General features: G+C 39.8%; 2 gene segments (V, D, J or C); both read left to right on the top strand.

Moving 5' to 3' along the window:
• The first annotated feature begins 40,450 nt into the window (after window positions 1-40,450).
• LOC134479163 (immunoglobulin heavy variable 3-30-like) lies at window positions 40,451-41,045 on the top strand. The segment is given in 2 exon segments: window positions 40,451-40,574; window positions 40,684-41,045. Coding segments are annotated over 2 exon segments (408 nt in total).
• Window positions 41,046-51,327: 10,282 nt separating this feature from the next.
• LOC102557313 (Ig heavy chain V region PJ14-like) lies at window positions 51,328-51,814 on the top strand. The segment is given in 2 exon segments: window positions 51,328-51,404; window positions 51,489-51,814. Coding segments are annotated over 2 exon segments (372 nt in total).
• The last annotated feature ends 20,275 nt before the right edge of the window (window positions 51,815-72,089 follow it).

The raw sequence follows: 72,089 nt of genomic DNA, 5'->3' as shown, positions 1-72,089 counted from the left end.
AGCCACAAGTAGATCCCGGGTTTCAGCACCAATATTGTGATATAATCAGAATATTGTCTCCTGTACAGACAGACCGGGCCAGGCCAATACATTCATTCCCACGTGAAAGAGGTTTATTGCTGATGATGGAGACAAGGTGTGAGGGAGAAGAAAGGGGCACAAAGTGTCTGCCTTTTATTTAAAATGTAATGGAACTACTCTCGGGTAAAGGTGGGAGCTGAATCAAATGTATGCTGGGAATGTATTGCCCTTGCCATGGCAACAGATATACCCTGTCATCTGCACGTTACATCACTCCTGGAGGCAAAAGGGGTTCTTGATACCAACATTAGTATCCACGATAAAACAGACATTATCGAGAGACATGCTCCAGCTGCATATGTAGCAGAGGATAGCCTTGTTGTGTGCCAATGGAAGGAGAAGCCCTGTTCCTTTCAAGGCTTGACCCCCAACCCCAGTTTAGGAGAATGTCATGGAAGAGGCAAGAAGGAGGGGGTCGTTGGGGAGGGGGAACACCCTTATAGAAAAAGGGGAGGTGGATGGGATTGCGGGCTTATGTACAGTAAACCAGGAAAGGGAATAACATTTGAAATGTAAATAAAATATTGTACTTAAAAAAAAACCCTTCATCTGGTTATCTTTGCACAAATAGGAAAAGAGTAGGTAATGAACATAAACATAAAAGACATTCTTTTCATATTTAAATATAACTGATCTTCTTTTGCAGGTAAAATTTATTGAAAACACATTTCTACAAATAAATATCATCATATGTCTTTTAAGAAATAAAATGAATATGGGTACCCTAGGCTTTATATCATAGATATTCAGAATTGAAATGTTTTCTTGATCCAGTTTTCCTTGGATGTGTATGATGAGTTCTTTCCCACCTCCTTTGATGACTTTTGGATGAAAGTCTATTTTATTAGATATTAGGAAGGATCTTCTAGCTTTTTTCTTAAGTCCATTTGCTTAGTACATTACTTTGTTGCTGAGGTGTTGTTTGTATATAGAAGAATGGTGTATCCTATTTACACATCCACTTATTTAATCTGCATCTTTTTATTTGGTGGTGGTGGTGGTGGCATTTGTGTGTGTGTGTGTGTGTGTGTGTGTGTGTGTGTGTGTGTGTGTGTTTCTCTTCTTTCGGTTTAACAGGTGAACTGTTATTTTTTTCTTGCATAATCATGGGCATAGTTAGCCTAATTGAATTTGACTTTTCCTTCTAGTATCCATTGTAGGGCTAGATTAGTGAAAATATATTGTTGAAATTTGGTTTTACATACATCTTAGTTTGTCAATCAATGATTATTGAAAATTTTGATATGTCTACTAGTTTGGGATGACATCTGAAGTCACTTAGGGTCTCCAAGGCATCAGCCCAATTTTTTCTGTCTTTTAGGATCTCTGTTGAGTAGTCAGTACAATTTTCATAGGTCTGCTATATTTCCCTTGCAGCTTTTAATTTTTCTTCCTTGTTCAATACATATAGTGTGGTGACTATTTTTGTTTGAAAAGTATTTTCTTTTCTGGTACAATCTATGTGGTGTTCTGCAAGCCTCTTGTACATTTATAGGTCTATCTTTTTTAAGTTAGAGAAATTTTCTTTTTTGGTTTTGTTGAAGATGTTTTCTGGGCCTTTGAGCTGGGAATGCTCTCCTTCTGCTATGCCTATTTTTTGGGGTTTGATAGTGTCTCAATTATGCTGGATTTTTGTGGTATCCAATTTTTAGATTTTGCATTTTCTTTGACATTGTATCAATTTCATCTCTTGTATTCTGTGTGCCTGAGTTTATTGTGTTTTAATTAAGCATTGTACTATATGTATTCTATTGGTGGTGCTTGTGTCTGTACTTTTTGTTTTGTTTCCTAGGTTTTCCATGTCCACAATTGCATCAGCTTTCATTAGAGTTTCCATTTCCATTTTTTAGTTTTTGGCAGTTTTATTCATTTCTTTCGCATATTTGCATGGATTTATCTTCATTTTGTTATGGTCTATATTCATTTCCTTTTTTAAAAGACTCACATATTTATAAAATGGGGTATAAGGTCATCTTTTTGTGATCTTGCTGTATTTGAATACCCAGAACTTGCTGTAGCAGGATAGCTGGGCAAACTCAAAACCAGGCAATGCAAATCAGGGGACCATGCACACAATTTATTGTACCCCAGGCAGATCAGACTGGAAACAGCTTGGTGAAGCAAGGTTCTGATGTGGTTGTTCTTTGGGGCCCCACACAGGCCTCCCTGGAGAGCAGGATGCTTTTGTGATCATATAAAGCTCTAAAATGGAACTTTTATTCACCTGACATAATTGTTGCTTTGTAGTTTTACTGCTGATGCACCTTCTTTATTTATTGGCCATTTTCTTTATTGAAATTTCAAATGTTATCCCCTTTCCAGGTTTCCCTTTCAGAAACTCCCTATCCCATGCTCTCTACACCTGCTTCTTTGAAGGTGCTCCCCCTCCAAACCACCCACGATAATCTGCCTCCCAAACCTGGCATTCCTCTACATTGAATCTTCACAGGAACATTTCCTCTCAATGATGCCCACCCCTAAGTACTATGGCTAGCTGATTCAACTCAACTCTTCTGTCTAGAAAGATGCTAAAGTGACTGGTTAAACATTGTTTCACTCAGCTTCTCACTAAATTGATCTGCTTGACCTCATGCTAAGTAAGACAGTCTGTTCTCATTTTCTTACCTCTTATTCTCTACCTTAACCTGCTTATGATAAACTAGGCTGAACTATATAAAATTATGAATGAAATTAACTCAACTACACTATATTCCCTGCACTAATTCCAAACTGACTGACTTTCTCTCTACTTACACTGTAGTTCAAAGGATAATTTTTCTCTCTTTTCTTCGAGAATTCATTATACACTATATCTAACATATTCTAACAATTTTTTCTCTGACTGTGTGCTTGTTAAGGAGAGTCATTTTCAAAAATAGCTGCTTCACTTGCAGTCTCAATCTGCATCCAGATCTGGGGGTTGGGGGAGTCACACAGCTTTCAAATCCAAAACCTTCCTGCAGAGAGCTGGTCTGCCATTAGCACTCTCACTTATAAGCCAACAACCCACATATGGGATCCTACTTTCTCTCCATTGACTGTCCAAGGAATGATATTCCTGGAGAACTTGGGCCTGCGAGCCACAGGGTGCCCTAAGACAGGACCATTCTTGTCTCCATCTGCTTCCAGAGTCAGGACTGTCCCACAGCTCTCAGACACAAAACCTGCTTGTCTTTCTGGAGCACTCTCACTTCTAAAATCATAGGCTCACAGGCTTATAGGGCCACAGGAGGGATAACCTCCAGTCAGACACAGCAAGAACCAAAAAACATCACAAATAACCAGATGGCAATGTGCAAGCACAAGAACCTAAGCAACAAAATCCAAATCTACTTGGCATCATCAGAACCCTGTTCACCCACCACAGCCAATACAGCATATCACAACACACTGGATTTGTATTTATAATCCCATCTAATGTTGATGAGAAAAGACTTTAAGAAGGACATAAATAAGTCCTGTAAAGAAAAAATATAGATGCAGCCACACCTGGGAAGCCAGAAGAGACTACACTCAGCCCACATTTCTGACTCCAGAGGAAAATACCTAACGCCATCTGGGACCCTAGTGCACAGGGGCCCCAGGAAAAGGCCAGGCAGGCCTTTCTGGTTGCCACCCTCATGGAGAGCTCAAAAGCAGACCCCCAGGAGCAACTTCAGCCACGGGACCAGAGGTAAGACCAACTTTTCTGCTCCAAGCGAAGTGCCATCCAGACACTGCCCAGACCGGAAGGGATTTGTCCAACAGCTCCCCTGCACCTAAATAGAAGCAATAAAGAAAGCACAAAGGGAGACAATCATGGATATAAAAAACCAAAGGAAGATACAAGGAGCTGTAGATACAAGCACCACCAACAGAATAAAAGAGATAGAAGAGAGAATCTCAGGAGAAGAAGATTCCATAGAAATCATTTACACAACTGTCAAAGATAATGTAAAACAGAAGAAGCTACTGGTCCAAAACATACAAGAAATCCAGGACTCAGTGAGAAGATCATACCTAAGGATACTAAGTATAGAAGAGAGTGAAGACTCTCAGCTCAAAGGACCAGTAAATATCTTCAACAAAATCATAGAAGAAAACTTCCCTAACATAAAGAAAGATGCCCATAAGCATACAAGAAGCTACAGAATTCCAAATAGGTTGGACCACAAAAGAAACTCCTCCTGTCACATAATAGTCAAAACACCAAATGCACAAAACAAAGAAAGAATATTAAAAGCAGTAAGGGAAAGGTCAAGTGATACATGAAGTCAGACCTATCAGAAAAAAACCAGACTTCTCACCAGAGACTATGAAAAGCCAGGTAGCTTTGGACTAGTAGCTTTTTCCGTTTTACATTATCTTTGACTGTTGTGTCAATGATTTCTATGGATTCTTCTGCTCCTGAGATTCTCTCTAATATCTCTTGTATTCTGTTGGTGATGTTTGTATCTACAGCTCCTTGTCTCTTCCTTTGGTTTTCTATATTCATGGTTGTTTCCCTTTGTGCTTTCTTTATTGCTTCTATTTCCATTTTTAATTCCTCTACCTGTTTGATTGTGTTTTCCTGGAATTCTTCCAGGGAATTTTGTGATTCCTCTCTATAGGCTTCTACATGTTTATTTGTGTTTTCCTGCATTTCTCTAAGGGAGTTAGTTCTTCATGTCTTTCTTGAAGTTCTCCAGCATCATGATCGAATGTGATTTTAAATCTAGATCTTGCTTTTCTGGTGGGTTTGGATATTCATTGTTTGCTTTGGTGGGAGTACTGGACTCCAATGATGCCATGTAGTGTTTGTTTCTGTTGCTTGGGTTCCTGCACTTGCCTCTTGCCATCAGGTTGTCTCTGGTTTTACCTTGTTCTGCTATTTCTGACAGTGGCTAGGCCATCCTATAGGCCTGTGTCAGGAGTGCTGTAGACCTGTTTTCCTGTTTCCAGTTATGGGAACAGAGTGTTGTGCTTTTGGGCATGTAGTCTTTCCAGTCTACTGGTCTTCAGCTGTTCCTGTGGGCCTGTGTCCTGAGTCCAACAGGCAGGTTGCTTGGAGCAGAAAAGTTGGTCTTATCTGTGGTTTCATGGCTCAAGTTGCTCATGGGGAGTTGCTTTTGAGCTCTATGAAAGCAGAAACACCCAACCCTGAGGTTTCCATACTCATGAATCAATTTTCTCCAGGATCTCTCTTTCAGCTGCTCATTCCTTCAAGTGTAGGGAATCTATTTTGCAGCATCATTGTATATCCACTGTCTTAAAACTCACCAGAAAGTTTGTATTTTAAGTAAATTTATTAATTGCAGATAAAAAGAAAGGTCAATATGATGCCACCCTCAAACTGTCAGGGACCTTCCAAAATCCCACAGGCTACAAAGGCTCAGATTACACCCTTACAAATCCTCAGTACTGCTCACCAAAAAGAATCCCAAAATCCTCATCTACCCTTTTAGCTAGAATCTTATACTTCTTCCCCTTGTTCCTTTTCCTTAGTACTAGCCAAATTATGACCACAGATTTTCAGGGCCCTCCATTGTCCTACAAATTAGGGAGACCAATATAATGATCTTGCCCATTTAACTCCCAGAAAAACTCCCGTAAAATATAAGCCAGAACTGCCCCTATATTCCATGGCTCCTCCCTCTCCCCTATTAGTTAGCACTCTCTACTATTATGCTTTCTGCATTGCTGGGAACTTCAGTTGACCCATCTATACAGAAGGTCCAAATAGTGACTTTGAATCTTTGAAGACTTTGTGTCTCTGCATCTGTTTTTCTGAATCCCTGTGTGAACCCTCTCAGAGAACAGTTATGCTAGGCTCATGTCAGCTAGCATAACAATATCACTACTAGTGTCAGGGATTCATTTTTGACCATGGTTTGGGTCTCAGTTTAGGGAGTTGTGGGTCAGCCATTGCTTCAATCTCTGCTCCATCTTTTTTCCTAGAGTCTGAATACCCTCTAAATATCACCTTCAGAGATTCTCTATACAAATACAATGTGTTGCAATCATTGATGAGTTCACATATTTATTCAAATTTTTGCTTTGCATATGACTTTCATTTCTGTTTGTTTATTTCAGTGTGTGTGTGTGTGTGTGTGTATGTGTGTGTGAATGTGTGTATGCATGCACACCAGTCTTTATGTCTTTGTGTACATGTTGACAGAAGATGCCTTCCTGTGTCAATCAGTTCCATATTTTCAGATGTGAGCTGTTACTGGGCATTAATTTACAAGCTGGTTCTCCTGTTTTTCCAATGAACCCTTGTGATCATATTCCCAATGTAAGAAAACTAGAATGAGATGAAGGAATTCTAAAATGAGCTAGAAACCAGGGGTAAAGAAAATTCCCAGAGATGTTTAAGGGTAACCCTAGGTAAGACTCTGATCAATAGGTGAAATGGAATCTGAAGCAGATAGCTCCTGTAACAAGTCATAATTTTCAGTTGAAGGATAGAGATACCAACCCAGATACAAAACCTTATACACACCATTTGTCCTATATATAGAATGTTCAGAATAAAGTTGTAGAAGACTCTAAGGTAATGGCCAAGCAATCACTGGCCCAAATTGAGACCCATGCCATGAGAGAGAGTCCAACCCTGACACTATTAATAATATTCTTCTAGGATTTCAGAGAAGAGTCTTGCATAACTGTCACACAGGATGTTTCACCAAGAAGCTAATGGAGAACAATATAGAGACCCACATCCAAACCTTAGGCTTTATGTAGAAATCGATTGTAGAATCCTTTGCAAGAAGGGGGGAGGTTTTTAAGATGGCAGAAATTTCAAAGACATCACAAGAAAATGTACAGAATAAACTAACATCAGGCCATAGGGAGTCATAGAGACTTAACCATCAACTGGAGAGAATACATACCATAGACATAGGCCCCATACAAGTGTAAAACATGTGCAGCTTGGTCTTCATGTAAGACCCAAGCCACAGGTTCTGGGGCTGTCTCTGACTCTACTGTCTTCCTTGGAATGCTCTTCCCTAACCTGTCTGTCTTTTCTAGCCTCATTGAGGAATATAAGTCTAGTAGTACTATTACAAGTTCATAGGGCAGAGCAATTTGATATCTATGGGAGGACTTCCATTGTCTAAGGAGAGTAGGAGGAAAAGACTGGATGAGTTGAAGGAAGAGGGAGACACAGGGAGGAAAAGAAGTAGGGAAAGAAACCATCAGAATTAAGTAAATAATTTAATGAAAAATATAAACTATAAATATTATTACCAATAAAAAGACCCATTATATGAGTGTCTGAATGTACAGTAAAAAATTTAATGACTGGAGAAACACATAAGAATAAATACCTCAAAAATAAAACTATAAAAAACATAGGAGTTCATCATGAACTCCCTCCCTTTGTAAAATGTAAGTCCTTTGGTGACTACTATCTACAGAGTTTCATGGAAAAGAAAATTCTAAATGGCATGGGATTGCAACATACTACACAAACAATCTCAATTAAACCAGAAAAAATTACTTGACAAAGGAAAATCATAATAACTTCCCCAATGCCCTTTGAGAAAAGGACATTTATTCCAATGATCCTCTTTCCTAAAGTTTGTAAGGACAATGAAGATATCAGACAAACACAAATGGAATATAGTGACCACACTCCCTGGGTTGCATACAATAATAGTGATAGTAGTAACACCCACTATGCAGACTCTGTGGAGGGCCAATTCACCATCTCCAGAGACAAAACCGAGAACACCCTGGACATGCAACTGAGGCCTGGGGACACTGCCATATATTACTGAGCAAAAGAAACAGTAAGCAAATGTTACTGTGAGATCAAACAAAAACCTCTGTAGGGTACACAGGACCAGCAGGAGGTGCTGACAACACACAGAACTCTGAGTCACAAGTTATAGCCTGTGCAATTGTCCCCTCCTCCAATCTACTATCAAATTGTTTGGCCCAAAATCGTTTCTGTCTAAAAGAAATGCAGGGATAAAAATGGAACAGAAACTGAAGGAATGGTTGAGCCACCAGCCCAACTTGGGATCTATCCAATGGTAGGGCACCAATCCCTGAGACTCTCACTGATATTATGTTGTGCTTGAAGACAGGAGCCTAGCAAGACTAACCTCTGACAGATACTCTACCAGCATCTGACTGAAACAGATAAGAAACTTGCAGCCAAGCATTGGACTGAGTTCTGGAATCCCTATGGAAGAGATAGAGGAAGGAATGACAGAACTGAAGGAGTTGGGAACCCCAGAAAATGCCCAAAGCTGTCACCTAAATTGTACACCTGGGACGTCCCAGGGAATCAGCCACCAAGCAAAAACCATACACTGGCTGGGTCTGAGGCCACTGGCACACAGGTAGCAGAGGTCTGCCTTGTCTGTCTCAGTGGAAGATGATTAGACTAATCCTGTAGAGAAGATGCCCCAAAGAAGGAGGAAGCAATGGGGGAGAACCTCTCAAAAGTGAAAAGGTTGAGGTGTGTGGGAATAATTCAGGGAGGAGGGGTTGGACTGGGTAGAAGCAACATATCAGATGGAAATTAAATAAAAACTAATTAATAAAAAGAGTGCTAAAGGCAATATAGGTCTGGACTCCTCTGTGCCTGGTTTGCAGTTCTATGGGGATTCTCACTAAAAGTATGGTGTTTAGTAATTCTTGAAGTATACAAATATTTATTCATATTTCTATTTTCCTGAATGTATCTCTTTTTTGCATTTATATTTTTTATTTATTATGTCATTTCTCTGTATGTCTTTCTGTAGTTTTCTCTTTGGGTATTATTTTTAGTCTCTTTGTCTCTCCCTCTCCCCCTCCCCCTACCCCTACCCCTCGCCCCTGTCTCTCTCTCTGTCTCTGTCTCTCTCTGTCTCTCTCTCTCTCTCTGTCTCTCTCTCTCTCTCTGTTTAACTTGTTTAGATGAGATGTTTTCAATTATCAATGTACAAATAACTTTCTGTCTTGTTAGACTTATTAACCAGTGAGTCCCATTGTCTCCACAAGTCAGAGGTGGCTTACTGATTAACTGTCAAACCTATCTCTTTTTGTATTTATGGAGATGGAGAACTAAACACAGGTCCTTCTTATGGTGTGGCATTAACTTGAATTACAGAACTATATGCACAGCCATATTTTAGATGAATTAATACAGGATAAACTGTGTCTTGATCAAAAAGCAGAACATCAAACAAGACAGAAGTGAATCTGTTTGCAAAACAAGATCTGATCCTGAGGAACCTAGGAAGACTTGAGTCAGTAAGATTTCCTGGTTAGAACACTATTGGCAATTCAATTCAGAGCAAACATGAAAATCAGGTAGAGTTTCTGAAAAACGAAGCAGATTACTTTCAGTCTCTCCACCATCCTTACAAAGACCATATGGCACAGACCCAGCATAGACCAAGCTGTCAGTAGTGGAAATAAAATGTGTGTGAGGTTACAGCACTGCGACACAAGGCCAATGAATTTCAGTAAGCTCAACACACTTCCTAACCAACCCAAGGTGAAACATTATTTCTTTCTTTCTCCCAGGATTCTAAGGATCTTCTTTACAATCTTGCCCCAGAAGATGATGTAAAGGAAAGGTGGTTCATTTTGCGTTGGCGTTCCTTATCTAAAGAAGTTACCTGTGGTACTTAGAATCTAAGGATAACGTATTTCTCAGTGGTATTTTCTGATTATGTGGATGGCATCACTATAAAAGAATAGGTAAGGTAAGTCTACAGTCATACCACCCTGAACACACAAGGTCTCATATAAAAGAGAAGGAGGGCACTAGATGCCAGAGGATGATGATCATTCAATCAAACAATGATGCAACCTTAGAAAGGCCCAAGTTTGTCAGAATATCATGGAGATGTGTTGTCTGAGATAATACATAGCTGGAACTGAAACACATTGTATTCCCATGAGTTCTGGAGAAATAAAAGGAATGAACTCTGTTTTTCTATATTCACCAAGTAGGAAGAAGATAGTAAGAACCAACATGGGTGCCTCTACCAAGTGCTTCTACCAAGTGCTTCTACATCCACTGTCCTGTTCTGCTATCATCAGGTACATCTGCCTGAGAGATGAGGCTTCCACACCATGCCCATAAGAACTTAACAGCCACAACTGCAATAGTGAATGACTGGCTAAGTGGAAACTGAAGTCTAGACAGACTAATGGTGCCTGAGACTGAAATTTTTTTCTCATTCCATCTCAACATCATACACAGTTTGTTTAACATCTTCTAAGATTTTTATTGATAATTGCTGTCTTCTCAGAGTCAAACAGTAAAATTCTTATAATTTCTGAACGTTTGTAAAGTAGGTGTGCGTATGTGCCAAACAATGCAGAAGAGGAACACTGGGAAAGCACAGTGCAGAGGGTGAAAGATTGGAGCACTAAAGCAATTGAAGAGAGGAGACAAATTTCACTAAATACTGACTAGTATAAGAACTACAGGAATAGGGTTTAGCTGTCTACAATATATATAATATCATCACTGCTGCTTCCCACTGCTTGAATATGCCCCCTTTAATCTCATTCGCTGGCCAAAATAGTGCTATTTTTCTATTTCCCTGTGGTCATCTAAGTCCACTCTGGGTCACTTTTCATAATATTCTATTTGCATAAAGGGAAAACATAAACATAGTATCATGTCATGAGAATCTTTAAAAGTATATACTAAAACTATGTGATTAGTGAAAGAATTTGTGGTGATTGCATTCATATCTGTGAGAGACTAAAATCAGAATGTTCTTTTATTCCTTCATAATCCCTGTATACCTAGGGGTTCCCAGCCAATGTAAGAAATATGTATTTGATGAGAAAGGAGGTTTATGCAGTAGGCAAACTCTGAGATTACAAGCTGCCATGTTACACTAGAGAGTTCTACATAGCCTTGTTAAACATACTGTCCATCAACTATTACAGCTGTATGTAAAACCCATGAAGAAAAGAGTCAGTACCGCTGGTACATGGAATTGCAGTCCATACTACATTAGTCTCACATCTTTTCAAGTAGTTCCAATAAAGAGCACACCTCCTTGAAACACCATCTTGACTCAGTATGCTGATCATTATGCTTTAACTCTTGCCTGTAGTTTTCTGCCCTGCTTGAGTTCTTATTCTGATTTCTTTTTCTAATGAAGAGGAATGGAGATGTGCTGGCCAAATAAACACTTTCACCCCGAGTTGCCTTGTCATAGTGTTTCATCACAGCATTAGTAACACACAGTAAGACCACTGGACCTCCTGCACCCGTGGAATGTAAACCTTTTGATGAAATTCCAGAATGAAGACCTTCATCTAACACTTTTCCTGGTAACTTCATGTCTATCAAAAGAATATTATGTTCATTTTCAACAATGTTACCTGTTGCAAGAATCTTCTAAATTAAAATGGAAACTATAGGAAATGTCTCTCTTCTGTAAGGAAAGTATGCATCCTTGGAGGTCAATGAATACTGGGAGACTGGCTGGTACAGGGAGATCAGAGGCTTGGATGACTCTAAATTTATTTGTTTCATCATCAGTGAGGTACTTCAAGGTAAAGTAGAAATGTTTGAGGAACAGGTCACACAAATGACCCCAGCTATTATTATCTAGCTATTATTTTTTAATTTCTAAGTTTTCTGTTTTTTGTCTCAATTTTAATTTCAGATATTGATAATTTGGTAGTGTTTCTGTACCCTCTTTTGAGGCTATCTATGGGTTTATCTATCTAGTTGATTTTCTCAAACAACCCGTTCTATGTTTTGTTGATTCTTCGAAGAGTTCTTCTTGTTTTGTCTTGGTTGACTGCAGCCCTGAATCTACCTGTTTCCTGCCATCTCCTTCCATTTGGTATACGTGCTTCTTTTTATTGTATAACTTTCAGATGTATTGTTGAGCTACTAGTGTATTCTATCCTTAATATCTTTATGGAGGCATTCAAAGTTATGAGTTTTCTTTGAACACATCTTTCATTGTATCCTATAAGTTTGGGGATGTTGTGCCTTCATTTTTCACAAATTATAATAAAGTCTTTAATTTCTTTCTTTTTATTTCTTTCTTTCTTTTTTTATTTCTTCCCATACAAAGTTATAATTAAGTAGAGAGTTGTTCAGCTTCCATATGTATGAGGGCTTTCTGTAAGAAACAATCAGTCATTTATACTTTAAATCCACAGAACTCACATTTACTCAGTAATAGTATTTATTAAATCATATTAGAATACCGAGGGCTAAAATTGGTATAAGAAAACTATTATATTAATCATCAGGGTCTTTTCAAAAAAAGAGTCATATTAACTAGAGCTGACAATGTTCTTGTCCTTGATCTTAAAAAAAATGCACAACTTTACCATTATGAGTGGTGTGCCTTCATTTTTCACAAATTATAAATGTCTTTAATTCCTTTCTTTATTTCTTCCCATGCCAAGTTAAAATTAAGTAGAGAGTTGTTCAGCTTCCATATGTATGAGGGCTTTCTGTATAAAAATAACAGTCATTTACACTTTACATTCAGAGAATTAACATCTACTCATTAATAATATTTATCAAATCGTAGTAGAATACTGAGGGCTAAAAACAATAAAAGCATTGCTTAGAGGAAAATTCATAGCACTAAGTGCCCTGATAAAGAAACTGGAGAGATCTTATACTAGCAACTTAACAGCACATCTGTTAAGGATGTAAGGAAAGAAAAACACTCCTCCATTGCTTGTATGAATTTAAAATGATATAACAACTCTGGAATTCAATTTGAAGCTTCCTCAGAAAATTGGAAATAGATGCCAGTTATACAAGTCTTGGAAATATACCCAAAAGTGGCCCTGCCATGCCACAGGGGCACATTTTCCACTATGTTTATAGTGGCCTTATTTGCAATAAACAGAAGTTGGGAACAACCCAGATGTTCCACCACAAAAGAATGGATACAGAAAAAGTGGTTCATTTATACAATGGAATACTACTCACCTATTACGAATGAGAATACCCTGATTTCTGTAGACAAATGGATGGAATAAAAAAGCAATCATACTGTGTGAGGTAAATCAGAACCAAAAGCACATGCACTGTCTTATTCATTAATAAGTGGATATTAGCCAAAAACACTACAGACTACCCAAGTTACAGTCCATAGAACTCAAAAAGTTCAACAAGCTGAGTACCCAAGAGAGGAAGTCTTAGTCCCACTTGGGAGTTAGATGAAAGCCAACACAGTGGAGGATGTGGGAGGGACTGGGAGGAAAAAGGGGATAGTGAGGTGGGGGAGGGGAGAACATTGTCTGATATTGGGTTGGAAAAAAGACTGAAGCCCTGACGACCAGCACAAAGAATGGAAACAGGCAACTTCGGAGGGTCAAAGATTGGGAGGACCCTCCAGAAAGTACCAGAGACCTGGGAGGTGAAAAACTCTCAGGACTCAAAGAAAGGGAGTCTAGATAAAATGCTCTACAGCGGGGGGACAGAACTTGTAGATCTCACTTCCAGCAGAAAGACAGGGCATTATGTGAGGGATGGGTTTTTTATGCCACAGACAAAACTAACCCAAAATTGTTCCTGTCTGAAAGAAGTGCAGGGACAGAAATGGAGAAAAGCATGAGGGAAAAAGGTCCAGCAATAGGTGCAAAATGGGATCCAGCTCAAGGGGATGCCTGGAAAAGATGGTAATAGCTGAGGACGGGATTCCCACTGTAAGAGGACCAGCAGTCACAATTAGTCTGGAACGCGGAGATCTTGAAACTGTTCACCAAGCAGACAGCATACACTACCTGAGATCAGGCCCCAAACACATATACACCAGAGAAGTCTGTGTTCAGTCCGAGAAGATGGACATAACCCTCAGAGACAGGAGGCCCCAGGGAGTTTAGAGGTCTAGTGGGGTGGGTGGTCTGGGGAAAACCTCAAGTAGCCAGGGGTGGAGGGCAGGAAGATGTATGAGTATGGAACAGTCAGTTGATGGAACAGGAGGGGAATGAAACCTGGAGTATTAAAAAAAAGAAATTAAAGAAATAAAAAAAGACCAGCTATGACTTCCCAAGTCTGATGAGAAAAGAAAAGTCAATTGCAGAGAAGCCTACCAGACAGAAGGACATGTGGTTTGGACACCGACCCAAGTAAAAATATTTGATAATTAATTAAAATCTTGTGTTAAAAATGCACATAGGACATGGTACCCTCTTCTGCCTGCACTTCATGAATTCGGGTTCATTTACTATAACCATTCCCCTGTTTCTTCCTAGACATGCACAGTGTGAATCCTACTACTTCCTGTTTATCTATAATCTAAACTCCAAACAGTAACAGAAAAAGGTTCCTTATTTTCTTTTCCAGGTGCTCTAAAAATCACAAGGCAACTTTCTTTCGACAGGAGGGAAAACTGGAAACCTTGCCCAGCGCTTCTTTTATCCTCACAGGACCCTCCCTAATGCAAAGCAGCCCTCAGGCTCAGGATAAAAGCCCAGGCCTAGATGAGAAGCCTCATCCTCTTCTCATTAGAGGCTTCATTAGAGCATGGCTGTCCTGGTGCTGCTCCTCTGCCTGGTGACATTTCCAAGCTGTAAGTGTTTCAGGGTTTCAGAAGAGGGACTCAGACACGACAGCTAGATGTATAACTAATGGTGATGCTGTTTGTCCACAGCTGTCTTGTCTCAGGTACAGCTGAAGGAGACAGGACCTGGCCTGGTGCAGCCCACACAGACCCTGTCCCTCACCTGCGCTGTCTCTGGGTTCTCCTTAACCAGCTCCCGTGTACACGGGGTTCGCCAGCCTCCAGGGAAGGGTCTGGACTGGATGGAGTAATACATTATGGTGGAAGCGCAGATTATAATTCAGCAATTAAATCCAGACTGAGCATCAGCAGGGGCACCTCCAAGAGCCAAGTTTTCTTAAAAATCAACAGTCTGCAAACTGATGACACAGCCATGTATTACTGCGCCAGAAACACAGCGAGGGAAGTTGATTGTGAACCTGAACAAAACCTTCCCTACAGGGATGCTCAGGACCAGCAGAGGGCAGTAAAGACAAACAGTGATATCCAGGACCACTTCAGACTCTAGGAAGTGTTAGCCCATGTTGTGTAGGCATGTGTTTTAGTGTCAGAAATGTGGACGCCTCTTCTACCATGGAAATTCTCTAGAGATTTCTCTTCAGTGTTACAGACTATTAGAGTTCTTTTTTGTTCACACACTAGTATAATTTTTAAAAGGTTCTATAATAAAACAGTATTTAATGAGAACAAGTAACTTTGCTGGTATTTATAAAGAAAACCTAGTTGAACTTCGTGAGAGTGAGGATAATTAGGGATATTTGGTAATAGATTGCTTCTCACATGACTACTTTTTTAGTAACATTTTTTACTGTGTGCATCAATGATCTTTGTGATTAATTGTATTCATCTTCCCTAACATGAACTTTTTAAACACATCTCCACAATTTATTGATGACAAAGTTATCATTCTGACAGCTAACTCATAAGGTCTACAATCCATATATAAGGAGCATAATATGCTGCTAAAAACTGTGTCTTACACACACACACACACACACACACACACACACACACACACACACACATATATATATATTATTGAAATAATCCTTCCCAACTATTTGAGTCTTAACATTCTACACTGCTCAAGTTATGACCAGCCTCACTTTACCTCAGATCAGTTTGTTTTTGTTCCACTTGATATGATGGTGACAGGAAATTAGACTTCAGAGAATCAAATAACCATCTTAACATATGGAGTACAGCGCTAAATAAAAAATTATCAACTGAGGAATATCGAATGGGTGAGAAACACCTGTAAAAATGTTCAACTTCCTCAGGCATCAGGAGAATGAAAATCAAAACAACCCTGAGACACCACCTCAACCAATCAGAATGGCTAAGATAAAAAAACTCAGGTGACAGAAGATGCTGGTAAAGAAGTGGAGAAAGAGGAACACTCCTCCATTGTTGGTGGGATTGCAAGCTGGTACATCCACTATGGAAATCAGTCCAGCTATTCTTTGGAAAATTTGTCATAGTAGTACCTGAGGACCCAGCTACACAACTCCTGGGCATATACCCAAATGGTGGTCCAACATATGACAAGGACAGATGCTCCACTATGTTCATAGCAGCCTTATTTATAATAGTCGAAAACTAGAAGGAACCCACATGTCCTTCAACAGAGGAATGCATATAGAAAAAGTGTTACATTTACACAATGGAATAATACTACTCAGTTATTAAAAACAATGACTTCTTGAAATTCTTAGTCAAATGGATGGAAACAAAAATATCATCCTGAGTGAGGTAACACAAACATAAAGAAAAACACATGGTATGTGCTCACTGGTAAGTGATATTAGCCCAAAAGTTCAGAGTACACAAGATACAATTTACAGATCACATGAAACTCAAGAAGGAGACCAAATTTTCATTACTTCACTCCTTCTTAGAATGGGTAACAAATAAATTTTCAAATTGCTCTTTCTAACTCTACGAAGAATTGAGGGAATTTTGATTGGGATTGCATTGAATCTGTACACTGCTTTAGGAAAAATGGCCATTTTTACTATATTAATCCTGTTAATTCATGAACATGGGAGGTCTTTCCATCTTCTGAGATCTTCAGTTTCTTTCTATAGAGAATTGAACTTCCTGTACAGATCTTTCACTTGCTTGGTTACAGTGACACAGAGCTATTTTATGTCATTTGTTACTATTATGAAGGGTGTCATTTCTCTAATTTCTTTCACAGTCTGTTTATCCTTTTAGTTGAGGAGGGCTACTGATTTGTTTAAATCAAATTTACACAATCCATGGACCACATAATGCTCAAGAAGAAGGTCAACCAAAGTTCATATGCTTCAGTCCTTCTTAAAAGGGAGAACAAAAATATTCATACAAGGAGATATGGAGACAAAGTTTGGAGCAGAGACTGATATATATATATATATATATATATATATATATATATATATATATATATATATATATATCACACACACACACACACACATATATATATATATATATATATATATATATATCCACCACAACTAGACAATATTGATGAAGTCAAGAAGTGTATGCTGATAGGATGTCTCCTGAGAGGCTCATCCAGTGCATGACAAATACAGAGACAAATACTAGCAGCAATCCATTCAAATGAGAATGGGATTCCTGTTGAAGAAGTTGAAGAAAGGATTGAAGTAGTTAAAGTTTTTGGCAACCCATAAGAACAACATTACCAACCAACCAGAGCTCCCAGGGACTAAACCACTACCTAAAAAGTACACATGGACAGACCCATGGCTCCAGCTGCATATGTGGCTGGAACCCCCAGTACAGGGGAATGTCAGAGAGAGAGGCAGGTAGGTGGGGTTGGTTGGGGCAAGGGAATGCCTTTCTAGATTAAGGAGGGAGATGGGAGTTTATGGATGAGAACGCAGGAAAGGGAATATCATTTGAATTTTAAATAAAATAACATTTGAAATTTAAATGAAAATATAAAATTGAAAAAGAAAAAATAAGAAGGGGGAACAAAATACTCACAGTCGGAAATACAGAGGCAAAGTGTGGAGCAGAGAATGAAGGAAAGGCCATCCAGTGACTGCCTAATCTGGTGATCCATCCCATATATGGTCACCAAACTCAGATATTATAGATTGATTAGATAGATAGATAGATAGATAGATAGATAGATAGATGATAGATAGATAGATAGATAGATAGATAGATAGATAGACAGACAAACCCTCAGGAGATATGTGTATCTGGCTCCTATCAGTAAGCACTTCTTGGCATCCTTAATAGGGTCTTGGTTTGATGCATATATAGATAGGCAGAAGAGGATGCATAAAGCTAACATGTCTAATCACTGAAAAGATTGAAACTAAATCCAAAATTCTATATTGCCTGTATCCAATGATGTGAAAGCCATTTACAAAGAAAGAATAAAAATAAGGGTTATAAAGATGGAGTTAAAATTGAACCCTCTTCCGTGTAATGGGAGCATGGCTTACAATGTTTGAAAATAGTTTGGCACACGCAACATACTACACCATGTGACAGTATACAAGGAAATTAATATTTCATTTAAAGTTTAAATTATACTATTACTTTTCCCGATCCCTCTCCACTGTCTCTCATTGAGTGTGTCTGTGGAGGTCTGCCCTCTGAACTCTTATCAGGTTACACACATTGAATTGTGTTTCTAGCTCTCACATTCCTATGGTCCTTCTATATGTCTCCAGCCTGGATTTGTCCATGAGAATTATAAAAATAGAGTAATATAAGTCATTTTTAAGTGGATGTAAATTGGATGTCCTGGCAGGCTCTTTGTCAACTTTAGACAAACTGGAATCATCCAAGAAATGAAGCCTCAATTGAGAAAATACCTTCATTAGATCTGGCTGTTGAAAAGCCTGTGAGGTACTTTCTTCAAAGGTGATTAAGATAGAAGGGTTTATCCTACTATTGCTGAGGCAAACCCCTGGGCTTTAGAATAAAAAAAAACATGGATTCTGTAAGAAATCAAGATGAGCAAGCAATGCAGAGGGATTGCTTCCTTGTTCTAAGTCCTTATACAAGCTTCCATCAGAAAGTCAGATCCAGATTGTATCTAGAATAAAAATGGCATTAAATGTGTCTTCATGAGGCTTGGATTTAGCTCAGTGGTACAGTACTTGCCTAGCAAGCACAAGGACCTGGGTTCCATCCTCAGCTCCGAAAAAAAAAAATGTGTCTTCTTTCCTCAAATATCCAGATGATAAATATATCTTCACAAATAAACATAATCAGGAATCCCTAACAGGTATGTTCTCCATTTTTGTTTGTAGTCAAATTGGTAACATAATTTAGCCATTAGAGTGGGCATAAAATACTCTCCACATATTCCTGTATACACATTGGTGAGTTTCCAGGTGAGTAAGTAGCTACAAAGTCACTGTAGCATAAGATAATAATATATCTTTTGCTTCCCAAAGCCACTGTAAACACTCCCTTATCTCATTGTTTCAACCATTTTAGGCCATGTGTACTGACAAGACCCATGCCTTCTGAATGAGTTTGGCCATTGCCCATGGGATAATGGATGTTTACCTTAAAACAGAGGTTGACTAATTTTTCTAATGGAAGCAGAATTGCCCAGTTTCAATGGTACCACACTCATTGATTGATTTCCTCCAGGATCTCTTTCAGCATTCTTGTTACTTCAGGTTTGAGGAATCACTATTTTGCAATATCATTGTATACCCCTCTTCTTAAATTTCCAGAAGTTTATATTTTAATTAAATTAAATTTTACAGATACAAGAATGGTAATTATCATAAATGTTCCCAACCTTCAACTATCATGGACCTCCAAGGTTCCATAGGCTAGAGTGACTCAGACCCTCCCTTAACATTCCTTTTTTTCTCCTCATGAAAAGGGAATCCTAAAATCATCATCTACCCTAACTAGTCTGTTGCACTTCTTCTCCTGGTGCCTTTTGCTTAGTACTGGCCAAATTCCAACCACAGACTATCAGGAGCCTTCAATCAAAGTAAGGAGACCAATATAATGACTTTGAACATTTATCTCCCAGAGAATTGCTCCTACGATATAACCAAGAGCCCTACTTGCCACTACCCTAGTATTCCATGACCCTTCTCCCTGACTTCCTTGTCAGCACCCTCTAATGTTATGCTTTCTGCATGGCTATGATGATCCAGTAACCCCATCTGTACAGAAGGTCCAAATAGTAAGTTTGAACCTTTGAAGACTTTGAGTCTCTGCATCTGCTTTGGTCAGCTTCTGTGTGGAGCCTTTCAGAGGAATTATGCTAGGCTTCTGTCAGCAAAAATAACAGTATCATTATTAGGATTAGGGATGGATTCTTGACTATGGGATAGGTCTTAGTTTAAGCCTGTTGTGGGTTAGCCATTATTACAATTGCTGCTCTGTCTTTATCCTTTGAGTCTCGGTTTCCTCTAAATATCATATTCAGAGATTCTGTATACAAATAGAGTGTGTAGTAATCAATGATGGGTCCACATATTTATTCAAATATTTGCCTTACTCATGGCCTTCATTTATGTGTTTGTACATTAGAGTGAATGTGTATGGGGGGTTTTTGTGTACATATTGACTGAAGATTCATTTTCTGTCGATCATTAACATATTTGTAGACATGTTCTGTCAGTGGGCAGACAGTGCTGGTTAGCCTACTTGTCCAGTGCACCCTAGTGGCCATATTTCCACTGTAAGAAAACTGGAATGGGGTGGGGGAATTCTAAAATTATCTAGGCAAGTCAGTGGCAGGAAACTTCCAGTTTCTGCCTGAGCGCAGAGCTGAAACAAGTTATCAGGAGTGCCTACATGCTTGAGAACAGAGGGAAGACCAACTCTTCTGCTCCAACGACCTGCCTGGTGGCCTCAGTCATAGAAACACAGGAGCAGTATGTTACAGACACTTTGGGTTTCTGCCTGCACAACAAGCTTAACTGGTCTCACAGCTCTCTGTTCCCAGATCCAGATGAAAAAACCAGGTCTACAGAATTACTTACATATGGGCTAACAAGTGAATCAAGCGACTGTCGAGACAGTAAGACAAGATAGCACCAGAGACAACCTAATAGCGAGAGGCAAGCACAGGATCCTAAGCAACAGAATCCAAGTACACTTGGCAGCATAAGAGCCCAGTTCTCCTACGAGAGCAAATACTCACCAGAAAAGCAAGATAAACCTTTAAAATCACATTTCATGATGGTGATAGAGGACTTTAAGAATGAAATAAATAACTCCTTGAAAGAAATACAGGACAGCAGAGGTAAACAATAGAAGCTCTTAAAGAGGAAACACAAAATCCATTAAAGAATCACAGAAAGAATTAAAGGTGAAGGAACTGGACAAAACCATACAGGATTTAAAAATGGAAATAGAAACAATAAATGAAGAAAAAAAGAGAGACAACTGTGGGAGATAGAAAACGTAGGAAGGAGATCTGGGGACATAATGCAAGCATCACCAACAGAATACAAGAGATAGAAGAGAGAATAGTATAGGCAGAAGACACCATACAAAATATTAACACAACTGTTAAAGAAAATGTAAAATGCAAAAAGCTCCTAACCCAAAATATCCTGGAAATCCAGGACACAATGAAAAGATAAAACCTAAAGGTAACAGGTATAGAAGAGATTTAAGACCCCCAACTTAATGGGCCAGTAAAGATCTTGAAAAAATTGTAGAAAAAATTATAGAAGCAATAACCTAAGGAAAGATATGCCCATGAGCATAGAAGAACCCCACAGAACTCCAAATACCTTGGACAAGAAAAGAAATTCCTCCTGTCACATAAAAGTCAAAACAGCAAACAAGCAAAACAAAGCAAGAATATTAAAAAGAGTAGGGGAAGAAGGTCAAGAAACTATAAAGGCAAATGTATCAGAATTAAACTAGACTTCTCACCAGAGTCTATGCAGGCCAGAATATTCAGAGCACATGTCATACAGACCCTACGGGAATGCAAATACCAGCACAGGCTACTATAACCATCAAAATTCTCAATTAACATAGATAAATAAACCAAGATATTCCGTGACAAAACCAAATTTACACAATATTTTTCTACAAACACAGCCAGAAAAAGGATAATAGAATATTCCAACACAAGGAGGGGAACTACAGTGTAGGAAAAGCAAGAAATTAATCACTTTGCAATGAAACCTAAAGAAGAGAGATACACAAACATAATTGCACCTCAAAGAACAAAAATAATTGGAAACAACAATCATTATTCCTTAGTGTCTAGTAATATCAATGTATTCAATTCCCCAATTAAAACATTGACTAACAGACTGGATACAGAAACAGGACCCAGCATTTTACTGCATACAGGAAACACACCTCAGAAACAAAGACAGACACTACCTCAGAGCAAAAGGATGGAAAATAATTTAAAAGGAAATGGTCCCAAGAAACAAGTTGGAGTAGCCATTCCAATATTGAATAAAATTTATTTTCAACCAAAAGACATTAGAAAGATAAGAAAGGACATTTAATATTCAACAAAGGAAAAATGCACCAAAATGAATTCTCAATTCTGAATATCTATGCTCAAAATACAAGGGAAATTACATTCCCAAAACAAACATTACTAAAGCTCAAAGCACACATCGCACCTCACACAAAAATAGTGGGAGTTTCAACACCCTACTCTGATCAATGGACAGATCATGACAACAGAAATTAAACAGAGACATAGAAAAACTAACAGAAGTTATGAACCAGATGGTGTAACAGATAAATAAAAGAATATATCTTCTTCTCAGCACCTCATTCTTCCTTCTCCAAAATTAACCATAAAGTCGGTCACAAAACAGCCCTAACCAGATACAAGAAGATTCAAATAATCCCATGCATCCTATCAGATTACCATGGACTAAAGCTTCAATGAAAACAAAAATGAGAGAAATCCAATATATACATGGAATTTGTACAATGCTGTACTCTATGATAACTTGGTTAAGGACAATATAAAGAAACAAATCAAAGACATTTTAGAAGGAAGGCACAACATACACAAACTTATGGAACACAATGAAAGCAGTGCTAAGAGGAAAAAAATCATAACTCTGAGTGCCTCCAAAAAAATGTACAGTTCATACTTTAGCAGCTTGACAGCACACTTAAAACTCTAGAACAAAAATAAGCAAATGTACCCAAGAAGTGTAAACAACAAGAAATAATCAAACTCACTGCTGAAATCAAGCAAGTTGAAACAAAAAGAACTATAAAAAGAATCAACAAAAGGGTTTGGGGATTTAGCTCAATGGTAGCACACTTGCCTAGCAAGGGCAAGGCCCTGGGTTCGGTCCCCAGCTCCCGAAAAAAAAAAAAAAAGGAAAGGAAAGAAAGGAAAAAAATAAAGAATCATCAACCCTGACCGCCAACTAATTATGGAGCAATATTAATGAAAAATGTATCATATTGGTACAGAGAGCAGCATTAGATGAATGGAATAGAATAGAAGAATCAGAAATGAACCCGCACACTTATGGTCACTTGATCTTTGACAAAGGATTTAAAAGCATCCAATGGAAAAAAGATAGTAATTTCAACACATGGTGCTGATACAACTGGAGGTCAGAATGTAGACGTATGAAAATCAACACATTCTTATCACCTTTTACAAAGCTTAAGTCCAAGTGGATCAAGGACCTCCACAAAAACTAGAAACAGAAACTCATAGAAGAAAATTTGGGGAGTAGATTTGAACACATGGGTAATGGGGAAACGTTCATAACAGGACACTATTGGCTTATGCTCAAGATCTAGAATTAACAAATGTGGCCACATATGACTGCAAAGCTTCTGTAAGGCAAAGGACCCTTTCACTAGGACAAAATGGCAACCAACAATTTGGGGAAAGATATTTACCATTCCTATCTCCATTAGGGGGCTAATGTCCAATATATACAATAACTAAAGAAGTTAGACTCCAGGGAGCCAAATAACCCTATTAAAAAGATTTTTGTTTTAACACAGTAATCCCTTTCCTTCTCCCAAGCTTCTAAGGATCTTCTTTACATTTCTGTCCCAGAAACATAATGCAAATGATTCTTCACTATTCTGAGTTGGGGATCCTCATCAGAAGTCAGGTGTGGCACCAACTACCTAAATACAACCTTCTTCTCTGTAGCATTCTGGGAACATATGGATGGTGTCACTATAGAAGACTAGGTGGGTATTGGGAAAAAAGGGATGAGGGTTGTTCAACCAAAACAGGAAGTGTCTATGGAATCTGTCTAAATTGTCAGATTTTCAGGCACTTCTCCTGCCTGTGTTGATGGAATAGCTCTGTCTGCAATATATTGGTATGATGTGACTTCTAATCAAAGGTAGATGAGGATTCTGTTCTTATTGGTTCATTCATTAGACCGATATTTGGACGATGCTCCAATAACCACCACAGGTTCTTCTGTACAGTGATTCTACATTCTGTCTTGCTCTGCCATCATCAGGTCCCTCTCTCTGTGTGAAGATAACGTTTCTGAGAGGGAGAGAGGATTGAGTATTTTGCCTACTACAGCATCACAACTACAACTAGTCAAGTGAATAAATAGCCTGAGATTTACACTTTCTCTAATTTTATCCCAGTTCCCACCGGGCTGTTCCTACTGGTTTCTAAATTTTTTAGTTGTTGATAAATTCCGATAGCCAAAACTCAATGTTCTTGTAAATGCTGTAATTTGCAACGTAGATATGTGTATGTACACAGCAACTCAGAGGAAAGAGAACCATGAATAACCACGGAGCAAAGGGTGGAAGATTGCAGCACTAAAGCAAATGAAAAGAGGAGTGAAATGTCACTAAATGCCTGTATTTCCATAGAGGCTAAAGCAATAGGGCTGAGTTGTTTACAACATATAAAACATCACCACTACCTTGAATATGCATCCTTCAATCTTGTACAGTGGTGAAAGAGTGCTAGAATGTGGGTTCATCATGAATGCGTACTTCACTGCAATTTCACAATGGTCACTTCAGTCCTCTCTGGGTAACATTTCACAGTATCTTATTAGCATGAAGGCAAAGCAGCAACATGGTGTCAGCTTAAAAATATATACTTGGCCTAAGTCCTAAGTGAGCAGTAAAAGAGTTTATGTTGTTGTCTTTCAGATCTGTGAGTGATGAACTAAATACAGAATGTTTTCTACATTTCTTTGATGCTCTGTGCACACCCAGAGATGGAGAGCCAAGGTTGTAGACCTGTGTCTGATGGGAAGGAGGCTCCTATACTGGCCACATTCAGAGATCATCTGCCCTCACATTTACCAGAGGCCTCTATATAGACTTGAGAACACCAGGTTAAATATATTGTCAGTCAAATATGAAACCTGTGCAATAATTCAAAAGAGTTATCCCAGAGAAATGAGCCTCCCTAGAGGAAATTCCTCCATGAGATCCAGCTATGAGACATTTTCTCAATTAGTGGTCAAAGGAGAGGGCCTCTTGTAACTGGTACCGTCACTGGGCTAGTAGTCTTGGTTTTATAAAAAAGCAAGTTGAGCAAGCTAGGAGAAGCAAGCCAGCAAGTAACGTCTCTCCACAGCCTTTGCACCAGTTCCTGCTCCCTCACCTCTTGAGTTCCAGCCCTGACCTTCTTTGTGGATGAACAGCAATGTAGAAAGTGAAAGCTAAATAAACCCTTTCCTCCCCAACTTGTTTCTTGGTCATGATGTTCTGTGCAGGATTAGAAGCCTTGACGAGGACAACCACTAAGATCTTCTGAAATACAAAATGAAAATCTGTGTAAAAACTGGGTCTTCTGTAAGGGAAATATGGTTCCCTGGCAAAAAAAATGAAAGAAGGGGAAGGATATTGAGTATTGGGAGATTGGCTCATGCAGGGAGATCAGAGAATTAAGATCACTAAACCTTTTTGCCTCATCATCAGTGACATACATCAAGGTAATGATAGGAATACTTGAGTCCCAGGTGACCCAAAAAGATCCCAACCTCCTTGTCACGCTATCCTCCAGTCTCACTGCTCATATTAAATCGTTGAATAAGAATCTCCAAGATATTCCTTCAGCACACAATTATCACAGTCCTGGAACCCTCATCACAGAAGCCATAGAACTGAATCAGAGTCCAGTAAACAACATACAGAACCCACACTAGTGGATTTCAGTTCATTTGTGCAAATAAGCACAAATGGACAAAGAAGGTTCTCATCTTATGGTTAGTGTACACAGTGACTTCAATGTTTTGCTGGGATGAGATCAAGAATCCACAAATGGGATCTCATAAAACTACAAAGCTTCTCAAAGGCAAGAATTGTTGATAGGACAAAACAGCAACCAACATATGGGGAAAAGATCTTTACCAATCCTACAACCTATAGAGGGCTTATACCCAAAATATGCGAAGAACTCACTATGGAAGACTGCAGGGAGACAAATAACTCTACTAAAATATTGGATTCAATTCTAGTAAGATCACCAGTGGAAGGGGAAGCTCTTGGTCCTGCTAAGACTGAAGCCCCAGTGAATGTGATTGTTGGGGGGAGGGGGGCAACGGGGGGAGGATGGGGAGGGGAACACCCATAAAGAAGGAGGGGGAGGGATTAGGGGGATGTTTGCCCGGAAACCGGGAAAGGGAATAACATTCGAAATGTAAATAAGAAATACTCAAGTTAATAAAAAAAAATTGGATTCACAGATAAAGAAATAATTCACAGCTGAGGAATGCCAAATGGCTGAAAAGCATCTAAAGAAATGTTCAACCTCTTTAGTCATCAGGGAAAAGCAAATCAAAACAACCCTGAGATTACACCTCACACCAGTCAGAATGGCTAAGATCAAAAACTCTGGTGACAGCAGATGCTGGTGAGGATGTGAAGAAAGAGGAACACTCCTCCATTGTTGGAGGGATTGCAGACTGGTACAACCATTCTGGAAAATAGTCTGGAGGTTCCTCAGGAAATTGGACATTGTACTACCTTTCTATCCAGCTGTACCGCTCCTGAGCATAGCATAGCATAGCAGCCTTATTTATAATAGCCACAAGCTGGAAAGAACACAGATGCCCTTCAACAGAGGAATGGATACAGAAAATGGGGTACATCTACACAGTGGAATACTGCTCAACTATCAAAAAATGACGTTATGAAATTCATAGGCAAATGGATGGAACTGAAAATATCCTGAGTGTGGCAACCCAACCACAGAAAAACACACATGGTATGCACTCATTGACAAGTGTATATTAGCTCAAATGCTTGAATTATCCCAGATGCACAGAACACATGAAACTCAAGGATGACCAAAATGTAGATGCTTCACTTCTTCTTTAAAGGGGAACAAGAATAAACTTAGGAGGGGATAGGGAGGCAAAATTTAGAACAGAGGCTGCAGGAACGCCCATTCAGAGCCTTCCCCACATGTGGCCCATAGATATACAGTCACCAAACTGGATACGATGGATGAAGCAAAGAAGTGCAGTCTGACAGGAACCAGATGTAGATCTCTCCTGAGAGACACAGTCAAATACAGCAAATACTAGGCAAATGCCAGCACCAAACCACTGAACTGAGAACGGGAACCCAGTTGAAGGAATCAGACAAACGATTAAATTGCTGAAGGGGCTTGAGACCCCATATGAACAACAATGCCAACCAACCAGAGCTTCCAGTGGCTAAGCCATTGCCCAAAGAATATACATGAACTGACCCTGGGCTCCAACTGCATAGATAGCAATGTATAGCCTAGTAAGGGCACCCATGGATGGGGAAGCCCTTGGTCCCGCCAAGGTTGGACCCCCAGAAAATGGGATTATTGGGGGGAGGGCATTAATGGGGGGGAAGGGAAGGGGAACATCCATATAGACATGGAGGGGTAGGAATTGGGGGGGGGTGTTTCCTGAAAACCAAGAAAGGGAATAACATTTGAAATGTATGTAAGAAATACCCAATTTAATAAAGATGGAAAAAAACGTAATAAAAGAAAGAAAAAGTACATTGCTATGCAGGGGAAGAAAGAGGGGTGAAATCCTGTGCTCAAGCTCTGCCTACTGTGGAAGAGAGCCATTCTTGGTTGTCTGCAAAAAATTGTCTCTTACTGGATGCCTTCAAATAAAGATGTCCAACTGTTGGATCTTTCAGCTCCATGTCTGCCTAGAAAGGAATGTCATCTTAAGTCAGGAACAAAGAAGATCAAAGGCAGGGGAATATTGTGGCCTGTTCACACAAGTGGGCTGTGGTGAGAAAATTAAAATCAGAAAGGGAAAACAAAAGCAGTTAAATAAATTCAAGTTCATACAAAGACTTAATGTACAAACCCACTTTGCTAATTTATGTTTATTGGGGAAAATGAAAAGTAGGCTAATACAACATGAAGGCAGGCAGCACATGACTCGTATAATAATGGAAAAAAAGAATAGTGAAGTTATAGGGAGAATTTCTAGATGAAAAGCAATTCAGTTTGCGGCAAATAGAAATATTTCTGAATAGCAAATATGGAGCTATATAAAGAATTGACTTAGAATGTTTAATTTGCAAGCCTTTGTAAGGCCTGAAGACAGTGTTCTCTCATGAAAAATTAAAATACAGAAATATCCCAAGTGTTTGCCTCATAGAGAAGTAGTTCTGCTAAACTCACAAAGAAATTTGACCTGTGCAATAATATGAGGGAGGAATCATGTCCGGACAAGACAAAAAGGGAAACACTGTGTTCCTACATACAAACACAACTGTGTATAGCAGTATTTTTTAATTTCCCTTTCACACTAAGTAGTTAGAATATATATAAAAGCAAGTTCTAGGAACATGCACAAGAGAAAACAAAATACAGTGTGTTGAATGCTTAACAAAGAAAATGTGAATGTGAAACTGCAATACTGTGTTAAATTCTGTAACTGTCATCAATGTATTTGATATGTTATATCTTCTCTGAGCACTACCTCCTGCCTAGTGTCTAATGGTGGAAACTGTAATTAAAAATAGCCCATGAAAGCCAGCCCTGCCCTGACCCTGCAGCTTGAATATAGGAGCCCAACCCTAGATAACCAACTCTTCACATCCAGTTATCAACACTGAACACAGATTATTCTCTGTATAGTTGGGACTCTGCTTGGCTTTTCCTGTATTTATTTTATAGTTATTTAAAGGTACTTGATGGAGATGAGATTCTGTGTTGTGTGGACAGAAAAAAAGACAAAACAGTAATTGGTTCTGCTTGTATTGCATGAATGAAGATTCACCTACTAAAACTTCCCTATCCTCCAACCCCTTTTTGCTCCCAAGACCTGCACAATGTGACTACTACTTTCTGTTTTTTATTTAGAATTGGAAATCCAAACATTAACAGGGAAAAGTTCCTGAAATTTCAGCTCCATTTTTTCTAAGGACAAAGGTAATCTCAACACATGGAGAGGAAACTAGAAATTCTGCCTCACAGTTCCTTTTATCATTTCAGGAACCTCCACCAATGCTAAATAGGCTTCAAGCTAAGACTGAAAGCTGAAAGCCCAGGCCTAGCTAAGGAGCCACATCTCCTTCTCACTAGAGCTTTCATCACAGCATGGCTGTCCTGATGCTGTTGCTCTTCCTGGTGATATTTCCAAACTGTAAATGTTTCAGAGTTTCAGGAGAGGGACGCATGCACTTAATCTACAGGATGAATGACTAATGATGATGTTGCTTATCCCTAGGTACCCTGTCCCAGGTGCAGCTGAAGGAGTCAGGACCTGGCCTGGTGCAGTCCTCAGAGACCCTTTCCCTCACCTGCACTGTCTCTGGGCTCTCACTAATCAGCTGTGGCGTAAGCTGGGTTCGATAGCCTCCAGGAAATGGTTTGGAGTGGATGGAAGCAATATGGAGTCATGGAGGCACAGATTATAATTCACCTCTCAAATCCTGACTAAGCATTAGCAGGGACAGCTCCAAGAGCCAGTTTTCTTAAAAATGAACATCCTGCAAACTGAAGACACAGCCATGTACTTCTGTGCCAGAGACACAGTGAGGGAAGTCTATTGTGAACCTGTACAAGAACTTCCCTACAGGGATTCTTAGGACCATCTGGGGGCGCTGAGGAGCAACAAGTTCTTTCAAGGATCACTTCAGAATCTAGGAAGTTATGTCCTATGCTCTTTGAGCATGGGTTTTTGTGTTAAATATATAGACTCTTCTTCCAGCCATGGAAATTCTCTAAAACATGCTCTTCAGTGTGATAATCATATTCTACTAATCTTGTTTCTTCACACAATAGAAGAATCATTAAGTGTTTCTACAATCTAACAGTGTAAAATAAGAACAAATTATGGAGTTGATATTTATAAAGAAAACTCAGTGAAACACTGTGGTTGAGGAAAGCCAGTGAGATTTGGTAACCTATTGTTTCTCTCATGACCGCAATTTTAATAACATTTCTACTGTTTACTTAAATGATGTTTGAAGACAATTGCATTCATCTTCTCTAACATTTTCAAATACATGTCCACAATTTAATGGTGAAACAATTAGCACTTTCAGTGCTAACTTATAATATCGTCTTTCCAGATATAAAGAACACAATACATTGTTATTAACTGTGGCCCACATCCATACATATTATTATTGAAATAATCCTTTCCATCTAACTGACTAGTCTTCTCATTCTATCCCGTCTAAGCTATGATGTCTTCCATGGGGGTGGGCAGAAAGGGAAAGCCTGGTCAGGCTGAACTAAGGCTAGAAACACCAGAGATCCTGAAGGGATGGTAGGAACTTTGTCTGCTCCTAGCTCCAGGCCCCTGTCACTAAACCATAGCCTTCTGCAGCCCCACCCTCACCCCCAGAATTGTTTGTGGCCAACAGTCACTTATAAACAACACCACCAAATCATTCTACATGTAGATGAGACATCCCTAACCTCTCAGTGTGTGCCTATAGAAAGTACCCACTGTCAGATTCCCAACCCACCACAGAACTATGTATACAGATTTTATCCAGAAGGAATAAAGGTGTGTGAGAATTACTTTGCCTTCTGAGAGCTTCTGTCATAAGAGCTGTAACACCCCCACCAGGGAAGATAACTACTCTTGGCAAAACACTGCCAGGAGGTCCCCTGCAACCGAGTGCAGCATCTTGGAGAAACAGCAGCTCTAGTAACAGTGGAGGTAGCAGCAACAGCAGCAGTAAGAGCAGCAGAGGCCACAGAGCCTGAGAATGTAATTCTCCCTCCCTGCTCACACACTTTCCCCTTTACATGAGCCCTCCCATCTGTCCTGGCTAGAGATCTTTGTACACAGGCCCACAATCAGCCTGCCATAACTTTACTTTGCTTCAGATCAGTTTGGGGGTTCCATTTGACAACATGTTTTGTTTCTGTGAAGCTCCTGTACCTGGTGTCTTTTCCAAGCTGTAAGAGTTTCAGGCTTTCGGACAAACCCAAGATGAGATCTACTGAGAACAATGTCTGAAAAATATCCTCCTAACACTCAGATTATCAGAAAAAGAGGAACACAACACTGATACTGTTTGTTAATGACCATTAAATGGATGAGTTTCTCCCTAATGTGAATGGTCTGGACCACACATGCTCACATGACAAATATCATGCACAAAAAATAAGAAAAACAAAATGTGGGGACACCAAGGCCAAGTAATAGATCTACATTCTTGGAGTCCTAGCAAACAAACTGTGATAGCTCTGTACTTCTCTTCCCTGGTGTTTCCATTACCAAGGCATGAGGAGAAGCTCTCCAGTCTCATACCCTCTATGGTGATCAACACCCCAAGGCACAAGGTTCCTCATGTTCATGCCTGCCCTCTGCTCCACTTTGTCTCATCACTCAGTGATCTCTGGCTTAACTTTCACTTCAGTTAACAAAACAAGCTGGTGTCAGTCTACTGATTTTTATGAATTCTTATGAACAGTTAATGTTCCCTACATTCACCAATGGATAATCATGTTTAGAACATGTTTATGTGCTACAAGCTAAAACAAGAGACAAACAGAGATATATAAATGTACATTGATACAGAGAAACTGACATAAATTAAGAGGTGCAAAGACTAGGTCCCAACTACAGTGTCCCTAAAGAGGAAGGCTAAGTCACTCAGCCTACTGACATAGGACACACATCAGTCTCTTGGATCTACTCTCAGATAAACCTTTGAAAGAAAATGGACTAAATATTTGTGAACTGCTTTCTTAAAAGTTATTTCTTCTTCTTCGGAAGTGATGAGACTAAGGAGAGTCCACAGAAAGTGTTTTCTTTTTTAAAACATTTGATACCTCATATATAAAATAGTATAAATATATAGTTGGAAAAAAATTGATGACTATTTGTTAGGTAATAATTATACAGTTTTTGCACACAATTAAATAATCATCACTTCTATATTTTATACTAAAAAATCAAATAATATGTACTTATCATACCCATATTTATCGTTGTCAATTTATGTGAAGACAACTTGTAAAGCAATCACAATACAAGACTATTTAAAGTCTGTGGTTTTGTATCTTTATTCTCAAACCACCTGGTGAAGCAGGTGTCATTAATGCTGTTCTTAAGGCAATAATGAAATATAAAAATCTAAAATAAAAAAGAAAGAAATGAATCCAAGGGAAAGAATTCCTGAGGGAAAAAACGAACCCCAAATCCATCCTACATCCTCTACTGCAATGTACAATAATATATGATTGTATTGCAGGTAAGGTGACTGGTTTTACTTGTACTGTTAGAAAAAATATTCACCCACAAACCTACCTATCTCCCTGCCCCTTTCATTGCTTCCAAGGCCTGCAAAATGTGACTAATACTTTCTGTCTTATGTTTAGAATTGGAAATCCAAACATTAACAGGGAAAAATTCCTGAGTTTTTAGCTCCATTTTTTTCTAAGCACAAAGGTAATCTCGAGCACCTGGAGAGGAAACTAGAAATTCTGCCCTGCACTTCTTTTTATCTTTTCAGGATCCTCCCTCGATGCAAAGCAGCCCTCAGGCTCAGACTGAAAACCAAGGTCTAGCTGAGGAGTCCTAACTCCTTCTCACTAGATCCTCCTTCACACAGCATGGCTTTCCTGGTGCTGTTGCTCTGCCTGGTGACATTTCCAAGCTGTAAGTGTTTCAGAGTTTCAGGAGAGGGACTTGGGCACTTAATCTATAGGATGAATGACTAATGGTGATGTTGCTTGTCCCCAGGTTCCCTGTCCCAGGTACAGCTGAAGGAGTCAGGACCTGGTCTGGTGCAGCCCTCAGAGACCCTGTCCCTCACCTGCACTGTCTCTGGGTTCTCACTAACCAGCTACAGTGTACACTGGGTTCGCCAGCATTCAGGAAAGAGTCTGGAGTGGATGGGAAGAATGTGGAGTGATGGAGACACATCATATAATTCAGCGTTCACATCCCGACTGAGCATCAGCAGGGACACCTCCAAGAGCCAAGTTTTCTTAAAAATGAACAGTCTGCAAACTGAAGACACAGGCACTTACTACTGTGCCAGAAACACAGTGAGGGAAGTCCTTTGTGAACTTGCACAAAAACTTCCTACAGGGATTCTTAGGACCAGCAGGGGGCGCAGAGGATCAACAAGTTCTTTCCAGGATCACTTCAGAATCTAGGAAGCTCTGCCCTATGATGTCTAAGCATTGCTTTTATGGTTAAAGATATGACTCTTCTTCCAGCCATGGAAATTCTCTAGAACATGCTCTTCAGTGTCATATTCTATTAAACTTCTTGTTTCTTCACACAATAGAAGAATCATTAAGTGGTTCTATAATCTAGCAGTGTAAAATAAGAACAAATTATTAAGTTGATATTTTTGGAAATGACTCAGTGGATGAGAAAAGCCAGTGAGATTTGGTAATGTATTGTTTCTCCTATGACTTCAGTTCTAGTAACATTTGTACTGTTTACTTAAATGATATTTGAAAACAATTGCCTTCTTCTTCTCTAACATAAAGTTTTCAAGTACATGTCCAAAGTTTAGTGATGATACAATTAGCATTTTTAACACTAACTGACGGTATCTTCTTTCCATACATAAGGAACATAATACATGGCTATTAACTGTGGCCAACATCCATACATATTATTATTGAGATTATCCTTTTCTTCTAATCGACTAGTCTTCTCATTCTACACTGTCTGAGCTATGATCTACTGTAAGGCTTTGGGCAGTGAGAGAAAATTTGATAAGGTTGAATTAAGGCTAGCAGATAGGGATGGTAGGACCTTTCCTTGTTCCTAGAACCACGCCCCATTCAATTACCTGCATCCTTCCACATCGCTCTCCCCATAGGGATATTTGTAGCAGTCAGTCACTTAGAGGCAATACCTCCGAGCACTTCCCCAGGTAAATGAGGCACCACAAATATCTCAGACCAAGCTAATCTGAAGTCCCCACTGTCAGACCCCAATCCACCCCAGAAAGATATATAAAGATCCTATCCAGAAGAAATAAACTGTGTGAGAATTACTTTGTCTTTTGAGAGATTCTGTCATAAGAGTTGTAACATCACCACCAAGAAAGAGAATTTCTCTCCTAAAATGCTTCCAGGAGCTTCCCTGCACTACAGTGACCAGTGCAGCATCTTGGAACAACAGCAACTACAGTAGCAGTGGAGACAGCAGCAGCAGAGGCCACAGAGTCCAAATAGGCTGTTCCCCTTCCTTGCTCATGATATTTCACCTGTGCTTGAACCCTTCCATCTAGCATGGCTGGAAATCTCTGTGGAGAGCCTCCAGTACACAGGCACATAATCAGCCTGACTTAGTTTTATTTTTCCTCAGATAAGTTTGTGGGTTCCATTTGAATAGATGATTTGCTCTCTTGGAGCTCTTGTACCTGGTGACTTTTAAAAGTTGTAAGTGTTTCAGGCTTTCAGGAGAGGAAAACATGCTTGACTCCTATGACATGTATGACTGTTGGTGATGTTATATGACACGGGGTGCCCTGTAGAGATTCAACTGAAGTAGTCAGGACCCGACCTGCTACATCCCTCACAGAGCCTGTCTCTCAACTGCCCTATCTCTGACTTCTCATTAACCACCAAAGATGTAAACTGGATCCTCCAGCCTCTAGGAAAGGGTCTGCAGTGGATGCTAGCAATGTGAAGTAATGAAATCACATTATATGATTCAGACGTCAAATCCTGAATCAGCATCATCTGGGAAACAACAAATAGTCAAGTTTTACTGGAAACTGAACAAAGTTCAAACTTAGGACACAGACATCTATCTCTTGGCTAGAGAAACACTGAGGGTACTTCAGTATGAACCTAAACAAAAAATCTCTCTATGGAAAATGTTGTATCAAACATTTTGACAAAAGCTTGAAATGGCAAACACTACCTCTTTCTTTCATATGCAGAAAAATCATTAAATTTCAGGTACTCTAGCTAAGATTCCATTTACAGGCAGGCAAATTACTAAGACCAAAACCCAAAGTGATAGCACATGCTGACAAGGACTTGGAGCAAGAAGAAAACACTCTGTTAAAGGTGGGAGTGAAAACTAGTACAGCCTCTCTCAAATTACATTTGGTTGTTTTTCAAGAATCTGGGAATACTTATAACTCAATACCGAGCTATATCATCCCTGGGCATATACCCAAAGACCACCCACTATACAACAGTGACACTTGGTCAAGATTGTTCATAACAGATTTATTCATAATATCCAGAAACTTGAAACAACATAGGTGTCCCTCCACTGAAGAAAGGATAGGAAATGTGAAACATCTAGACAGGGTAATACTACTTCTATTAAAAACAAAAACTTCATGAATTTTGCAGGCAAATTATTGGAACTTGAGTATATCGTGCTGAATAAGGTAGCACAGAACTGTAAAGCACTTACGGTATGTACTCACTAGTGAACACTAGTCATAATATGCAGGACAATCATGCTACAATCTAAAAGCACAAGTAACTGGATATAAGTTAGTCTCAAGGGATGATGCATGGATCTCACTAAGAAGGGGAAATGAAATACTCCGTGGAGGTGGACAGAGAGAGGGAACTGAGTAGAGAGAAAAGATGAGAGGGCAGAGGATGCCAATCAGTTCTAGGGAGATAGAGGCAAGAGATGGCTGGGAATGAGAATTGAGATATGCACAGTGGTGTTGTGGGCATCTTTGTTTCCTAACTAGAGCTGTAGGACAGGAGAGTACATGGGAAGTCTATGACCGTAACCCCAGCTGAGATTCCTACCAGCCGGGATATAGAGACTGAAGTGTCCACCTCTTGTACCATGACAGGACTTCAAAAGGGAGGATGGGGTCTTCATTAACCCATAAAAATTGTCTTCCCATTAAGATTACAAAATTGTCTCCTGAGAGGCTTCCTCCAGCTGGATACTGAGGCAGATGCAGGGCCAAACAGACTGGGTACCAACAACAGAGCATACAGGAGACAGACCTAGACCCTCTACATATCTGTAACAAATACACAGCTTGGTCCTCATGTGTGTACCCTAAAACGTGGAAGAGTCACTGTTATGGTCTCTACTGCCTATCATTGGATTCCTTTCCCCACACCCGAACTGCCTTGTTGAGTCTAGGTAGGAGAAGATGTGTCGAGTCCTGCAGAGAAAAGGCACCCCAGGGTGGGGTGGTATGCAAGGGTGACTCCTCTTATCAGAGGAGAAGGGGAAAGGACAATGTGGGGAGGGATGTATAAGGGCAAGTTTAGGAAGAGGGAAGAAATGAGGCTGTGATAGAGGTGTAAAGTGAAAATAAATAAATAAGCAAGTAAACAATCAAATAAATAATGCAGACAGGGATGCTTGTCTGTAGTAGAATAGAAGAGGCAATAGAATGGAGATGCCCTCAAAATTCTCTTCTCTTAAATATATCATGTGATTATATTTTATATGAAAAATTGAAGTACTCTAATACATTAGATGTTGTGCTTATAAAAAGAAAAAAGGTGAGAGAAGGAATGTTTTGGTGGATGAATGGTAAGGTATAAGGTTAGGGGCTAACTCCTCAGGCACATACTGAGGCCTTCTTTCCCTCTGAGGGACCAGCCTCCATAAGGGATAGTATAGAAAAGACTGTTTAGGGTGTAGGGAGAATAAAATGCTAGTAGAAACAAAGGCAGAGAGAGGGGGGAGAGAGGGAGAGAAACAGAAATAGAGACATGGACACATGCACACAGAGACAGACACACAGAGACAAACACACAGAAAGAGTAGAAGAGTGGAGGAGTAAAGGATGTCCTTGAGCACTGGGCAGGAGCAGATTGAATGAGGAGAAAACGGGGATGGAACAGGAAGACAGAGTGAGAGCAAGAAGTCAAGAGCAAGAGAGCAGAGTGGGCAAGCAGCCCCTTTTTTAGTGAGTCAGGCATTTCTGGCTATTGTCAGGTAACTCTGGGGCAGAGCTCAGATAAAATGCTAAGAGTTGTCTTATTTTTCTTCTAAAGAACATTTTTACCACTTGTCTGAGATGTGAGTCTCTAAGATAAAACATAGACTACAATAAAGAGAAGAGAGACATACTATTCTCTGGGGCACATAACTTTCTGTCTTCTGTCCACCTCTAACTAACTGGGATCCTTCCTTTCAATCAGAGAATGTGGACAGAAGAGGATTCATAAAGTCATCATCTCCAATAATAACAGAAATGGAATTTAAATTCTAAGTGAAACTCTCCTGATAATCAATGATATTAGAACATTTAAAAATGAGTGAAAAGAAGTGTTGCCTGGTTGGAGAGAAAGGGGTCCCTGTTCCCTATGAATATTAGCATGACTCTGTTCAACTTTGGCATACAATATGCAGGATCCCATGGATTTCAAAATAGCAATCATGTGACATAGAAATCTCCTGTATGGTTGTACAGTGATGACAGGTAGTGACATTTTCATTTGAAATATATTTTTGCATTTCGAAGTTCATTTCTTGATCTCACAGTCGCACTGTCTCTCACTGCTAGGATCTCTGTCAGGAGGCATGAGGTGTGAAGTCATAGGAAGACACTCTCACTGAATGGTGCTTGTATCTCAAATATACCTATGGTCCTCTTCCTATGAGATATTGTCATAGGACTAGTCCTTGAGGGACAGAACTTACCTCAGTCAGACTGTTAAAGATAATTTAATGAGGTGCTATGTGAATTCAAGGATGTCTACTTACTAGCATGTATTTTATTGGTTTTATTTTATAAGTTTACATGTGGGAAAACGTGATGAAACCACTATACTGCAAGAGAGAAAAACATTCATTGCTTTCCTGAAGTTCCTGCTAATATTCCCACATGTGATCATGTGACTTTATATGCATTAAAGATACTGACAATCATTATGTTTCTGGAAGTGTTCTCCTGACATTTTCCCTTCACCTAGGGTAGAGGTTGATTGAATTTTTCTAATGGAAGAAAAACTTCCTTGTTTCTTTGTTTTCTAAACTCAAGATTTATTGCCTCATACTTTTGATATCAGAAGGCCTGTGTCTTCAAGGGTTGGGAATACATGGTATGTAACTAATTTGTATCCTACAAACTTGAATTGTTAAAAGATTTTAACACATGCACTTCAGAAAAACAGTTAAGGTAATTTTTCTCTTCCCCGAAAAGAAATCCTACAATTGTCCTATAGCCCTATAAAACTCAGTGAATGCCCTGGATCTTCTTCAGTAGCTGTACCAATAGTGGATCCTGAAATCTTCACTCAATGTCTGCTCAGTGTCTTCTATTTCTGTTCCTAGTCCCCATTCATTTAGGAATCCAGATCACATGTAGACATTGTCAAAGGTCCTCTACTTATCCCACTAATCCAGGAAAAAGCAAAATAAAAGACCTTGGTCTTTAGCTCCCAGCACTTTTTCTCGAAGGTTCTCACACATCCCCACGTACCACAGCCACACATGCCAAAGCTGCACATACCACACCCCCAATATTCTGTACGTTATTTCACAACTCTTCTCTGTTTAGAGTATCTGTAGTTATGTTTTCACCATTCAGGGACCCTTCACTTGCCCCTTGGGGTGAGAAAATCCAAGAGGTAAATTGGCACCTCCTCCTGGTTCCTATCCTGTTCTCCAAAACAAGCAATGAACCCAACTATTACCTACACCTCTTACACTGGTTCATTATTGTTCCCTTGGCATGTTCACAAAAACCATACACAACCTCAGGTCTCTCTATCTCTTTTTCCACACACCTGTCTCTCCTGTCTCTCTCTCTCTCTCTCTCTCTCTCTCTCTCTCTCTCTCTCTCTCTCTCTCTCTCTCTCCCCACGTTTGTATATGTGCAACTGCAATGTTGGTTCTATTATCATGGTTTAAAACTGCTCCTTGAAATATGGTGTAGTAAAATTTAAAAAGAAAAAAGAAAACCTTCTTTACCATTGCCTTTACTGAGGGTTGCCTTACCTATCCAGCCTTATATTTTGCAGCATATATCTTAATATTTTCTTTGGGGATTTATTGTCTTTAGACAATTCAGCCACCTAGTAGGCACCTTTTTTTCTAAGTTCTGAAGAACGGTATACTCCACATGTATAAGTGTAATATGTTTATGTCTCTATCCTATTTTCCCCTTCAACATCCCCATATCTTTGCCAACCACATATCTCAACTCAACGACTCTCAACATCATGGCATTTTTATCCCAAAATGCTGTGCATATGTGCATGTGTGTAAAGGCAAGCATTGCAGCATAGAAAATCGACCAATGACCACATTGTTCTCTTCTCCATGAAATCTACATAAAACAGTCCCTCACTAAGACAGAAGACCTGGAAAATACTTATAAAGTCTATATTAGGTTATGATTGGCGTGGTGTCAGGTGGGGACAGATAAAAGCCATCATCAGTGCATGGATTGAATAGGCAGGTCCTGTCCACAAGACATTATTTCACAGTAGTTAACCCCAAGTTTCACATGTTTCATTTTCTCTATGTCCTCCTAATGCATGTCCTCTGAGCCTTGGAGGAATTTAAATGTGACTGTAAAATATTACCTCAAAAAATAAAACAAAGCCTTGAGAAGGCAAAAACAGCTTGTTTCATATTCAAAACATTCTTTGCGTGCCTGCAGTTCCTAAATATATTTTGTAGCATTTGGAATGAGAAACCTAAGAAGGGGACACATCTTATGCATAGGACATGGATGACCAAGGACAAGGAAATATTGGTGATAAGAATGCAAAATTGAAGTGTGGTACGCGGAACCGAATTGGGAGGACTGAAATAAGAGATCTGATTAAATATGAAAAAGGCACCCTAAAAGATAACTAAAAGCCACAGGTATATGGAGTATGCTAACTGGAGAAAATAAAAACTAATATAATACAAGATAAAACAGTCACATGTTGACTGGTATACACATACAGAAAGAAAATGTTGGAGGGGGAATTTAAAGGAATAAATTAATAACTTCAGAATGAAAAATGAGTGAGTTTGCTGCAAATATACATCTGTATCCATGAACAATTTTGAGTCTTAGGCAGTCTCTACAATGTCTAATTCAGAAATATATATAAAGTCAAAGGACAGTATTCTATCATGAAGAAGTAACTTTCAGAAAAAACCCAGTGTTCTTGTCACAAAAACGAGTTCTGCTACCATAACCTTAAAGGAGTAACTGTTTCCAAAAAGCACAATTGGGAGAAGCCATGTACTGCTCAGGTATTGGAAAAGATTGAGCACATATGTAGAAACACAAGTATGTATGGTGCTATTTAATTACATATTTATACTAAAGAATCCTGACTATGAAAACAAAACTGCTGTGCACAAGGACAAAAAAAAAAACCTAAATGTAATATGGTGAATCTTTACCAAAAAAAATGTGAATATGAAACCACGACACTAAGTCAAACTCTGTAACTGACATCCATATCTTCGATGTTATATATCTGCTATGAGCACTGTTTTCAGCTCAGGTGTAATTCCATAGCATGTTTTAGCAGTTAGATATGCAAATAATTCTTCTCTATGCCTATGAAAACCAGCCTGTCCTGACCCTGCAGCTCTGACGGAGGAGCCCAGTCCTGGACTCTGAGGTTCTCCCACTCAGTAATCAGTACTGAAGCACTGCACAGACTCCTCACCATGGACATCAGGCTCAGCTTGGTTTTCCTTGTCCTTTTCATAAAAGGTAATTGATAAACGTGTGATTATCTCTGTTGTGTGCACATGAGAATAAGAAAATTATTTTGTTTTGTTGTGTTAGTGATGGTTTTCTAACCAGTATTCTCTGTTTGCAGGTGTCCAGTGTGAGGTGCAGCTGGTGGAGTCTGGCGGAGGCTTAGTACAGCCTGGAAGGTCCCTGAAACTCTCCTGTGCAGCCTCAGGATTCACTTTCAGTGACTATAACATGGCCTGGGTCCGCCAGGCTCCAAAGAAGGGTCTGGAGTGGGTCGCAACCATTATTTATGATGGTAGTAGGACTTACTATCGAGACTCCGTGAAGGGCCGATTCACTATCTCCAGAGATAATGCAAAAAGCACCCTATACCTGCAAATGGACAGTCTGAGGTCTGAGGACACGGCCACTTATTACTGTGCAACACACACAGTGAGTGAATGTTACTGTGAGCTTAAACACAAACCTCTTGCAGGATACTAGTGACCAGCAGGGGGCACAAGGAGCACAGAAAGCATCCAGTTACTGAGTGTTAGTTTAAGTAGAAAGACCTTGAACAAAGTAAGGCTGGGACCCCTTAGTGTCTTGGTTGCCTCTCTACAAGGATTCTCTGTCCAAGTGATCTTGTAATAAGTCTTGAAGTAGACAAATGTTTATTTGATTTTCAGTTTTCCTGTTTAATATGTGCTTTGTATTCATTGTATTCATTTATTTATATGTTTTGGAGGGTTTTTTTTTTTTGTCTCTGTTTGCCTCTCTGTCTCTTCAAGGCTCTGTTCATGTATTTCTGATGTCTCTCTCTCTCTCTCTCTCTCTCTCTCTCTCTCTCTCTCTCTCTCTCTCTGTGTGTGTGTGTGTGTGTGTGTGTGTGTGTGTGTGTGTGTTGAGATGGTTGAGATGTCTTTTTCTATCCATCTACACAATAACATTGAAATAAAGTCCATCACTAAGCCTGTATTTCATCACTAGACATGGATCACAGTATATTGCTAGACTGCTTGGTTACAGAGTCCCAATATCACACTGTCTTCACATCTGAGAAGTAGGCTTTCTGATTGGCTACCTACCAAACTGAACTATTTTGTAGTTATGGAGACTAAACACAAATCTTCCTGCTGCTGTGGTGAGAACTTAAAGCAGAAAATTACACCTATACTCCCATTAAAGATGACTTTCAATGTAGGATAAACTGTGGCTTGAACAAAAGGCAGAACATCATGTAAGGAAGACAAGAATCTGTTTGAGGACCCTGGTTCAGATCCCCCCAAAATAAGGAACATATGAGAGTGTGGAAATAGAGAGTCTGTAACATTCCCTTCACAGTACACTACGTGGTCTTCCAGATAGAGTCAACATGGGAAACAAACAGGGCCTGTGACCCATGAAGAAGATGACTTTCTGTCTCTCCATAAATATCACAAATATCATATGACACGGACCCAACACAGACCCAGCTTGTGGTGTCAGTAATAAAAATGTATGTGAGGCTCCAGAATTGAGACATGAGGTCAATGTAAATAGTAATACTTACTGAGATTCAGAAAGATCTACACAGGTCCTATTCCACCCAAAGAGTAACATTTCTTAGTTCTTTCTCTGTACTAGTTACGGTTTGGTTTGTATAGTTCACCAAGAATTTAACTGAACAGATAATTTTTTGTGTTTAACACATTAATCTACTCTCCTTCCCTCAGGTTTCTAAGGATTTTCTTTTATGCTTTTGTCCAAAAAACATGATGTAAATGATGATTGGTTCATTCTGAGTTGGTTTTCCTCATCAGAAGTCAGGTGAGGCATTTAGAATTTTAATATAACATACTTCTCAATGGCATTCTGGTCATATGCTTGGTGTCACCATAAAAGAAAAGTAGGTTCTGTGGTGATTCCACCCTGAAACATTAGATCCCCAAGAGAGTAGGAAAGTATTAGACACCGAGGAATGATTATTGTTCAAAGCATGAGGTAACCTGGGAAACTGTTTATGATTGTCAGATTGTCATTGAGTTGTAATGCCTGTGATAGTGGCATAGCTGGGAATGCAACACATTGGTTTCCTGTGAGTTCTGTAGAAATAAAAGAAATAGCCTCTATTTCCTGGTTTACCAAATTAGCATAGACTAAATGATGCTGTCAGGTACCACCACAGGTGCCTCAACAGAGTGATTCTACATTCTCTGTCCTGCACTGCCACCATCAATTCCATTCACCTGTGTGATGACGCTTTCTGAAAGGGAGATAAGGCTTTATCATCATGTCCACAAGGAACTCACAGCTATAACTACAGTAGTGAATGACTGGATAACTACAAACTGTGGTCCAGACCAACCAATGATGCTCAAGACTGACAAGATTTCTGATTTCATCTCAATCTCCATCACAACTTGATTAGCAGTTAGTAAATTTCTTTGGTTATTGAAGTCTTCTCAGAGCCAAACGCCGAAGTTCTTATACTTTCTGTACATTTGTAAAGTAAGTGTATATATGTGCACAACAATGCAGAGGAAGTGGCCATGGGAACCACAGAACACAGGGTAAAATGTTCCAGCACTTAAGCAAATGAAGAGAGGAGATAAATGTCACTGAACCGCTGAATTTCTACAAATGCTATAGCAATAGGGCTGAGCTGTCTAAAATGTATAAAATATCACCACTGCCCCCAAAACACTGCCTGGAATATGTCCCTTTCAATCTTATTCACTGGCCATAGGATTGCTAGAATGTGGCTTCATCGCAAATGTTTAATTCACTTCTATTTTTCAAGTTGTTACATCACTTCACTCTGGGTTACTTATCAGAACATCCTATTTGCACACAGGGGAAGCATCAACATAGTGAAATGTCATGAGAGTCTTTAAATGTATATACATCATCTTAGTGAGGAGTGCAAGAATTTTTGTTGCTTGTTTCAGATCTGTGATTGATGAACTAAATACAGAATAATTTTTGTTGTTTCTTTATGCTCTGTGCACACCCAGACAAAATGAGAAACATGTATCTGATGAGGAAGGAGGCTCTTGAAGTGGCCACACACTGAGATCACCTGCTGCCAAATAACTTTGAAAATACCAGGTTCAATATATTTTCAGACATCTATGAGTACTTTATGCAACAATTCAGGAATACAACTGTCAGGACCGCTAGGATATAACACTGAAGTCCATCCAACATTAGTCACACAGATTTTCCTGTGCTTTCAATAAAGAGAACATATTTGGAACACCATCTTTACTTTGTATGCTGATCCTTATGCACTGCCTCTTGTCTCTAGTTTCCTGCCCTTTCTGTTTTCCAGTTCTGATTTCTTTTTCTAATTAACAGGAATGTAGAAGGGTTGCCCAAAAGAATATTTTCACTTCAAGTTTATTTTTCGCAGTGTTTCATCACCAAAATTTTAATCCCCAGTAAAAGCAGGGATTCTCCTGCAGATATAGAATGTCCAAGTTTTGATAAAATATCAAACTCAAGCCATTAGTAGGCCATTATCCTGTTTAGTTCATATACAGCAATAGAATGTAATACTCATTTTCAACAATTTTATTAAGCTACTCCACAATAGGATCTTCAAAAGAAAAAAAAATGAAACCTATATGAAACGTCTATCTTATGTAAGGAAAATATGAATAATCTAGGTAAATGAAATAAAGAGAAGAGAAAGCTGGGTCGTGGAAGACCAGCTGATGAATGTGGATTAGAGAGTCAAACATCTCTAAGCCATCTTGTTTCACCATCAGTGAGGTACATAGAGAGGCAGATGCTCACAAACAACCATTGAACTAGGTTCAAATTGGAGGAGATAGAGAATGAACTTAGGTAACTAAGGGGGTTGCAACGCCATAGGAAGAACAACAATATCAACATACCAGACAACCCAGAAGAGAAGGCCTTGTTAAGCATCTAAGAGAAGAAAGGCCCTTGGTCCTGTGAGGTGTGATTCCCCAGTACAGGAGAATGCAAAGGCAAAGAGGCAAAAGGTATTTGGTGGATGTGTTGGGGAGCAAACTCAAGGAGGCAGGGTTTGGAGGCATGGGATGGATTTTTCTGGAGGGAAAACCAGGAAAGGGAATAATATTTAAAATGTGAAAAAAGAAAATATCCACTAAAGGAAATAAAAAAGGGAAACAGTAAGCATTAAAAAGAAAATTTTCAAGAGAGGAATACTAAATGGTCAAGAATCCCTTAAAGAAATATTTAACATCCTTAGTCATCAGAAAAATGCAATGCAACATACCATGTGATTACATGCTACCCTTATCAGAATTGCTAAGATCGAAAACTCAAATGATAACACATACTGGTAAGGATTCACAGCATGAGGAAAAAATCATCCTTTGCAAGTGGTAATGTAACAAGTACAAAATTTTTTGAAAATATATTTGATGGTTTCATAGAAATCTTGGAATAGTTCTACATCAAGATCATGCTATACCATACCTGGGTATAATCCCAAAACACCCCCCGCTGTAGGGACATTTGTTCAGCTATATTGACAACAACATTATTTGTAATAGCGAGAAAACTTGAAACAAATAGATATAGATGTCCCTGAACTGAAGAATAGATAAAAAATGTTTAATAGCTATAAATAGAATACTGTTCAGGTATTACAAAGACATCATGAAATTTGCAGGAAAATGGATGGGACTTAAGAATCATGCTGAGTGGTGTAGTCCAGAGCCAAAAACACCTATATAATATGTATGCATTTATAAGTATACATTAGTCAAAAAGTACAGGACAACCATTCCACAATCAAAAGACCCAAAGTAGTTGAATATTAAACAGGTCCCACAGGAGGATTCATGAATCTCACTCAAAATGTAAATAAGTCAGCTGAGGTGAATGGAGAGGATGAAGTGTGTAGGAGAGGAGGAGAGAAGGGATTTGGCGATGGTAATCAAGTGTGAGAAGGAGGCTAGAGAGATGGCTGGAAATTAGAATAAAAATCTGCTGTAGTAGAAGGGTGCCTCTCTAGTAACTAGCTAGAGGTCTGGGCCAGAATAGTATATGTGAAGTCTATGGGGGTGATCTAGCTGAGATTCCTATCATAAGGGGATATAGAAACTGAAGTGGATAACCCTTGTGGCCTGGCAGTGCTTACAGAAGGGGGATTGGCACATTACTTCAACCACAAAATCTTCCACCCATATTTTGACTTGCCTACAAGATGTACAGGGGCCATAGCAAAATTGCCTCCTGGGTGACTTCATCCAGCAGTAGATGGAGGCAGATGTACAGCCAAACACAATGCAAATCCCAGGGGCTCTTGCCATAGAGTGAGGGATAAAAATGAGCAAGTTGGAAGTGTCCAGACTCCACAGGAAAACGAATAGAGTCAAATATCATGGACCATTTGGGTGTCTATACAGCCTGGCCCACCAACCAGGGGGCATGCAGGAGCCAAACGTAGACCCCATAAATATTTGAGCAAATGTGCAGATCTGTCCTCATAAGGGTACCCTAAGAAGTTCAACAGGATGTGTCCTCGTCTCTGCTCTCTGCTATTGAATCCCTTTCTCCTTATTCAAACTGCCTTGTTGGGGCTCACTGTGAGGCTTACTGAGACTAGATGCTACAGGGTGGAGTGGTAGCCTTACAGTCAGGTAAAGGAAAATGGCAATTTGGGAAGGGATTTGTAAGGGTGAAACTGGGAAGAGGAGAGAAATGGGGACTGTGACTGAGTTGTAAATTCAAAATAAATAAATAAATAAATACATAAATACATGAATAAATATTCAATAAATAAGAACAATAGTGCAGATAAGGATGCTCTTCTGAAGAAGAGAAATACCAATAATATGGAGTTGGCATCAAAATTCTCTTGACTTAAACATGCTCTGTGATTATGTTTCACATGAAAAATTGAAGTTCTTCAACACAGTCATCTCATTTTTCTTCTAAAGAACAAATAATTTTTATCACTTTTCTGAGATGTCAGTTGTTAGTTTTAGCAGGCTGACAGGCTAGAAGAAGTAACAGAGAGATAACTGTCGAGCTTGGATTTAGGCAAAATAGAAGCTCCCACTTAGCTAGAAGATCCTTTTCCAATAAGGGTACAGGACATGTTGGCACTTCCAAAGAGAAATGGGTGAGAGGTTCACACCCTAAAAATGCAACTAAGTGGTGGGGTCTGGTGAGGAAGGTCAGGTTGTCCTCCTACCTTGACAATAGGAAAAAAGATGAAGTGGGCCCCAAAACTCCATAAGGATTGAGTAAGTGGCCCCAGTGTCAAGAAAAAAAATATGGGCCACTCACATAGCATGATGACTATCCAGAGCTCCCTAGTGATGGCAGTGGTCATGTCAAGCAGGCTCGGGCCACTTAAGTTGCCCATAGCTAAGCATGGGAGATCAGCTGGAGCATTATCTGAGTCTGATGTCCCACTGTCCTGCCCAACATGAGGGCAATCGACAGCCCAATGGCCCTGCTGATGGCACCTAGGACATGGTTCCATTGGCTTGCAGAAGTTAGGACAAGGCTTCACCAAATGACTTTGTTGACCACATTTGTAGCAGGAGCCTGGTGGTCTCTGAGCCTGAAAAGACAAGGAATCCATGACAATAGCTTGGGCTTATCACAGAACTTATGCCAGCATATGGTATTTTTGTCTCATATCCTCCTTATCTCTCTGAAGGTACACTCTGAGGGCCAGGGCCAAAACATTTGTCTGTGGAGTTAGGGTCCCCTCTCCAGGTTTCTAAGCTGGGGTTGCTCTGGGAAAAGAAGTAGGTCATCAGAGGTTGCTAACCTTCTGGGTTTTCAGAATCCAGATTAGTGTATTATAATAAAGCCTTTGTGAGGCATTAGGAAAATTGAGATGGGTTTTTCTGTTTTTCCTGGATGACCTCTGCGAGATTTTCAAATTTTACTGGATGTAAGGCTGCCCTATGGAAACTGCCAGGAGGCAGGTTACGAATCTATCTCTGGCTAAAATGTCACCTTCAGAATTATAATTCTATTTGGGGTCTTCGTCAGTTACCACCACAAATGCAGTTGGATATATTCCATCTGTTCGATGCACCTGGTCTGCATGTATTCTCACCTGCTCCAAAACTCACCTGCCTTTGTCAGGAAGTAAACTATTGGTACGGAGTATATGTACATTGTGGAAAGACAAGCTATAAGATTGAGTAAGGTTCTGAACCTTCTTTAGTAAAGGCACAGGAGTTAGAGGTATAGGGACCCATTCTACTTTCTATCTGAGAAAGTTCATTAATGAGAAAGGAACATGTACACTGACATGGCCATCTTTCAGCTCCTTTCCTTAAAGGAAAGAACAGTGCTTGGTCAGGTGTCCCTGGCATTGAAGGATTTGGGGGTTTGTCTACAGGCTTGGAGCAGCTGATGGGAGTGGTGAAGATAGGTACCAATTCGGGGCAGTTGCATTATAGTTGCCTGAAGCTGTCACAGGAGGAGGGGATGCATCTGGAGAGGTTGAGCAAGGAGGGTCTTGGGTAGCATGGTGAGAATGAAAAACTGAGGTGGTGCTTTGGGTTATTCAAGATGTGGAAACAGGCCTGCTGCAGAATGGAGGCAGTTTGTTAGCTGGATTGAGAGTTGTAGCTTCATCTGGTGGAGGTTCCATGGCTAAGAGAACTAGGGTTGGGGAAACAAGAGGAACACAGGAAGGGGTTGGAGCAAAGATAGTTAAATGACTGCTCACAGATGACCTTTTTCATTTTACCAGACCACTGGTAGTATGTATGAGTGCCCTCTCTTTTATTTCTCATTCAGTAATGGGAGTTAAGCTGATGGTGGAGCTCTTGTGTAGCATTGGTAAGATCTTAATTCAAAGGTTAATGTTGCAAAAATGCATCCCTCATTTTAATTAAGAAATATAACTTTAGAAAAATCACTAGTCGCTGTTAAAGATGAGGCCTCTGTTTCATCTAAGAGATCAGCTCATTTTTCACGTTCATACACTAAAATGAGTTAATCTCATGTCATGAGAGGGAATAGCTGTCCCTAGGTTAGGAAGTACAGATATAAAGGGGTTGAGGTGAAACAAAGCCACAATGGATCCCAAGAGTTCAGATCATGTGATAAGCCATCCCACCCGCTTCTCAGCTACGTGCTGAAGGTTAACTGAGATACTCATTCTAGGAGCATGTGCCATACACCTGAGTAATCTTCATTCTTAGATTTTATTATCACACCTTACACATACTAATAAATATTGTAATCTGTAACACAAATATATACATAATATAATTATTTTTAAAAGTGAAAATGTACTGACAATTACAGGTTTTTAAATCTCTCTTTCTCAATATGAATGAATGCAATCAGACCAATCCATTGAATATTCATAAAAGGCTGTATGTTATATGATTGAGCAAATACCAATTAAATTGGTATTCACGTTTGAGATTTATAGTAGTAAACAAGTGACTGAAGAAAGACATTAGTAAGGACCTGTCAACGATGGCTCTGAGGGTACCTGGAAGAGAATGGGTTACAAGAGTCGCGAAGAAGGACGCCAAGACAAGAGTCTGATCAAGGCAACAATTTTATTTTTCCCAAGGCTGAATTTATACCATATCAGGGGTGACAGAGGGAGGTGGGAAGTAAGAAACATTTATGCAGGCCAAGGACACAGTATTCCTGTGGTCAGCTAATGTCAACAGGATGTTGGTTTTTCAGAAAGGTTACAGGTTTGTCATATTTTTTATAAGTCAGCAGGATGTTGGTTTTTCAGAAAGATTACAGATCATCACATTGGGCATCTCGAAGTCAGATATATTTCTCAGCAAGTCAGAGCTTTATCATATCATTCTTCATCCTGACCACTAGATATGTATTAGTCTTCTGCAAGCTGCTGGGGATTTTCCATGAACTCAGTCATTCTTAACTCTAATCATAATAATAACATCAATAATGGAGGGTTTCAAGGGCATCGCTCCCAACAAGGATCCACCTCTGGAATTTAAGACAACTATAAATCATGTGTGGATTTATCATGAACTCATGCTTTTGCTAATGACTTTTTCCTAGTAAGTTTATTGTAGAGAGATTTATTGAAAAGCAGTATTATGGGACAGAATAGGGACACAGATTATCTCTGAAGTAACAAAAGACAAAAACACATGAATAAGTGGACTTAAACCACATTCCCTAATATATATATAGAAAGGTGCATTTATTTCTATGATACTCCTTTCCAAATTTTTGTAACCACAGTAAAAATATGAAATTCAAGATGAGACCTACAAGAAGAAAATCTGAAAAATAGCCTCCTAACCCTCAGAGTATCAGAACAAGAGGAACACAGAACGAATACTGTCAATGACCATTAAATGGATGGTTTTCTCTCTAATGTGACTGGTCTGCACCACAGCTACTCACAGTACAAACATTATGCACAAAGAAATAAGAGAAACAAAATGTGGGGACTCCAAGGCCAAGTAATAGATCCACAATCTCTGAGTCCTAGCAAGCAGATTGTGGTAACTCTGTCCTTCTCTTCCCTGGTGTTCCCATTACCAAGGCATGAGGAGAAGCTCTCCAGTCTCTTCCTCTCTATGGTGCTCAACACAAGGTTCCTCATGTTCATGCCTGCCCTCTGCTCCACTTTGTCTCATCACTCAGTGATCTCTGGCTTACCTTTCACTTCACTTAACATAAAAAATGGTGTCAGTCTACTGATTTTTATGAATTGCTATGAACAGCTGAACTTCCCTTCACTCACCAATGGATAATCATATTTAGAATACATTTATTTGCTACAAACTGAAACAAGAGACAGTGAGATATAAAAGTGCATTGATACAGAGAAATGGACATAAATCTAGAGGTGCAAAGACTAGGTCCCAACTACAGTGTCCCTAAATAGGAAGGCTAAGTCACTCAGCCAACAGACATAGGACACATGTCAGTCTCTTGGATCTACTCTCAGATAAACCTTTGAAACAAAATGGACTAAATATTTGTGAACTGCTTCCTTAAAAGTTATTTCTAGAGGCATGATGATACTAAGGTGAGTCCACAGAAAGTGTTTTGTAAAACAGTTGATTCCTCATATATACAAAGGTATAAATGCATAGTTGGAAAACAATTTCATGACTATTTTCTAAGTAATAACTGTACAGATTTTTACACACAATTGAATAATCATTACTTTTATGTTTTATACTAAAACAAATGCAAATAATGCATACTTATCCTACTGATATTGATGGTTGCCAAATTATGTGAAAATAACTTGAAAATCAATTGCAATACAAGGCTATTTAAAGTCTGTAGTTTTGCTTCTTTACTCTCAAACCACCTGGTGATGCAGGGGCCACTAATGCTGTTCTGAAGGGAATAATGAAATAGAAAAACCTAAAAGTATAATAATAGAAAAGAATTCAAGAGAAAGAATTTCTGGGGGGAAAACGATGTTCAATTCCATCCTACACCCTCTAGTGCAATTTACAAAGATATAGGATTGCATTGAAGATAAGGTAACTTATTCTACTTGTATTGCATGAATAAAAATCCACCTACTGTAAACTTCCCTATCACCCACCCCTTCTTAGCTTCAGAGGCCTACACAATGTGACTGCTACTTTCTGTTTTTTATTTGGAATTGGAAATCCAAACATTATCAGGGAAAAGTTCCTGAGTTTTCAGCTTCATGTTTTCTAAGCACAAAGGTAATCTCAGGAACATGGAGAGGAAACTAGAAATTCTGCCCTGCACTTCCTTTTATCTACTCAGGATCCTCCCCCAATGCAAAGTAGCCCTGAATCTCAGACTGAAAGCCAAGGCCTAGCTGGGTAGCCCCATCTCTTTCTCACTAGAGCCTCCATCACAGCATGGCTGTCCTGGTGCTATTGCTCTGCCTGGTGACATTTCCAAGCTGTAAGTGTTTCAGAGTTTCAGGAGAGGGACTCAGGCACTTAATCTATAGCATGAATGACTAATGGTGATGTTGCTTGTCCCCAGGTGTCCTGTCCCAGGTGCAACTGAAGGAGTCAGGACCTGGTCTGGTGCAGCCCTCACAGACCCTGTCCCTCACCTGCACTGTCTCTGGGTTCTCACTAACCAGCTATACTGTAAGCTGGGTTCGCCAGCCTCCAGGAAAGGGTCTGGAGTGGATTGCAGCAATATCAAGTGGTGGAAGCACATATTATAATTCAGCTCTCAAATCCCGACTGAGCATCAGCAGGGACACCTCCAAGAGCCAAGTTTTCTTAAAAATGAACAGTCTGCAAACTGAAGACACAGCCATGTACTTCTGTGCCAGACACAGTGAGGGAAGTCCACTGTGAACTTGCACAAAACCTTCCCTACTAGGATTCTTAGGGCCAGTAGGGGGAGCAGAGGATCAACAAGTTCTTTTCAGGATCACTTCAGAATCTAGGAAGTTATACCCTATGCTGTTTGAGCATGTGTTTTAGTGTTAAAGAAATGGACTCTTCTCCCAGCCATGGAAATTCTCTACAACATGCTTTTCAGTATCATACTCTATTAAACTTCGTGTTTCTTCACACAATAGAAGAAACATTAAGTGGTTCTATAATCTAATAGTGTAAAATAAGAACAAATTGGAGTTGGGGATTTAGCTCAGTGGTAGAGCACTTGCATAGCAAGCGCAAGACCTGGGTTCGGTTCCCAGCTCTGAAAAAAAAAAAAAGAAGAAATTATTGAGTTGATATTTATGAAGAAAACTCAGTGAAACGCTGTGGATGAGGACACCCTCAAGATTTGGTAATGTATTGTTTCTCTCATGACTGCAGTTTTAGTAACATTTCTACTGTTTCTCTAAATTAAGTTTGAAGACAATTGCATTCATCTTCTCTAACACAAACTTTTTCAAATACATGTGCAAAATTTAATGATGAAATAATTATCACTTTGAGGGCTAACTCATGTTTTCTTCTTTCCATATATAAAGACCACAATACATTGTTATTAACTGTGGCCAACCTCCATACATATTATTATTGAAGTAACCCTTTCCATCTAACTGACTAGTCTTCTCATTATACACTCTCTAAACTATAATCTGCCACATGGGTGTGGCCAGTGAGAGAAAGCCTGGTAAGGTTGAGTTAAGGCTCCAAGACCCACAGATCATGAAGGGATGATAGGAGTTTGACTGCTCCTACCACCAGAAGCCTGTCACTAAACTGCAGCCTTCCACAGCTCCACCCCCAACCCCAGATAGATTTTGGCCATCAGTCACTTAGGGACAACACCCCCAAGCCCTTCTACATGTAGGTGAGACATCCCTAACCTCTCAGACCAAGCCTACAGGAAGCACTCACTGTCAGATCCCAGCCCACCACAATCTGTGTATACAGATTTTATCCAGGAGGAATAAAGGTGCATGAAAATTACTTGGCCTTGTGAGAGCTTCTGTCATAAGTGCTGTAACACCATCAAGATAACTTATCTTGTAAAATGCTGCTAGGACCTCCCCTGCAACCCAGTGCAGCGTCTTGGAGAAGCAGCAACTTCAGTAGCAGCAGCAGCAAAGACACACTGGCCTCAGAGGCAATTCCCTCTCCCTGCTCACGCCCTTTCCCCCTTGTGTGAACCCTCCATCTCACCTGGCTGGAGATCACTGTGGACAGCACCCAGTACAAGGCCCACAACCAGTCTGCCTTAATTTTACTTTGCTTCAGATCACTTTGGGGGTTCCATTTGACTAGATGTTGTTTTGTTCGCTTAGAACCCCTCTATCTGGTGACTTTTCCAAGCTGTAAGTATTTCAGGCCTTCCAGAGAAGGAGACAGGCTTGACACCTATGACATGGATGACTGATGGTGATATTGTATGCCCCAAGGTGCCTTATACAGGTACAACTAAAAGAGTCAGGACCTGACCTTCTGTAGACCTCACAAAGCCTGTCTCTCACCTGCCCTGTCTCTGGCTACTCATTAAACATCCATGGTGTTCTTGGTATACACTGGGTCCTCCAGCCTCAGGAAAGGATCTGCAGTGGATGCCAGCAATGTGAAGTAGTGAAATCACATTGTATGATTCACATCTCAAATCCTGAATCAGCATCAGCAGAGACACATCCAAGAGTCAAGTTTTCTTAAAACTGAACAAACTTCAAACTGAGGACGCCCCTCCAGTGCTGGTGGGATTTAAACTGATAAAACAACTCTGGAAATCAATTTGAAGGTGCCTCAGAAAATTGGTATTGGTCTATTTGAAGACACAACAATAGCAATCCTAGAAATATATACGAAAGATGCCCCACCTTGCCACAGGGGCACATGTTCCACTATAGAAATAGTGGCCTTATTTGTGATAAACCTAAGCTGTAAGCAACCAAGATATCCCAGGACAGAAGAATAACTACAGAAAATGTCATTCATGTATACAATGGATTACTATTCAGATATTAAGAAAAAGGCCATGTTCAATTTTGTAGGCAAATGGATGTAATTTTAAAAAAAAACATCATTCTGTGTGAAATAACTCAGACTCAGAAGGACATGCTCTATATTTACTTAATAATGAGTGGATATTAGAAAAAAAAAGGTAAAGACTACTCAAGTTACAGTTCACAGTTCCTGAAAAGTTCAACAAGCTAAAGGGCCTGAGGGAGGATGCCTCAGTCCCACTTCAGAGGCAGATGAAAGCGAATGCAGGGGGAAGTAGGGAGTGCCTTAGGGCGGGGCAGTGCTGCCTGAGGGGGGTGGTGGTTACAGGAGAGGGGAAATGGATCTGGTATTGGATGGAGGAAAGGGACTGAAGCCCTGACAATGAGCAGAAAGTATGGAAAGGGGCAAGTTTGGGAGTTAGGAGGTTGGGAGGACCCTCCGGAATGTACCAGAGACCTGGGAGGTGAAAGACCCTTAGGACTCAAAGAAAGGGACCTTAAATGAAATGCCCAACAATAAAAAGAGGTAACTTGTAGAGCCCACCTACAGCAGAAACACTGAACATCAAGTGAGGGATGGGGATTTCTATCCCACAGTGAAAACTCTGAGTCCTAATTGCTCCTGTGTAAAGGAACTGAGGGGGATGGAAATGGAGAAAAGCATGAGGAAAAGAAGGACCAGCAACAGGCCCAAAATGAGTTCATGGAGCACAAGGTAGAAGATTTCAGCACTAAAGCAAATGAAGAGAGGAGTGAAATGGCACTAAATCCCTGTACTTCCATAAAGGCTGCAACAATAGGGCTGAGTTGGTTACAACATATAGATCACCACCATTTCCTTGAATATGTCCCCTTCAATCTTGTTCAGTAGCCAAAGAAGTGCTAGGATGTGGGTTCATCACCAATGTTTACTTCACTGCAATTACACAATGGTCACCTCACTCCACTCTGGGTCATATTTCACAGTATCTTATTAACATATAGGCAAAGCAGCGACATGGTATCATGTTACAAGAGTCTGTAAAAATATGTACTTGACCTTAGTCCTCAGTGAGCAGTAAAGAGTTTGTTTTGTTGGCTTTCAGATCAGTGAGTGATCAACTAAATACAGAATGTTTTCTATTTTTCTTTGATGATCTGTGCATAGAGAGGGATGGACAGTGAAGGTTTTAGACATGTATCTGATAAGAAGGTGGCTCTTGCAGTGTCCAGACTTAGAGATCATCTGACCCCAAATTTACCAGAGGGTTCTACATAATCTTGAATACACCAGATTAAATATATTGCCAGCCAAATATGAAACCTGTACAATTATGCAAAAGAGTTGTCACAGAGAAAGGGCCTTCCTTGAGGAAATTCCTCCATGAGATCCAGCTGTAAGGCATTTTCTCAATTAGTGTTCAGGGGTGGAGGTGGCAGGGCTTGTGAGTAGTACGATCCCTGGGCTAGTAGTTTTGGGATCTATAAGAGAGCAAGGTGAGCAAGCCAGGAGAAGTAAGCCAGTAAGTAAAATCCCTCCATGTCCTCTGCATCACCTGCTGTTCCTGACCTTCTTGAGTTCCAGCCCTGACTCCCTTTTGTGATGAACAGCAACATGGAAAGTTTAAGCTGAATAAACACTTTCCTCTACAAATTGCTTTTTGGCCATGATGTTTGCTCAGGACTAGAAACCCTGACTAGGACAGTGGCTAATTTCTTCTGAAATTCAAAATTGAAAATCTGTGTAAAATATGTGTCTTCTGTAAGGAAAGTATGGTTCCTTGAGAAAAAATGAAAGAGAGAGGAGACTATTGAGTAATGGGAAATTGGCAGATACATGGAGATCTGAGAATGAATATCTCTAAGCTTTTTTGTCTCAGCATCAGTATTGTACATCAAGGTAATGGTAGGAATCCTTTGAGGCTCAGGTGACCCAAAGGACCCCAGCCTCCCTATGCTCCAGTCTCACTGCTCATCTTAACTCATTGAATAAGAATCTCCAAGATATTCCTTCAGCACACAGTTCACACAGACCTGGGACTCCCATCACAGAAGCCACAGAAATGAATCAGAGTCCAGTATAGAGTGAACAGACCCCCACATCAGTGGATTTCAGTTCATCTGTTTAAATAAGCCCACATGGACAAATCAGGCTCTCATCTTATGATTGGTTCACACAGTGGCCTCAATGTTTTGCTGGAATGAGTTCTATGTCAAAAATCATAATGTGCCCTAAATATATGAAAAGGCATATCAGTTCTGACATTGTGGTCTCTCTGGGATGTGTTAATTAACACATCCCCTGTAGATTAAGTCTGTGGAAAAGGACAGTATCCTGAAATACCAGATTCTGAAATCATGATCCATAAATGTCCTACAGTAGCATGTACAGAATAAAGCTGAATTAAAGGAGATTCATATGCTATGAGCCCACCACCACCTGATCACACTCTTAAAACATAATACACATAATTTGCATATTAAGCAGATGCTGTAAATTAAAAAGAAATAATATAAACTTTAAAATAATTTCAACTGTATATGTCAGAAAAGTCTAAATTCTAAATGGGCATGGAATAGCACTGTTAGAATGATGTTTCAAATAAACTTCAGTGGTACACGTGACACTTCACTTGAGAACACTGTGACCAGGGCCCAGAGACTGCTGCTTACTGGAAGAACTTAGTGTCTCACATTTGAGCTAGAAAAGCATTATTCAGAGAGGCAGTGTTGGCTGTGGGTTCCATCTCAATGGATCATCAAATTGAGGCAGCTTTCGAGGTCAAATGTATGAAATTATTAGAAGTCTGGATCTGAACAGGAAGTTGAAGAGCTCCACACAATGTTAAATGTAAATCATCCACTCTCATGTTACAAAGGACCAGGCTGAAGATCAATTCATTGGTGAAAAGGGATGAATGGGAAGTAGGTTCAACTAAAATATATCAGAACCAACATTTAGATTTCTAGTTCTTAAGGATTTATATTTTTTACTAACAGCATGTGTAATGTGTTATTGAGATCTGTTGTGGTTTGAACATGATTGGTCCATAGGAAGTGGTATTATTAGGAGGTGTGGACTTGTTGGAGTAACTATGGTCTTGTTGAAACAGTACATCACTATGCGGGGGAAGAAAGACAGGTGAAGTCCAATGCTCAAGTTCTCCCTACTCTGGAAGAGAGCCATTCTTTCTTGTCTGCAAACGATGGTCTCTTCCTGGCTGCCTTCAAATCAGGGTGTAGAACTCATGAATCTTGCAGCACCATGTCTGCCTAGAAAGGAATGGTATCTTAAGTCAGCGACAAAGAAGACCAAAGGAAGGGGAATGTTGTGACCAGTGCACACAAGTGGACTGTGGTGAGAAAATTAAGATTAGAAGGGGAAAACAGAACCAGTTAAATAAATTCAAGGTCATACAAAGAGTTAATGTACAAACCAAGCTTTGCTAAGTTATGTTTATTGGGGAAAATGAAAACTAGGCTAATACAAGATGAAGGCAGCACTTACCTGGTATAACAATGGACAAAGAGAATGGTGAAGTTATAGGGATCATATGGAGAATTTCTGGATGAAAAACAAGTCAGTTTGATGCAAATAGAAATATTTCTGAATAGCAAACACGGAGCTATAGAAAGACATTGACTTAGAATGTTTAATTTGCAAGACTTTATAAGGCCTGAGGACAGTGTTCTCTCATGAAAAGGTAAAGTGTTGTCCTCATAGAGAAGGAATTCTGCTAACCTCCCAAGGGAGGTGTTACCTTGTGCAAGAATATCAGGGAGAAGTCATGTCCAGACAAGTCAAAGGGAAAAATTGAGTTCCTACATAGAAACCCAACTTAGTGTAGCAGTTTTTTCCCTTTCATACTAAGGAGATAGAAATTATATAAGAGAAAGTTCTATGAACATGCAAAAGAAAAACAGAAATGCAGTGTGTTGGATTCTTCACAAAGAAATTGTGAATGTGAAAGTGCAATACTGTGTTAAATTCTGTATCTGTCATCACTGTATTTGATAGTTTATATCTTCTATGAACACTGTGTCCTGCCAAATGTCCAACTGTAGAACTTTCAAGAGAAAGAGCAAGAGGACAGGTAAATATCACTTCCCTGAGCCCATGAAAGCCAGAACATCTCTGACCCTGCAGCTCAAGGAGAGGAACCCAGCCCTAGATAGCCAATTCTTCACATTCCCTCATCAGCACTGAACACAGATTATTCTCTGTGTACGTGGGGCTCTGCTTGGTTTTCCTTGTATTTTTTATGGTTATTTAAAGGTACCTGATGGAGATGAGATTCTGTGTTGTGTGGACAGGAAAAAAGACAAAAATTGCTTTTTGTGACAGTTTTCTGACCAGCATTCTGTGTGTTTGCAGGTAGTGCAAATTGCAGTCAGAGGAGTGTGGGGAAGCTTAGTGCACCCAGAAAAGACCCTCAAACTCTGCTGTGCAGCATCTGGTTTCACCTTCAGGAACTGGCATTGGATGTCTGCATACCTGATGTGATCAGCAGGGATCTACAGACCTCTGGCTCAGCTAGAGCAGCCAAAGAGTGGCTCTACTGCAGCCACCACTGCTCTGCATCAGGATGCAGTAGGCAGCTAAGAGCCAAGGCCAACTCCACTGAGCAGGAAGTGGCTGCAGTATGCTTGAGCAGCTTCTGGCAAAAAAAAAGCTTCAGAAGACAATAGTCTTCCCTGGTACAGCTTGATAAGCCTGATACTCTCAAACAATCTTTGGTGAAATGACTAACACAGTTTCATCCTTGTAGATTGGATCTTATGAACATTTTGGTGGGGATTGGGATCTTAAAGCAGATGTTTTCTGGTGGCTTGGTCTTAAATGTTATGGATGCCTCATCATCATGTGGAAGGACTTCACATATTGTCCCGATGTGACAGATTGTCTCATTCCTCTTCACCGGGTATAGAGGTCATCTCTTCCAAGACAGTATCTTGGTCAGGAGTAGATTTTAATGCCTAACAATCCTCAATTATGATAAGTATTGGAGTTCCTGAGTCCACTCAACCTTACCAGGTTTTCTGTCTTGTGGCACAGTCCACTGCCCAACATGGCAGGGCCAGGTGCCACCAGGATCCAGGAAAAGGGCTGAGGTGGGAAATATACATTAATAGTGATGGTACTTGCATCAATTATGCCAAACCCTTGAAAGGACAACTTCTCCAAGAGGCACTGCCAAGAATACCTTGTACCTGGAAAGTAGCAGTCTGAAGTTTGAGGACATGACCATGTACTACTGTTCAAGAGACATAATGAGGGAATATCACAGAGAACTCAGAAACTGACCTCCCTACAGGGAGCTCAGCATGAGCAGAAGCCTCTGAGAGCATCCAGAGTGCTTCTGAAACCTCTTCAACCCAAATATGCCCATGCAAAGAAAACACAACTCGATTAATATGAATACAAGCCCACGCTTAGATTGGGCAGATCTACCACTACATTACCCTATTCCTGAGTTGTGAAATCCCTCACTTGCAGTTTCTCCATGCCATGTGCTTCAGCTCCATCTTCCTCCTTCTCAAAAACCCTCTCTCCTTCCTTCTGCTCCACCTTCTCTTACCCTGCCCAATCACTGGCTCTCGCCTTTATTTTACAAATTAAATGGAGAGTAGGTTCTGATGAAGTCATCTAAGTCCTGAATAGTGACTAGGCAGCCACCCTTGTGGCAGAGGAACTGACATCAATATACAGATAAATCCAAGGCAAACCACAACAGCAGAGCTCTGAGTTACAGAGAGTGACATGTTCAGAGAAGCATTAAAGAACGGACTCCTTTATTTCTGGACTCATTCTAAACATACACTGTATACTATTCCTTGAAGTATCCAAAATCTTTTTGAAATACATATTTTCAATTGTGGTATACATTTTCATATTAATTTATTATACTATTTCTCTTTCACAGCTTCCCTTTGACACTCTGTGTGTATGCATGTGTGTATGGGTATTTGTGTACACTCTATCCATCTGCACCATAGATTTTAAGACAACTTCTATAACTGAGCCTGAAGGGTTGGACAGCAAGCTCCTGTGAGTGCTCTGTCCTCATATGTCATGGATTGGATAACTGGTTGGATGCCACACCCAAGTCTTTGTGTAGGCATAGAGAACTAAGTTCAAAGAAAAGATCCCATGCAATGTTACTTGATTGACAAGGATTTGAACCACAGATATTTTCACAGATCCATTATACTTGATTTCAAATTTAAGAAGTGCTCTGACATGAAAAAAATGAAGATCATCACACAGGGCAGAGGTGATTCTGTGATGTGACCAGCATCAGTTCCAGAAGAAGCAAAAGAAACCAGAGATGGTAAACCCTAAAAACAGAGCTGCTCGAACACACATTAGTCTGAAGGACAAAGTACATTCTGTTTGATTCCTCATTTAGTACTGGGAGTTAGGCCAATGATGGAGCTCTTGGGTAGCATTCATAAGCCCTTAATTCAAATGGTAATGTTGCAAAAATGCATCCCTCATTTTAATTAATTAATATAACATTAGAAAAATCACTAGTCCCTGTTAAAGATGAGGCCTCTGTTTTATCCAAGAGATCAGCCCATTTTTCACAATCATAGACTTAAAACAATTGATCTCATGGCATGAGAGGGAATAGCCATCCTTGGGTTAGGAAGCACAGATATAAAGTGGTTGAGATGAAACAAAACCACAATGGATAACAAGAGTTCAGATCATGTGATAAAACATCCCAGCTGCTTCTCAGCTAAGTGCTGAAGTTCAACTCAGATACTCATTCTAGGAGCAGGTGCCATACACCTGAGCAATATTCAGACTCAGATTTTCTTACTATGTTTTGGACATACTAATGAATATTATAATCCATAACACAAATATATACATTATATAATGATTTTTAAAAGTGAAAATCTACTGACAATAACAGATTTTTAAATCTCTCTTTGTCACTATAAATGAATGCCATGAGACCAATCCCTTGAATGTTCATAAGGGCTGTAGGTTATGGAATTAAGCAAGTTTGGAGAGAGGAAGGATTCAGGGAGGAATGAAGAAAGCAAAAATAATGATCAGAATGTATTGTATAAAAAGGTATGCTTATTGAAGCAATCCCACTAAAATCAGGGAATAGACAAGGCTGCCAACTGTCTCCCTACTTATTCAATATAGTTCTCAAAGTTCTAGCCAGAGCAATCAGACAACAAAAAGTGATCAAATGGATACAGATTGGAAAGGAAGAAATCAAAATATCACTATTTGTAGATGATATGATAGTATATTTAAGTGATCCCAAAGCTCCAGCAGAGAACTACTAAATCAGATAAACACCTGCAGCAAAGTGGCTGAGTATAAAATTAACTCAAATAAATCAGTAGCCTTCCTCTACACAAAAGAGAAACAAGCCAAGAAAGAAATTAGGGAAATGACACCCTTCATAATAGTCCTAAATAATATAAAAATCCTTGGTTGACTTTAACCAAGCAAGTGAAAGATCTGTAAGTTAAGAACTTCAAGCCTCTAATGAAAGAAATTGAAGAAGATCTCAGAAAATGGAAAGATCTTGCAGGCTCCTGGATTGAAAGGATTAATAAAGTAAAAATTGCCAATTTACCAAATACGCTTTACAGTTTCAATGCAATCCCCATCAAAATTTTAATCCAATTCTTCAGAGAGTTAGACAGAACAATTTGCAAATTCATCTGGAATAACAAAAAACCCAGGAGAGCTAAAACTATCCTCAACAATAAAAGGACTTCCGGGGGAATCACTATCCCTGAACTCAAGCAGTATTACACAGCAATAGTGATAAAAGACTCTATGGTATTGGTATGGCAGATAGACAAGTGGAAAAGAATTGAAGACCCAGAAATGAACCCAAACACCTATGGTCACTTGATTGTTGACAAAGGAGCCAAAACCATCCAATGGAAATAAGATAGCATTTTCAGCAAATGGTGCTGGTTCAACTGGAGGTCAGCATGTAGAAGAATGCAGATCAATCCATTCTTATCACCCTGAGGAAAGCTTAAGTCCAAGTGGATTAAGGACCTCCACATTAAACCAGATACACTCAAACTAATAGAAGAAAAAGTGGGGAAGAACCTCAAACACATGAGCACTAGAGAAAATTTCCTGAACAAAACACCAATGGCCTGTGCTCTAAGATCAAGAATCGACAAATGGGGTCTCATAAAACTGCAAAGCTTCTGTAAGGCAAAGGACACTGTGGTTAGGGCAAAATGACAACCAACAGATTGGGAAAAGATCTTTACCAATCCTACAACAGATATGGCTTATATCCAACATATACAAAGAACTCAAGAAGTTAGACCGCAGTGAGACAAATAACTGTATTAAAAAGTGGAGTTCAGAGCTAAACAAAGAATTCACAGCTGAGGAATGCGGAATGGCTGAGAAACACCTAACGAAATGTTCAACATCTTTAGTCATAACGGTAATGCAAATCAAAACAACCCTGAGATTTCACCTCAAACCAGTCAGAATGGCTAAGATCAAAAACTCAGGTGATGGCAGATGCTGGCAAGGATGTGGAGAAGGAGGAACACTCCTCCATTGTTGGTGGGATTGCAGACTGGGACAACCATTCTGGAAGTCAGTCTGGAGGTTCCTTAGAAAATTGGACGTTGTATTACCTGAGGACCCAACTATACCTGTCTTGGGCATATACCCAAAAGTTGCCACAACATATATCAAAGACACATGCTCCACTATGTTCATAGCAGCCTTATTTATAGTAGACCGAAGCTGGAAAGAACCCAGATGCCCTTCAACAGAGGAATGGATACAGAAAATGTGGTTTATCTACACAATGGAATACTACTCAACTATCAAAAACAATGACTTTATGAAATTCATAGGCAAATGGATGGAACTGGAAAATATCATCCTGAGTGAGGTAACCCAACCACAGAAATACACACATGGTATGCACTCATTGATAAGTAGATATTAGCCCAAATGTTCGAATTACCCTAGATGCACAGAACACATGAAACTCAAGAAGGATGACCAAAATTCATATGCTTCACTCCTTCTTTAAAGGGGGGACAAGAATACCCTTTGGAGGAGATAGGGAGGCAAAGTTTAGATCAGGGGCTGAAGGAACGCCCATTCAGGGTCTGCCCCATATGTGGCCCATACATATACAGCCACCAAACTAGATAAGATGGATGAAGCAAAGAGGTACAGGCTGACAGGGACCGGATGTAGATTTCTCCTGAGTGACACAGCCAGAATACGGCAAATACATAGGCGAAAGCCAGCAGCAGACCACTGAACTAAGAACGGGACCCCTGTTGAAGGAATCAGAGAAAGGACTGAAAGAGCTTGAGGGGGCTTGAGTCCACATATGAACAATGCCAACCAACCAGAGCTTCCAGGGACTAAGCCACTACCCAAAGACTATACATGGACTGACCCTGGGCTCCAACCTCATAGGTAGCAATGAACAGCCTAGTAAGAGCACCAGTGGAAGGGTAAGCCCTTGGTCCTGCCAAGACTGAACACCTAGTGAATGTGATTGTTGGGGGGAGGGTGGTAATGGGGTGAGGATGGGGAGGGGAAGCCAATATAGAAGGGGAGGGGTAGGGGTTAGGGGGATGTTGGCTCAGAAACTGGGAAGGGGAATAACAATTGAAATGTAAATAAGAAATACTCAAGTTAATAAAGATAAAAAAGAAATACCCGTTTTGATAAACATGAAAAAATAAGATATGCCTAAATTTATTTTAATTAATTTTATTTTCATAATTAATTTTTAAAAGCACCTACACGTGATGGTCAGGAATACTGGTGCACACCTTTAATTCAGTCAATAGGGGGAAAATGCCAAGACAATCAATATCTGATAGTTTAATACCAGGTTGGTCTATAGAGTGAACCCAGACCAACGACAGGATCCCTGTCTAAAGAGAGGATTTAAAAAAGCCATTCCTCTGCCTATGAATATGTATTTCTCTCTGTGAATGTGATGCTGTGTGTGTGCATATTGTAATGCATTCCTGTATCTATAATTGTGAGTGTGTGTGTCACTGAATTTTCAGTTGTGCAGAATGTCAAATTCCCTATACCCATCTTCCCATCAGAAGAATTTCAATTGTCCTAGTTTGTAAGCTTTTTATATAATCAACATTATGGACAAAAGCAACACGTGACAGAAAGTGTTTCTGCCATCGTAATTCTTAGAAAACATCACAGAGGCAAATCAGGACATGAAGTCAAGGAAAGAAATTGAAATTGGGAATGAATCAGAAACCATGAAGAAACTCATCTGACTAGCTGTGTCTCCATGGTGATACATTCTTTCTAAGACAACTGAGGATCGGAGAACCATGGATGGCTCCAACCACATCTGCCTAGGATATCACATATTTTCATTATTTAAAAGGTACCTATCCTAGCCGCCAGACAAATGGACAGTCTGGTATTGTCTTAGCAACACGACCAATTAAGTGGGTATCCACCTGTGAGATACATATAAGTAAACAAATGACTGAAGAAAGACATTAGTAAGGATCCACCTCTGCAATTTAAGATAACTATAATGTGTGGATTTATCATGAACTCATATAATTCCTAATGACATTTTTCTAGGAACTCTATTGTAGAGAGAATAATGGAAAATCATAATTGTGGGACAGAATAGGGACACAGATTATCTCCGAAATACCCAAAGAAAAAACACATGAATAAGAAGACTTATAGAACATCCCCAATATAGTATAGAAAGGTGCATTTATTTCTATGATACTCATTTCCAAATTTTTGTAACAACAATGAAAATATGAGACAAACCCAAGATGGGATCTCCTGAGAATAATTTCGGAAAAAATATCATCTTAACCCTCAGAGTATCAGAACAAGAGGAACACAGCACTAATACTGTTCATGATCATTAAATGGATGGCTTTCGCTCTAATGTGACTGGTCTGCACCACAGCTGCTCACAACACAAAGATTATACACAAGGAAATAAGAAAAACAAAATGTGGGGACTCCAAGGAAAAGTAATAGATCCACATTCTCTGAGTCCTAGCAAACAGATTGTGGTAACTCTGTCCTTCTCTTCCTTGGTGTTCCCATTGCCAAGGCATGAGGAGAAGCTGTCCAATCTCTTCCTCTCTATGGTGCTCAACACAAGGTTCCTCATGTTCATGCCTGCCCTCTGCTCCACTTTGTCTCATCACTCAGTGATCTCCGGCTTACCTTTCACTTCAGTTAACATAAAAATCAATGTGGTATCAGTCTACTGATTTTTATGAATTGTTATGAACAGCTGAACTTCCCTTCACTCACCAATGGATAATCATATTTAGAATACATTTATGTGCTACAAGCTGAAACAAGAGACAGAGAGATATAAAAGTGCATTGATACAGAGAAACAGACATAAATCAAGAGGTGCAAAGACTAGTTTCCAACTACAGTGTCCCTAAATAGGAAGGCTAAGTCACTCAGCCAACTGACATAGGACTCACATCATCTGATCTACTCTCAGATAAACCTGTGAAACAAAATGGACTAAATATTTCTGAACTTCTTTCTAAAAACTTATTTCTAGAGGCATGATGAGACTAAGGTGAATCCACAGAAAGTGTTTTGTAAAAGAGTTGATTCCTCATATATACAAAGGTATAAATATATAGTTGGAAAACAATTTCATGACTATTTTCTAAGTAATAATTGTACAGATTGTGGCACACAATTGAATAATCATCACTTCTATATTTTATACTAAAACAAATGCAAATAATATGTACTTATCCTACTGATATTGATGGTTGCCAATTTATGTGAAGATAACTTGAAAATCAATTGCATTACAAGGCTATTTAAAGTCTGTGGTTCTGCCTCTTTATTCTCAAACCACCTGGTGATGCAGGGGCCACTAATGCTGTTCTGAAGAGAATAATGGAATAGAAAAAACCTAAAAATATAATAATAGTAAAGAATACAAGAGAAAGAATTTCTGGGGGATAAAACGATCCCCAATTCGATCCTACATCCTCTAGTGCAATTTACAATGATGTACGATTGCATTGAAGATAAGGTAACCTGTTCTACTTGTATTGTATGAATAAAGACTCACCTACTGTAAACCTCCCTATTACCCCGCCACTTTTTTGCTTCCGAGGTCTGCACAATGTGACTACTACTTTCTGTTTTTTATTTGGAATTGGAAATCCAAACATTACCAGGGTAAAGTTACTGAGTTTTCAGCTCCATGTTTTCTAAGCACAAAGGTAATTTCAGGAACATGGAGAGGAAACTAGAAATTCTGCCCTGCACTTCCTTTTATCTACTCAGGATCCTCCCTCAATGCAAAGCAACCCTCAGGCTCAGACTGAAAGCCCAGACCTAGCTGAGGAGCCCCATCTCCTTCTCACTAGAGCCTCCATCACAGAATGGCTGTCCTGGTGCTGTTGCTCTGCCAGCTGACATTTTCAAGCTGTAAGTGTTTCAGAGTTTCAGGAGAGGGATTCAGGCACTTAATCTATAGCATGAATGACTAATGGTGATGTTGCTTGTCCCCAGGTGTCCTGTCCCAGGTGCAGCTGAAGGAGTCAGGACCTGGTCTGGTGCAGCCCTCACAGACCCTGTCCCTCACCTGCACTGTTTCTGGATTCTCATTAACCGACTACAGTGTACACTGGGTTCGCCAGCCTCCAGGAAAGGGTCTGGAGTGGATGGGAGGAATATGGGGTAATGGAAATACAAATTATAATTCAGCTCTCAAATCCTGATTGAGCATCTGCAGGGACACCTCCAAGAGCCTAGTTTTCTTAAAAATAAACAGTCTGCAAACTGAAGACACAGCCATTTACTACTGTACCAGAGACACAGTGAGGAAAGTCCAGTGGGAACTTGCACAAAAACTTCCTACAGGGATTCTTAGGACCAGCAGGGGGTGATGAGGATCAACAAGTTCCTTTCAGGATCACTTCAGAATCTTGGAAATTATGCCCCATGCTGTTTGAGCATAGATTTTTAGGGTTAAAAATATAGACTCTTCTTCCAGCCATGGAAATTCTCTAGAACATGCTCCTCAGTGTCATATTCTATTAAACTTCTTGTTTCTTCACACAATAGAAGAATCATTAAGTGGTTCTATAAAGTAGCAGTGATATATAAGAACAAATTATTGAGTTGATTTATGAAGAAAACTCAGTGGAACACTGTGGTTGAGGACAGACAGTGAGATTTGGTAACCTATTGTTTCCCTCATGACTGCAGTTTTAGCAACATTTCTACTGTTTCTTTAAATGATGTTTGAAGACAATTTAATTCCTCCTCTCTAACGTAAAGATTTCAAATACATGTCCACAATTTAATGATGAAACAATTAGCACTTTGAGTGCTAAATCATGGTATCTTCTTTCCATATATAAAGTCCACAAGACATTTTTATTAACTGTGCCCAACCTCCATACATATTATTATCAAAATAACTCTTTCCATCTAAATGACAAGTCTTCTCATTCTACACTGTCTAAACTATAATCTGCCACATAAGTGTGGGCAGTGAGAGAAACCCATGTAAGGTTGAGATAAGGCTAGAAGACCCAGAAATCCTGAAGGGATGGTAGGAGCTTTGCCTGCTCCTAGCACCAGGGCTCTGTCACTAAACTGCAGTTTTCCACAGCCCCACCCCCACAGAATGATCTGTGGCCATCAATCACTTAGGGACAACACCTCCAAGCCCTTCTACATGTAGGTGAGACATCCCTAACCTCTCAGACCAAGCCTATGGGAAGCACCCACTGTTAGATCCCAGCCCACCACAATCTGTGTGTACAGATTTTATCCAGAAGGAACAAAGGTGCATGAGAATTACATGAGAATTGCCTTCTGTGCGTCTGTCATAAGAGCTGTAACGCCAACACCAGGGAAGAAAACTTCTCTTGCAAAACACCTACAGGAGCTCTCCCTGCAACCCAGTGCAGCATCTTGGAGAAACAGCAGCTACAGTAGCAGTGGTGAGAGCAGCAGCAGCAGCAGCAGCAGCAGCAGCAGCAGCAGCAGCAGCAGCAGCAGCAGCAGCAGAGGCACAGTAGCCTAGGAGGCAGTTACCCCTCCCAGCTCATGCCTTTTCCCCTTTGCATGAACCCTCCCATCTGGCCTTGCTGGAGATCACTGTGGACAGCCTCCAGTACACAGGCCCACAATCAGCCTGCCTTAATTTTACTTTGCTTCAGATCAGTTTGGATATTCCATTTGACAAGATGTTGTTTTGTTCGCTTAGAACCCCTCTACCTGGTGACTTTTCCAAGCTGCAAATATTTCAGGCCTTCCATAGAGGGAAGCAGGCTTGACACCTATGACATGGATGACTGCTGGTGATGTTGTATGCCCAAGGTGCCTTGTAGAGGTACAACTAAAGGAGTCAGATCCTGCCCTGCTGTAGTCCTCACAAATCCTGTCTCTCACCTGCCCTGTCTCTGGCTACTCATTAACCGTCCATGGTGTTCTTGGTAGACACTGGGTCCTCCAGCCTCTAGGAAAGGGTCTGCAGTGGATGCCAGCAATGTTAAGTATTGAAATCACATTATAAGATTCAGATCTCAAATCCTGAATCAGCATCATCAGGGAAACAACAAATAGTCAAGTTTTACTTGAAACTGAACAAAATTAAACACAGCCATCTATCTCTTTGCCAGAAAAACACTGAGGGAACTTCCGTATGGGCCTAAACAAAAAAACCTCCTCTCTATGGAAAATACTGTATCAAACAATTTGACAAAAGCTTGAAATGGCAAACACTACCTCTTCCTTTCATGTGCAGAATAGTCATTAAATTTCAGGGGCTCTAGTTAAGATTCCATTTACATGCAGGCAAATAACTAGACCAAAACCCAAAGTGTTAGCACATGCTGTCAAGGACTTGGAGCAAGACGACACTCCAATGCAGGTGGGAGTGAAAACTAGTACAACTCCTCTCAAATTACATTTGGTTGTTTTACAAAAATCTGGGAATACTTTTAACTCAATACCAAGCTATATCATCCCCGTGCATACACCCAACAGACTACCCACTATACAACAGGGACACTGATTCAAGAATGTTCATAGCAGATTAATTCATAATAGCCAGAAACTTGAAACAACATAGGTGTCCCTCCACTGAAGAATAGATAGGAAATGTCAAACATATAAAAAGTGTAATTCTATTCCTATTAAAAACAAGGACCTCATGAATTTTCAAGGCAAATTATTGGAACTTGAGTATATCATGCTGAATAAGATTAACACAGAGCCATAAAGCACTTATGATATGTACTCACTAGTTTACACCAGTCATAATGTGCAGGACAATCATGCTACAATCCAAAAGCACAAGTAACTGGATACTAAGTTAGTTCCAAGTGATGATGCATGAATCTCACTAAGAAGGGGAAAAGAAATACTCCGTGGAGGTGGAGAGAGAGAGGAAACTGGGTAGAGAGAAGAGATGAGGAGAAGGCAGAGGATACCAATCAGTTCTAGGGAGATAGAGGCAAGAGGTGGGTAGGAATGAGAATTGAGATATGCACAGTGGTGTTGGGGGCATCTTTGTTTCCTAACTAGAGCTGTAGGACAGGAGAGTACATGGGACGTCTATGACCTTAACCCCAGCTGAGATTCCTACCAGCCAGGATATAGAGACTGAAGTGGCCACCTCTTGTACCATGACAGGACTTCAAAAGGGAGGATGGGGACTTCATTAACCCGTAAAAATTGTCTTCCCACTGAGATTACAAAATTGTCTCCTGAGAGGCTTCCTCCAGCTGGATATTGAGGCATATGCAGGGCCAAACAGACTGGGCAACCAACAACAGACCGAGCAGGAGACAGACCTAGACCCTCTACATATCTGTAACAAATACACAGCTTGGTCCTCATGTGTGTACCCTAAAACGTGGAACAGTCACTGTTATGGTGTCTACTGCCTATCATTGGATTCCTTTCCCCACACCCGAACTGCCTTGTTGAGCCTAGGTAGGAGAAGATGTGTCTAGTCCTGCAGAGAAAAGGCACCCCAGGGTGGGGTAGTATGCAGGGCTGACTCCTCTTATCAGAGGAGAAGGGGAAAGGGCAGTGTGGGGAGGGATGTATAAGGGCAAGTTTAGGAAGAGGGAAGAAATGAGGCTGTGATAGAGGTGTAATGTGAAAATAAATAAATAAGCAAGTAAACAATCAAATAAATAATGCAGACAGGGATGCTTGTCTGTAGTAAATAGAAGAGGCAATAGAATGGAGATGCCCTCAAAATTCTCTTCTCTTAAATATATCATGTGATTATATTTTATTTGAAAAAGTGAAGTACTCTAACACAGTAGATGTTGTGCTTATAAAAAGAAAAAAGGTGAGAGAAGGAATGTTTTGGTGGATGAATGGGAAGGTATAGGGTTAGGGGCCAACTCCTCAGGCACATACTGAGGCATTCTTTCCCTCTGAGGGACCAGCCTCAATAAGGGATAGTATAGAAAAGACTGTTTAGGGCATAGGGAGGAGAATAAAATGCTAGTAGAAACAAAGGCAGAGAGAGGGGGGAGAGGGAGAGAAACAGAAATAGAGACATGGACACATGCACACAGAGACAGACACACAGAGACAAACACACAGAAAGAGTAGAAGAGTGGAGGAGTAAAGGATGTCCTTGAGCACTGGACAGGAGCAGATTGAATGAGGAGAAAACGGGGATGGAGCAGGAAGACAGAGTGAGAGCAAGAAGACAAGACAAGAGAGCAGAATAGGCAAGCAGCCCCTTTTTTAGTGAGTCAGGCATACCTGGCTATTGTCAGGTAACTCTGGGGCAGAGTGTAGACAAAATGCTAGAGTTGTCTTATTTTTCTTCTAAAGAACATTTTTATCACTTGTCTGAGATGTGAGTCTCTAAGATAAAACATAGACTACAATAAAGAGAAGAGAGACATAGTATTCTCTGGGGCACACAACTTTCTGTCTTCTGTTGTCCTCTAACTAACTGGGATCTTTCCTTTCAATCAGAGAATGTGGACAGAAGAGGATTCATAAACTCAACATCTCCAATAATAACAGAAATGGAATTTAAATTCTAAATGAAACACTTCTGATAATTAGAACATTTAAAAACAAGTGAAAAGAAGTGTTGCCTGGTTGGAGAGAAAGGGGTCCCTGTTCCCTATTAACATTAGCATGATTCTGTTCAACTTTGGCATACAATATGCAGGATCCCATGGATTTTGAAATAGCAATCATGTGACCTAGAAATCTCCTGTATGGTTGTACAGTAATGACAGGTAGTGATATTTTCATTTGAAATATATTTTTGCATTTCGAAGTTCATTTCTTGATCTCACAGTCACACTGTCTCTCACTGCTAGAATCTCTGTCAGGAGGCATGAGGTGTGAAGTCAAAGAAGACACTCTCACTGAATGGTGCTTGTATCTCACATATACCTATGGTCCTCTTCTTATGTGATATTGTCATAGAACTAGTCCTTGAGGGACATAACTTACCTCAGTCAGATTGTTAAAGATAATTTAATGAGGTGCTATGTGAATTCAAGGATGTCTACTTACTAGCATGTATTTTATTGGTTTTATTTTATGAGTTTACATGTGGGCAAACGTGATGAAACCACTATACTGCAAGAGAGAAAAACATTCATTGCTTTCCTGAAGTTCCTGTCAATATTCCCACATGTGATCATGTGACTCTATGTGCATTAAAGATACTGACAATCTTTATGTTTCTGGAAGAGTTCTCCTGACATTTTCCCCTGACCTAGGATAGAGGTTGATTGAAATTTTCTAATGGAAGAAAAACTTCCTTGTTTCTTTGTTTTCTAAACTCAAGTTTTATTGCCTCATACCTTTGATTTCAGAAGGCCTGTGTCTTCAAGTTTTGGGAATACATGGTATGTAACATATTTTTATCCTACAAACTTGAATTATTAAAAGATTTTAACACATACACTTCAGAAAAACTGTTCTGGTAGTTTTTATCTTCCCCAAAAGAAATACTACAATTGTCCTATAGCCGTATAAAACTCAGTGAATGCCCTGGATCCTCTTCAGTAGCTGTACCAATAGTGGATCCTGAAATCTTCATTCAATGTCTGCTCAGTGTCTTCTATTTCTGTTCCTGGTCCCCATTCATTTAGGAATCCAGATCACATACAGATATTGTCAAAGTTCCTCTACTTATCCCACTATCCAGGAAACAGCAAAATAAAAGACCTTGGTATTT

Source organism: Rattus norvegicus, chromosome 6 (genome assembly GCF_036323735.1).
Source record: "Rattus norvegicus strain BN/NHsdMcwi chromosome 6, GRCr8, whole genome shotgun sequence".
NCBI lineage: Eukaryota > Metazoa > Chordata > Mammalia > Rodentia > Muridae > Rattus > Rattus norvegicus.
Note: the sequence above shows the minus strand (reverse complement) of the source record. Positions and strands in the feature narration are given on the sequence as shown.